The sequence below is a fragment of the Tauraco erythrolophus genome, chromosome 5 (genome assembly GCF_009769465.1).
Source record: "Tauraco erythrolophus isolate bTauEry1 chromosome 5, bTauEry1.pri, whole genome shotgun sequence".
Taxonomy (NCBI): Eukaryota; Metazoa; Chordata; class Aves; order Musophagiformes; family Musophagidae; genus Tauraco; species Tauraco erythrolophus.
The window spans coordinates 57,803,072-57,865,942 of record NC_141469.1 but is presented as its reverse complement, the minus strand read 5'-3'; the positions used below and the strand labels follow the sequence as shown (position 1 = coordinate 57,865,942).

General features: G+C 41.8%; 1 protein-coding gene across 1 annotated transcript; it reads right to left on the bottom strand.

Moving 5' to 3' along the window:
* Positions 1-5,437: 5,437 nt before the first annotated feature.
* On the bottom strand, positions 5,438-46,393 carry ACSL1 (acyl-CoA synthetase long chain family member 1). Its single transcript, XM_086612375.1, has 21 exons — positions 46,370-46,393; positions 37,088-37,315; positions 30,194-30,308; positions 29,779-29,843; positions 28,014-28,115; positions 24,076-24,175; positions 23,730-23,908; positions 20,828-20,860; positions 20,597-20,648; positions 19,601-19,674; positions 18,625-18,702; positions 16,168-16,302; positions 13,810-13,944; positions 12,788-12,883; positions 11,689-11,761; positions 10,912-11,000; positions 7,537-7,653; positions 6,841-6,984; positions 6,162-6,263; positions 6,012-6,083; positions 5,438-5,808 (listed from the first exon to the last, which is right to left on the bottom strand). The coding sequence occupies exons 2-21, from the start codon at positions 37,280-37,282 to the stop codon at positions 5,668-5,670; spliced, it is 2,097 nt and encodes a 698-aa protein (XP_086468501.1). The 5' UTR covers positions 37,283-37,315; positions 46,370-46,393; the 3' UTR covers positions 5,438-5,667.
* Between the last annotated feature and the right edge of the window lie 16,478 nt (positions 46,394-62,871).

The following is a 62,871-nucleotide window of genomic DNA, read 5'->3' as shown; positions in this document are numbered from 1 at the left end:
TGAAAGCAAATTGTGCTTTATCCCCCTCTTCAACGGGAATCATGAAAAACATATCTTTTATGTCTAAGGCTGTCATCCCGGCATGCGAGGCTCCTTGAATTTGGGTCACTAATTCTGCAATGTTTGGTACAGCTGCTGTTAAAGGTGCAGTGTTGGCATTTAACTGCCTGTAATCAATAGTGAGCCTCCACTGCCCATTTGGCTTTTTATCTGGCCAAACTGGAGAGTTATAGGGTGAGTGAGTGCGGGTAATTATACCTCGCTCCTCTAGGTCTTTTACCACCCCATCAATTCATGCCTGCGCTGCAGCTGGCAACGGATATTGTTTTATGTTTGTGACTCGGGATGGGGGCAGGGGAATAGATACCTCTAACAGTCTCAGGCTTACAAAGTCAGAACCAACCTGCGCCTGATTCCTGTCACTTCGCCCTGCAAAGCTCCACAATGAGCCATCAGGTAATTTCCATGTCCTCCCATATAATAGATCAAAACCTAAAATGTTAGTATTGGCAGCCCCGACTAGTACCTTAGTACGGGTTAATTTCTCCTCCCCTGGCAACCACAGAGTTAACTTTGGCTGTCGGCCACTCTTTTACGACTCCTCCCATTCCTACAACTTTCACTTTGCGCGGCTGGGTTTTATGTCTAAATCCTCAGCTGTTTCCTCAGTTATTACAGACATTTGAGCGCCTGTATCAATGAGGAAATCTGCATACATTTTCCTTGGTCCAATTGGGATAGACACGATAGAGTCGGACAATTTGTTAGGGAGCCATGTTGTAGCTAATATCCACCGGAGAGGGTGGCTCACTGTCCTCCCGGGGGACTCACGTTTTTTGGCTGGGGTTCTGATAGATCGATCAGATCTTGCTGTGGTGCAGAAGGCGCCTGTGTACCTTTAAACGAGGGCTTATCGTATGGCTGTCCTTTACTACCGCCACCATTCTTTATTTCAATAAAAGTTTGAACTATTTTGCGGAGATCTTCTGTGCTAGTGCCTTGCAGTAAGTGTACAGGCACTCCTAAGTCTCGAGCTTGATTCCACAAGCTATTCCGATTATTATTTTGGAATCTTTTCTCAAATTTAGGAGGTGGGGCAGTAAGTTGGTGGGCTCGACGCATACGATCTGTGGGTTTTTCTAGGGTCGTATTGATCCAACCCGTTCAGCGCCCATAACTGATTAAATCCTGTACTAAATCAGTCCAGGTAGGTACAGGAGTTGGCTGTTGCCTTCGCTGCAAGCCTGCATTTCTTGCAATGTCAGCTTGCAGACGATCCTGCATAGCTACTAAATACGATTGTAGGCTAGCAGACAGACCACGAATTAGGGGTGTTAAACGGTCGGGATCAATGGGAGCCGACATAGGGGATCTCGTTCCCAAATTTCTGTCGTATATTGCTTGTACACATGCTGCCTTTTGCACTGAAGAAGCCAAAACTGAGAGCCCCTTGGTGTTAATTACTAAAGGATCACCTCTCTCCTGTGGATTTATACCACCTGCCCAATACACCGCTCGTGCAGTTAAAGAATAAACATGATTTCCAGGTGTGGTGTTTAAAAACACACCGAAGCCCCAAACGCCTTCTGCTTCATCCTCACTCAGCAAAATACGATCTCCCCCGGTAAGGGAAACTCGCCATACATATTCAGTCTCTGTTTCATCTGGGCATCTGGAATATTTTTCTTGCAATTTAGCTAAGTCGGCGGGGGACCAGGGGACTGTTCCCATTCTAGCGCGAACTTCGCCGTTTTCATCATAAGTTTCGGTCTTAACTATTGGTTTTAAAGGAAGTGGCCAAGACCTGGGGTTGGGGGTCCCCATGAATTCATTATCGTCATCCTCATCATGCCAAATGTCCCCGTCCCAAGTCTCAGGATCCGTATAATGTGTTGATTTACGGATATGTCTGACTGAAACGGAGGATTGCCCTTCCAGCAACTCTCTCTCTGTGCTGCACCTCGGCAAGCAGAGTTTTAAGGTGGTCCACTTCAGTTGTAAGGTGGTTCTTTTCAACTTTCATTAAAGCCTTAGTATAATCCAATTCAGTTTTAAGTTGATTATTTTCAATTTTAAGTTGACCATTTTCAGTTTTGAGATGGTCATTTTCAGGTTTGAGATGATCATTTTCAATGTTGAGTTTATCATTTTCAATCACAATTTTATCATTTTGATTTTCCAGTTCAATTTTAAGATGATCATTTTCCATCTTAAATTGACTATTCTCAATTATGAATTTATTGTTTTGGGTCTCCAATTTTTCTTTCGTCTCCCTCTCAAAAGCTAATGACGATTTTAATATCTCATTTTCTGATTTCATGGCAGTGTATTCTACATCTGCAATCCGTTTAGATGGGGCAGAAGAATCTTTAGCTTCTTGCTGTGCGCAAGACAGACAGGCTCCAAGCACAGCACAAATAACTCCTTTTTTGCTTTTACCCACTTTAAATTTCTGCTCAGCCTGGCATTGTTTGATGCGTTCTACTATTTTCTCTTCCTCTTTCCAATGCTTTTGAGCCCACTCCTTCCCAGCTGGGGAGGGGGCACATTTATGTTTTTGTAGCAGTTTATCCATGGCTATCCTGCCAACTACACCAACTTTACTGTCACATTTTGAAGCTAAAACGACCTGTCTGTATAATAAGGTCAAAAGTTGCTGGGGCCTTTATGTGTATATATATATATATATATAACTTTGGTGAGTACACCCGGTCGGTAGTACTATAGCCCAATCTCCTTATATAAGGGCAAAGGTTCCTAGAAACTTTGAATATAATTTTGGCGAGTACAACCGGTCGGTAGTACAATAGCCCAACCTCCTTATAATAAGGGCAAAAGTCTCCAGAACTTTTATATATATAAGATTTTATTCGTGACAGGATATAGATTCGTAGATAGCCGGTGATAGTGACTGGCTACAAAAACAACTTTAATTGAAATACTGCAGTGATAATATAAAACTAGAACTGATCAGTGATAATACCAAACAGCTAGCAAGGTGTTAGTAAATAAGTGCACGTAACACAGAGCTCTTACCCAACAGGCGTCCCTATGGGAGGGAGAAGAGAGGTTCAGCCCATCAACTGATCCCAGACGTTTCGATGGAGGGGCTTCTCCCTAACATCCCCTTTGTCTTTTTCCATTTTATATTATTTCTTTACTTTTAGGTGGAGCTCGAGTGACTGTAGTCTTACATCACTTTATTAGGATTGGTGAAAGTTTCTCTCATGAGGGGTGGAGGTGTGATTTAGTAGCTAATTCGCCATTACTGCTAAGGCAGCAGTTGTGATTTGTCTTTCTCCAGGCGCTGCCTCATCCCTGATAACAGGGATGAGCCGTGACACCTCCGTATCACTCTACTCCCCATTTCAAGGACATTGTGTAGGCCTTGATTGTTCCTGGGAGCAGCAGCTGTGTCCAGCAGGCCATGTCCGTCCTGGCAGCAGCAGCTGTGTTTCACTTCAAAGCTGCTCTACTATTGCAGCCTTTGAGCTGAACTTTGCAAAGCTGTATTTCTCCATTTTCCCCAAGTTTGTTTATTTTCCCACAGGAACACACAAAATTACTCAAAAGGAGAAAGTCTACCACGGCTAGCAGCATTTCACAGTAACATCTGTGTTAATATTCAGCTCTAAACATTGTCTTGGTGGTGATGCTTCACGTACCCCGGTCTGATAAGTGTGGCCCTGACATCTTTCATACCATAGCCCCCGATTAAAGCCAAATGCACAGTATCATGGTATAAGGGGCGAAGGAGAGGAGTGATAACAGAAAAGACAACCACTACTACCCACAAGCAGCATAAAGAGTTTTCGTAAACTCCAGATTTCAAATGAAAGTTGTTTATGATGATGGTAAGAACACTACCGTACTGAAGAGAAAAATGAAGACTTTTTTGTTTGTTTAAGAATACTGATGGAGCAAGTTACATACAACAGCATCCCTTTCTTACAGATATTGGCCAAAAACTGTATCAGACCAAAGCAGAAAGTTACCTTCCAAAAGTAAAGTGTCAACAACTAGCATTTATCCTCTCTTTAGTATGTTTGTAGCAGTGGAGTTTTACAGCTTGTCAGAGCTACCAAATTACACCTCAGCTTGTTAGTCAGTAGCATCTTTCCTTGATAAACAAACACTTCACTGGGTTGAAATGCAGAAATATTTATTTTGGTTTCCTTCATTGGTTTTGAAAATTGTTTTGGTTTTATAAAACATAGAAATAGCCAACACTAAGCAAACATTTGAATTCCAATGTAACAAACTACTGCTCTAACAGTTGACTTGGGTTTGTGTACCTTAATTGCACACAGGTATGAAATTATGCTACAGAGTAGTGCATTACAATCACACACAAATCTTAGTGCAAACCTTGTTGTGCTTGTATTTTACATATATCCATGTTTTTCAAAAAACAGCAATGAATGCTAATGCAAAACCAACTCTGTTAAGGATAGCAAAAGATTTACGCTGTAATAAGGCTTATTTCTGCTGATTTCTCAAACAAACAGTAACTAACTATTTTGTCATTTATCTGGGAATTAGGTTTTTATCCCTGAACAAATACCCACCCTGTGCCAACACACAGTTCCGTTGGCATATTTAAATACTTCCAATTGCTGCAAAGCATCAGGCAAAAACATTCTACCTGACCTATTTTGCTATTCAGTGAAGAATACTTGGTGGCTCATACATAAAGCACAGAAAACTGAGAGATAAGTTATGTCAGAAGCTCTTCGGCCTATAGAGGACCTGGCACATTTTAAAATAATGTTTTTTTAAATACATCTTCATTACAGGGAAACAAGTGGCTAGTACAGGTGCAGCGTTTACCCGACTGTTAGCATAGCCCAGCCTCCTGAACGGTTTTGGGTTTAGGTCTCTAGTGTTCTTGCCCGAGTTAGGATCTGTTCATTTCCAGGGCTGGCATTACGCTGGATTTGTGTTAATGTAGCAAAGGCTACGCTTGCTGAATTAGCTGCATCCACACTTTCGGAGCAGAACCATCATTTGCAGACTTACTCTGAGGAACTTGTATTCACCAGTCTCCTTTGTGTGGAGTTCTGACTTCTACCTTGTAGAAGTACACCTCAGAACTGGCTGCATGATACAGAACAGAGAAAAACCACTCAGATGCCTTGCCCCAGTTAATATTAGGACTAATGCAAGATGTGATACCAGCTATACAACCATAGAGGGTGTTTTTGGTGGTGGTTTTTTGTTTGTTTGTTTTTTGTTTTAACAGATTAAGTAATCCTTCTGAGGATGCAAGATACGTGGAGGCATTTTCAAGCCTGCCAAATCCTTTGTGGAATTGACAACTGCAAAATACACTGCAGACAGCAAACACGCTGGCAATAAGAAAACCTTAGCTTCTTGGTGAAGGAGAGTCCCGTTTTTGGCCAAGGAAGTCTTAAATAACTTACATATAGTTACCATTTATAGTTAAGGCTCTGTTTGGAAATTGTAGATCACCATAAAAACAATATGCAACACAACTTGACAGTAAGGCAGTGTTCCATCTCTTCAATGTTCCTATGGCAAGTACCCATTTTTGTACAAGTTAATGATTGCACAGTTTCCTTCCCTATGTTTGCTGTAGTCAAATTACAGATATGAAGGCCAACAGTAGATATCGGACGTGGGCCACTTCCCTCATTCCATTCTCAGTTACATTTTGGCATTAGCATAGAGTTCATTTATCTGTGACTGGAAATATTTTCGCAGTTCTGGTCTCTTTGCCTTCAGTGTTGGTGTCAGCAGGCCGTTTTCAATAGAAAACATTTCAGTGTGCATGACAATGTCTTTGACCTGGAAAATAAACAGTTACTAGCCACGCTGCATTCCTTGGAATAGACAAGGGCTATTAAAAAGATTGCCCAGACATCATGACAAAGCCCATCGCTTCAAAAGATTTTCCAGATGCAAATTAAAGCCAGTTTTCAGCAGAGTCATATTGTATTAGTACTGAAAAGTTTAAAGAATTAGCTGTTTAGTTCTCATTAGCATCTTACCTGTTCAAATGACTTCAAACCAGATTCTTTCCCAACCCTCACCATGTCTTCCAGAATGTATTTTTTGAGGTCCTGTGGATACAGGAATACACTGTATAGCTTGAAAAAGCTAATGCAGAACAGCTAACTGTTTAGTTAGATATGACTCACCTTGTTTTTGCATAGCTCTTCATACGAGCCTTCAAGTCCCTTTTTCTTGGCCCAGTTGCGCAAAGTCTCAGGATCAGGTACCACAATAGCTACTAAGAAGGCCTAAAAAAGAATTTTTGTCAAGCTCTTTGGTTTTATTGTGGGTTTGTTTGTTTGGTGGTTTTTTGGTTTGTTTTTTTTTTTTTAAGTCCACACTTTAGTTCCTACACATTTCTTACTACTCCGTGTTAGGTTTTGAACAGCAGTTCTGATCCTGCAGCTTTCTGTTACTTGAACACAGGAGTGCAGTTCAAAAGCTTGAACAAAGGAGAACTAATCTTGTTAAGACCCACATCTCAATTTATGCTTGTGAAAACCTGGACATCTTGGAGTTTTGGGTTTGAGGTTTGGGGGTTTTTTGTGTTTTTTTTTTTTTTCCCCCTGCATACTGCTATCAACTAATATACAGCCATTAATACTCAGTTAAATTAATCCAGCTCTACTACCTGGTCTGAAACTAAACCCAGAAACATGTTATATAACTGCTGGAATTGACAGTGCATTTAGAACCAAAATATGCAACGTCAAAAAATTTTAAGATTTCAGTCCCAAAGTTTGGGCTGGGGGAGGAAGGAAAGGAAAACTCTTTTCTGCAGTCTCCTCTTGCATCCATTTTTAAAATTACCCAAAGAATGCTTACCTGCAAGCTCTCTCCATGGACGAACACTTGAGCAATCGCTTCGCATCTCAGATACACATTTTCTATTTTCTCTGGTGCTATGTACTCTCCCTGCGCTAGTTTAAATATGTGTTTTTTCCGGTCAATGATCTTCAACGTACCGTTCTGTTGACACAAATAACTTCCACTCAAAAGAGGCACTTCAAGTGAAAAAACACAGCTTAAGCATGCCACACTAGATCACATAACGTACCAGAATTAAAACACACAAACAACAGTTGGTTTCTATGTATTTCAACTTGAGATATTACTGTGCAACCTTTGTTAAGCTTTCAACAACAGACAAGAAGTGCTATTGCCTGAATTCTGGTTTCATACAAACTTAAATGCTGTGAATGATCTGAGACAGTTCATTCATTTAAGTGAGATTAAGTAGTACAGTAAAACAGTGCTAGTGCCAGAGTACTGACAAACTAACATGAAAAGAGAACAGGCTCTGCACTCACCTAACCTAAACTAGTCAAAGCCTCAGGATTGGCACTGCTGATACTTTTTTTTAGCCTCAGGCGCACAGATTTATCTACAGCAGATTCTTCCTCCTGAAATTACTTGTCTTTCACTTAATTCATTGCATTTAATACAAAATTTTATATTATATTTGTTAAATTACTGCTAATAACTACAGAAGTGCATTTCAGCTAAAAGAAGTTGACTTACTGGTAGCCATTTCCCAATGTCTCCTGTATGAAGCCAGCCATCTTTGTCCAGCGCTTCTGCTGTTTTTTCTGGATCTTTCAAATAGCCAGAAAATACATTTGGCCCTTTCACACACACCTGAAAACAGCCGTCTGTTAATGCATGCTACTATGAAGGGGAGTTAACAAACACTATTTGCAATGAATGCTTTCTCCAACGGTTGTCAGTAACTCCAAATAAAGACAAAATGGAGTTTATGCATTAGTACAGAAATCTCTACCCATGGTTTTTGGAAACCTATCATTTTCCACTGGTATAAAGTATAATAAGAAGCAATTGGAAGCGTCTGTTCGCTTCCTGTCTAGCAGCAGTGTTCCTACCTGCTACTTGAATAATGTGAATTTATCAGAGGAAATTTATCTGAAGAAATTCAGCTGGATCCAGAAACATTACCCCTCAGCCTGGCAACGTGTTCATTTCAGCTTTGGTACGCAGCAGAGGCATTGTGCTAAAACTAGTGATGAAAAAGCTATGTATCAAGCAATCGTGTTTGTTGTCTAGAAGTAAACCAGTTAATATCTTAGGGCTTTTAGAGCACTCAAGACTTTTCTATAAAGGAAACCTGCAATTTCTTTAAATTGAAGGTTGTCTGGATTTGTGTACCAAGTAGAAAACTAAGAACAACTTCTCTGGATATAACGGGATGCATGGGCATTATTAGGATCAAAAAACATGCTTACAAGGTATAAGAAAAGGATCAGCAACATTAAAGGTTTACAGGTGAAGAGGTTGCCAGAGAATCAGGACAGACCTTACAAGCTAAATTAAAATAATTAGAGTATCTCCCAGTAAGAGAAGATAAAAGTAAAGCAACTAGTCAGGAACATGGGACTAGAGCCTGAAGTATCCGGAGATGATCGCAGATTTAAGTATTTTCTTCTCAATATAACAGCCAAGGTTGTGTGTTTTCTTTGGTGGGAAGAGGAGGGACACAGGAAAGGACTCTTGTTAGTTAAGGATCAGCAGAACCATAAAATACCTCCTTAGAAATGAGGACAGAGAGATAGGCAAGATAAACAAGATTGAAGCAAAACTTAAAGATGTCCACTGCACACAATTGTTGGGCAATCAGGAGTCCATAAACCCTGAAAGCTCTACACAAGAGTCCTCAGAAACCAGAAAGGATTCAAACCATCACACCAGCTCAGGAGTGGCTTGACATGGGTGGATGACAGGAGACAAGAAGGGTCTAGTCTAGGCAATAGTATCAGGACTCTAGAACAGATCTAGAAGAATGGGATAGAAAATCCAGTTTTAAGTAAAGGCCAAGCGGATAATAAATAATAAAATATCAGGCCAGCTATTAGCCCAGGGGATTAGTACAATTATAAAATGGGTCAGGAACTGGCTAAAGAATCTTCAGGCACTAATATCAATTCTCAGACTAGAAGAAATTACTAATGTATTTCAGAGACCAACTCTTGAAAACTCATCCCAAGTATTTTCAGGGCTTACCTCGCGTCAGATATAGACATGGTGGTGAACTACAATATAATGCATAGGAGATGTTGCTAACACGAGAGAGTTTAGAGTGTTAGTGAGGGTTCTGATGACCTTGTAGAGACAGTACCAAACTCGTGATCAAATTAAGGTCGTGTTTTAAGAACCAAGTCATTTCTGCTATAAAACAGCATATCCTTATCTGAAAGGATATAAGTAGAGGAGAACCCTATATGTTCCAGTCAAGTCAAAGGCTGACCGATCAAACGTTTCATTTTTCATAGCTCCTACGATCACAGGACGGCAGCAGGTGACAGCTTTTCACAGCAGAGACAGCAAAACATTTTCTGTATGCTGCTAACTGGCACTCAGACCTCATCTGCATATAAGCATATGTAATTCTATTCACAAATTTATCCTCCTTCAACATCAATAACTGGCAAAAGTGAAAAGCAAGGCTAACAGAACAGAGAATATTGAAAGCTTAGTCTCAGAAAAGAGGACCAGGAGTGTTTAATCCAGCTGAAGAGCAGACAGACAATAAGGAGGAAGATCTATTTTAGGGAAAGGATAACGAGAGCCAATTCTATAGCTATGGGATTCAGTTCTGTGGAACAAGTTGCAACACTTATTTCTTAAATTCAGAATAGTTCACACTGAGGAAGTTAGGACTGAAAGACTAAGATGGTACCTGATATATTAAGGGGCTACCATATTTATTCAAGTCCAAAGTAACTCCTAATGCAAAAAGCTTTCACAGTGAGTGCAAGCAAAACATTTTTAGAAGTTTTTCAAAAAACTATTTATCTGTTTCTCATTATGACAATTCATGCTCAGTTCCTTTAGCAGATCAAGCTTTAAAAGCATATATCATGTGAAGCAAAAATCGCTGATGAAGACTAAACATGGGGTCATATGCCAGACAGGAAAGAATCTTGACATTGCTCTCCACTTGCAAACAGTGTCCCCACCACCAAGCCCAACTATATCCTTAAGTACTTTGGGAATTAAAGCCCAATGATTTGTCTCTAGTCTCATACGAATTACAGCCAAAACAAGTAAACATTATATATTGCTTACAGTCACACATTAGTTACTTGCTTGATCTACTTTTTTTTATCCATTTCTCAGGCTCGAAGGCCTCTCAAAAGCATACGAAATACACCACAGTTAATTTGTTTTCATAGTTTGGGGGGGGGGCGGCAATAAACCACTCCATGGACATCTGTTCAAAGTCTATACAGAAAGTTCAAACTCTATGTATTTCACTTGGAGAAAATCTTGAAAAAGCATATAGCATTACATACAAAGCTGAGTCCTCTAAGTGCAATTTGTAAAACATACATATTCAATTTGTGCAGGCTGCAGAAAAAAGTTCAGACGAATGTGCAGGCAGTCAACACAAACCACTAGCAAACTTCATGGCATTTTATCTCCATTGCTCTTAATGGTGTTCCAGCCACATTAAATTACCTCATCTCACACATCACAAGCTGGGTAACAAGCTACATGCATCAGCTGTTCTTCAGCACTTGGCAGTGGGGGTGGGAGGGAAGCCCTCTGCTTACCCTTTTGAGCTATCAGTATGAGATATCTAGCTTCTCAGCTATCCCACAGCTGGAAGACAACATGTTGGTCATACAACCATAAATACACAGTCATATGTTACCCGCAGTAAGCTGCTTTTTTTCCCCCTCCGATACACTATTTTCTGTTTTGCTTCCGTGAATCGTTAGCTGTCATTGCATGTAGGCAAGGCAGGCATCTCTGATTTTACATAGCAGCCCATGTTTAGTACTTTTTCTAAACTCAGACAGTTACTTCTTGTTTCAGGAACAAAAAACATTTTCCAAGATTTCATCAGAGGCTCAATATTGACCTTTTGAAATTACTTACCTCACCCTCTCCTTTGGCAGCCAAGTAATTCATTTCTTGTACATCAACAAGCTTGATCCAACTGCATGGCATGGGTGATCCAACATGACCTATTAAATTGAGTAACACTTCCAATAGCCTGAACTGCTCTTTAGTCAAGTGCTTAAAACAATAAGCTGGTTACATGCTAAAGTAAAAAAGATGGAAAACTGATTTCTAATGTACTACACCAATACCAGTACGGTAATAGCTTATATTTGCTGAGACAGAAACACTAAATTCTCAGATATCCCTGGAATGTTACAAGCTGAACCATGTACTCAGGCTTGTTTTTTTTCATAATCAAGATCCTCACTCAATGGACATATATGAGTAGCAAAGTCCCACTATAGTTTCAGTTTACAGTCATATTTCAGCTAGGGTGCTAGAGATGGAACAGCTGACGGAAATGCAGACTGTTTGTTCCAACACCAAAAAATGCCATTTAAGTTTCCAGCACTGTGTTTATACACAGCAGATTCCTATTCTGTAAAAATTACAAGGGTTCATACTATGACCTCCCCTCTCCTAAATCCACTTGAACTTACAAGGACAAAGGCTATTAAAAGTTTAGATTACCGAACATCCTAGCTATCTAGGGGTAGAAGCTTCAAGGGATTCCTTCAAAACTTTTTTTACTTCATGGGAAGAAAACCAGTATCTTATGCTTCATGACAGGTGTACTGAAGACTAAATGTCATCAGGGACCTCTATAGCATCCTGAAATTTAACAGACAGGCAGACTGTTGAACACCATACCTGCTGTCCAGTCGCCAGGCAGTGACAGCGAGCATCCTGCTGTGCATTCAGTCTGCCCATAGCCTTCATAGAACTAGGACACGAAACCAAAACACTACTTAAAATTCTTAGTTTTCAACATACAGCTTCTTCATTAAAATGAAATTCATATTTTGCTTCTTTTTCTAGTTGTTTAAATTTGAGTTTAGCAAAATCCCCAGCATCTTCTAAAAAGATTATTGCTATATTAGAGTTTTTATCACAACACACAATTTTAAGTGCTAATATTCCACCTTCAGTTCCAATATTTACTCAAAGTTTCACTCAATTTCATACGCTATGTGACACTTCTATAGATCAAAACAGAAAGCAACAGAGGAAGCAAGAGGAAGAAACTAAGAACAGTGGCAATTACTTCATTCACATCATTTAAGGACAGGTTTGTCCAAGAAAGTGAAGGAATGGAATCCCTATACCCCATCACAGCTCTATGATTATTATACACTAGACAGGCTTCCCTTTTCTGTGCAGAATGCATTGCTACACAGCACACCACTGAAGAACTTCAAGAAATCACAGAAGCTTCATGTTTTAGAGTGGTTTTGTGTTTTCTATCCTTGAAATTTATTTCAAACACATTTGTTCCATTCTGTGCCATTGTTATTCAGATTTTAGCTCAAAAAGCATATACTTTGAAGAGGCCCTGAAGACAACCCCAGTACATGCAATCTGGTTCTCCCCAGTCTCATCTTCAAAGCAACAACACTACAATATCATCACATTGATTAGATTCTCTACAGTAATTATGAGTGCTTCTGTAAGCAAGGCAAGTCCCAGAAACTTAATCCAAGAACATTAACTGTTGCTTACAGCAGCCTCCAAAAATCTTTCCCTTAAGATAGTTCAGCTGGTTACTTCAGTTGTAACGAAGGCTTTCGGATGAACACAGAAATCTCAGGGGACAGAGAGAAACTCTAGAAAGGAGTATGCACTTGTGCAGTCACCAAAAAGAATGCCAGAAAGAGCTAAGGATATAATCAGACTACTAGAAATGCTCTAACATCAAAGATGGAACGAGGTAGTAAAATCTTTGTTTTAGGACTCAGGCTAGGAAACTCACCTGACAGCCAAGAGCTGTTCTCAGGAAGGTCAGTACACTTGCAGATACAGGTGCTGCTCCTGTGATCATGAGCTTTACTTTTCCTCCCAAACTTGCCTACAACAGACACAAGATACTGGGGACACCAAAAGCATTTTAGAGAAGTTTCCATAGTCTTTTTCCATCCCACCCTCAGCCACTGTTCACCTACAGTGCCACCTACAAGTGTTAGATATTGAAGTTTAGTCTCCTATTGCAAGCTGTCCCTCTTGCAGTGTTTTTGATCTCATTAATGGCTGGAAGAAACGTTATCTCAAACATACAGTATCTACAAAGACTATGCTGTAGTGTCACTGCAATGCACACTTGGCCAAAAGTCTAGAAAAGCTTAAGTCATGGCCTTTCAGCAATGGCTATTTTTAACTGCCTCCTATCAGCTTCTCATACATCCTGAATGCTATAAAAAGCAGCCACAGGGGCACGTGGTACAACCAAGGTTAGGGCCACGGAAAGTGAGCGCCAGATGTAATAGCGGGCATAACTTACTAGTGACCAACAGTGAGGGGACAGCAGGGGCTACGGGTGGCACTAAGTCACGTATAGCATTCCTCCTTCAGAAAGAGTGTTTGCTTTCAGAGTCGTTAAGAGAGAAGCGCCAGACTCTTTTAGAGAAACGTCCCTTATACAGTTAGCCAATGTGTTTAGAACAAAGGGAATTGAAAAATGAAGTTGGAAGTAAGGCAGTTGTGGTTTTTATTCTGAGCAGCCAGGTAGTCCTTAATCAGTGATGAAAGCCATACCAGATTACAACCATTCATATGAAATTCAGAAATTGCAAACTGATGCCTATAAACTAGTAAACAGGTAAGTTATATAGTGATGCTTCACACTTCCAATATTGAAACACATGTCAAACTGCTGTTCTGCAACACAGTAAGCACATTTGGAGCTCTGTTCTCAAAATAATCACAAGCAAACAAATAACATAATAAAAAAGTTCCAATATCCACCATACAAAGACTCTTAGAGGCTTTCAAGCATACCTGTATTTTGCGGAAGATGACTTTATCCCAGAAACTGTTATTTCTAACTATACCACTTCTGAGTTCTGCTTCTTTCCTCTTGGAAGCAAAATCCAGCATCCACCTCTTTAATGAAGTATCTGCCTGTCCCAAAATCTATTAAGAAAAACGATCTGTGGTTAGAAGCCTCACAGACTACCATTCCCTTTCTTATAGAAGCATGCATAGAGACTCTTAGTAGTTAAAACAAAAAAAAAAACAAAAAACCAACCTTTATTGGTAAGCATCTGTGCTGGTTTTGGCTGGGCCAGAGTTAATTTTCTTCATAGTAGCTAGTATGAAGCTATGTTTGGGATTTGTCACAGGGGTGTTTTAGTTACTGCTGAGCAGCGCTTACACAGAGCCAAGGCCTCTTCTGCTTCTCACCCCACCAGTGAGCAGGCTGGAGGCGTGCAAGAAGTCAGGAGGGTCATAGCAGGGACAGCTGACCCCAACTGACCAAAGGGACATTGCATACCATATGATGCCATGCTCAGCATATAAAGCTGGAGGAAGATGAAGGAAGCCGGGGACATTGGAAGTGATGGTGTTTGCCTTCCCAAGTAACGGTTACATGTGGTGGAGCCCTGCTTTCTTGAGATGGCTGAACACCTGCCTGCTGATAGGAAGTAGTGAATTAACTCCTTGTTTTGCCTTGCTTGCATGTGTGGCTTTTGGTTTACCTGTGAAACTGTCTTTATCTCAACTCACAAGTTTTCTCACTTTTACTCTTCCAATTCTCTTCCCCATCCCATTGAAGGGGAGAGTGAGCGAGCAGCTGTATGGTGCTTAGTTGACGGCTGGGGTTAAACCACAACGGCATCTTAATTCTGGTAATAAACACTTGTGGATTTCATTTTGGCCTCTTTGCCTCTGTTCAAGAGATGTCCACCAAAATTAGCACTGAACTAATTCTTGTTTCCCATCCAATTGCGTGATGCTTTTTCAATGTATAGCTTCTTCATTAAAAGGTATGAATGAAAGTGGATGTTTTAACTTTTCTATTCCAGTTTGATCAAAAGCTGAATTAAGTATAATCCTCAGCATATTCTAAAGAGTGCACCATCATTTACTTTACATATTAGTAAAGTAACACAGGGCTTTCTGAGGAGATGCAAGTCTCTTCAGAAATACCAGAGATCTGTCTTGCATATATAAACTTGCTTTTCAGATCACTTCTCAAAGGCTCCTTCTGGTTGTTCTCAGCAAGACAGCGCAGACTCAACAGCAGACCAAGGATTAGTATATTTACTTGGAAAGAGACAGACCCAGCAGCTCTTCAGCATTAGCCACTGCACCACCACCACCCCCCCCAGGTTCCCACTTAACTTCACATGCTGGGTTACTGCAAGGCTGGGTGAGGTTTAAACAGTGCCATAGAAGAGTGAAAGCCTCAGGGCACCTGAGTCAACAAGCAAGATGACATCATGAAAGAAGAGAGTCCCAAACTTTGGCTCTGTTTCTCAGATTCCAGTACAGAAGGCGTAAGCAAAATAAGGGGGTAAGTTTTAAGCGAGCAAGGCTTGGAATTTCCTTCCCTCCAAATACATCGGAGTTGACTATTTGTTGCTAGGGCCAAACAGAACCTTGTATTACTTGCTGTTCCTCTAGTCCCATGATCAAAGCAGTGTCCTAGCTAAGGCAGCACAGACAGGTCTGTCATTTCTTTAGCAGTCACAGGACTTCTTGTTGTATCCTTCAACACCTCTGGCTGTATCCTAAGAAGAGTCAGTCATCCACATGCAAAGGATGATTTAAAAATCTGCCAAGAAAGAGAATCTACTTCTGAATTCCCAACTTGGATGACCCTGAGCAGGCAAGCAGCAAGCACAGGAGAGACTGAGGCTGCTCACACACCCTCTTCCCAGCACTCTGGACTGGCTGGTTTATAGTTCTCCCTGCTAGAACATGCTGGCTGCTGTATAGGAAACTTTTATGTGTCCATGCAAACATAGGCAAACACCTGACCTTGGTTTGCACATTCCAATCTGTGAGTCAGATGCTAAAAGCATGGCATGCAGATGCTAAGCCTCATGTTCTCCAGTCATAGACTGGACTTAAATAACTTGCTCAGAGCACAACAGTAAGTCATTAATCAAGCTAGAGAGAACTAAGTCTCCTAGTCAGGTTTTTCAACACTAGTATTTGCTGCCTGAAAGTGTTTTAATACAACCAGTACTATTCCATGCACTTTCAGCCCTCTTTTAGAAAGAGATACACCAATTTGTTAGCATGCCAGTTTAACACTCCAGAGCACAAGTTTCTCCTACTATGTCAGCACAGACTTCGTCAAGTCTCTTAAAACCCTGCGCAGGCCTAGACTCATGCCTGTAGACTCACCTTGTCAAACATTCTGTTCAACAGTCTTGGTACTACAGGAAACACAGTTGGCTGCAGTGTTTTTAGGTCATCCATGAGCAGTCTGATATCCCCCTGAAAGAATCCTATTCGAGCTCCATGGCACAGAATCACACACTGTTAGAAAAAAGTTTAAAAAGTCTGAAAACATAGCATGTATAATGTGTTTAGCTATTTGCATATGACAGTCTTATGCAGAGTGGACAGTGCAGTATCCACTTTAAAACCTCGCAGCTTCTGGACAAGTTCTGCAGCATTCTCAGACTGTAAGATGGGGCTGCAAAGACCCAAGTAGCAAGACATGCCTGGTGTACACAGGCCAAGGACTTTGACAGAATGAGATACAGCACAAGAGCCCCTATCCAAAAAGGGGCAGATGGCCAAACAAGGCAATGCCAGCAACTCAGAGGTGGCAAGAGCCTGAAAAGCAGAACTTTCCTATTTTAAATATTTAATCAGGCTTATTTAAAAATACTAGAACTTTGTTCCCTGCTATATAATAAAAAAGTCAGCACATGCTACGTATGGTCCAGAAGGGATTTCTGCCTTGTGCTACTTGCTTTTCATTCTCTTGCACTCTGGTTTTCCTTCCTGTTTCACAAGACCAATGTAAGCGGACTTGTTGTGAGGTGATCAAGATGCTCTTTGGAAGATCCTAGCAGAGCCACTGATTATTTTTGCATCACTTCAGACTTACACCAAGGAAGGCAGACCTCATCCTGTTGTGTTCTATATTCTTTATGCTAGAGTCTAGAAGCTCTACCTCCCACACCTATACGCTCCTTTTCTTCCTATTTTGTTTGGATTTTATTGATTTCTTTTTATTAACATCCCTACTTTTCTTGTGTTTCTCTATACCTACTAGTTTTTATTTCTTCTGCTTCCTCCGTAACACCTCTTCCTTCATCCCCTGTCACCTATTCTTATCTTTTCTGCACACAAGACATGCTGAAGTGTCACTTTCCTCCTTCACCTGTGCTTTGCCACCATCTGCTAAAAAGCTGCAAATGCATCAGTCCAGATGGAATGAGCAGCAACTGCCTTTGCTAGGTGGGAACATGTTTGTCCTGTCAAGTTCACTGACCCTCTAGCTTCCTTAGGAAGCCAAAATCAGCAAACATGAACTTTGCAACAGGGGCAGACTCTAAAGATCGCTTTTCTCACAGAGCCTGCGTTCATATCGACCCCAAACAGTAACAAATATTTTATCCTTTCTACCAAAGGTGTCCGTGTTTAATCTCCTTACATAAACATACAGGTAAACACCTACTTTGTAAAGACCTCAAACAGCAGAGGAATATTGAGATCCAAACGCTTTCTGCTCATTTATACTTTAGAACACAAGTTCCCATTCTATTTCTATTGCTTAATCAAGAGCAGAGCTGTTACCTACAGAGTTTGTACCCTCTGGTGCAAGGCAGGCCTCAGTAAAAGAGACACTGAAGTATAACTGGTATTCAGGTTATCAGGATGAAAAAAAAAGAAAAGAAAAAAAGTGCATATATACATTTTTATCTATGTGTATATAAACACACTTTTTAGGTAGAAAGGTCGGGACTCCTAACTGAAATCACAGGACAATTTCTGGCTCCATGTGCCTTTTCACACTTGCACAGAGGCTGTATATTTCCCTACATAAATTGGGACATGACTACCTTCAATGTACATATTTGCAATGCCACCTAAGGGAGAGGTGTTATTCAACTTCAGTAAGTACGGTAATTAAGTACCTGTGCTTCTACTGTATAGAAGAAGTTTGAGGAAATTGCGTCCTTTCAATAGTGCATACCACCTAACTATGGGCTCAGAGGTCCTTATTAAGGCTGCTAGTATTCAGACAACCTGAGCATCCTTATCCTTAAGAAGAAAGCCCCAGGTGTTGCTATATGGTAAAACAAGCTATCCAAGAGAACTTAAGAGTTTGTCATTAAACGGCATTTAAAGCCATTTTCATTTCCTGGAAGAGAGCTCCACTGAAAAAAAATCCCTCCCTTTTTATTGAAGTTTCTTGGAAACAATGGTGAGTTTAACTAACTTAAAATTAGTTTTGTGTAAGCAAGCAGGATGCCACATTACAAAATAAATTTTTCAAGTTTGCAGACTAAAGAATGGCATGGGTTTTTAATAGTGCACCAGTTACATCAGAGGGAATTTCTAGGCAGTGTACACGTGCTAAGAGATTGAATGATGTTCCAGTAAACCAGTTTCTTATGAACCCTAGCTCCAAGGTTAGTGTGTGTATTTTGGCATGAAAACCAATTGTCTAGTACTCTCTGAATATTGTTTATGGGATATTGTTTTCCTGAACCCTACCTCGAACTTTCATACGCATGTGCAAAAGTCAAAAAGGAATAGTATGTATCACTGGGATTCAAGAGACATGCATTCTGTAAGAAAAGCAAGCTTCTCAATAGTTCAGTACAACAAACAGATGCTTACCTCAACGATTCTCTCAAACATATGAGCCAAGGGCAGGAATGATATCAGAATGTCATCAGGGGAAGGCATAAATGTTTTCTGAAAGTGTTAGTAAAATAAAATTTAATTCTCATTGATTCTCTATTTTGCCAGAGCTGCTAACAACAGTGAAATCTAGCGTCTAAACTCTAGAGCACAGCCTTTGCTTCAGTTTTGTTTGTAATGAAGTTGCATTGTCTTGCTTTCATTAAAAAGATTACAGCAATGACTTCTGAGTAAACACACATTGCAGAAATGGTAATCTTTTAGACTTCAGTACAGTGACCAGATTATTACAACATATCATTCATATGATTATGAATAGAAACAAATTCTGAGAGAAACCACAGAAAGTTCCATTATTTGCATTGGGAGGGAAGAGGAACAAAAAAGGTTACAGTAGTATGCCTCAGTGCTTTAAAATACACACTTTCACCTTAGATCAGAAAGTTTGCTTATCCAATTTACCATAAGGTTGATATCAAAAATACCTTACATGATCTAATTGTGAGATTGGTTGCTTAATTTAAGAATAAGAAATGTTATGCGTCTTGCTTATTTATGCAAGGGCTTTAATTATTTTCGGGAGCTAAAATACGCTATAGCTTCTCTCATCCTTAGTGGAAAAGCTTAGCCTCTGCACAAACCCTCTGACACAGAGCTTGCACTAATGACAAACACTGTAAGGCCATGGCAGAATGTAATGCAGATCCACATCAGGCTCTTTGTAACGCTTCCCTTGAGTCAGACCAAAACGTAAATCTGTCAGGTTCTTGACCCTAGCAGAAGAAACTAGTAAACATCGACTTCTGACCTAGCATGGGCAGAGCGCTCAAGTTACATTTTCACTTGGATCTTACTAAAAGTTAAGACGAAAGTTAATGAGATTTCAATGTTGGTTTTAGTCCCGAAATTCTTCCCTTCATGCAAATCCACATTGTTAACCTTTAGAGTTTACCTCTGTAGATTTCACAAAAGCTGAAGCATTGCTGACTATGTTTTGATGAGTGATCATAGCTCCTTTGGGGTTTCCTAAGGAAGAAGCACATCAGTATGCAACAGTGAAATTTTTAGATCCTTTAAGTTATCAAGCAGTGGTAAAACTAGCCTAATAACATTTCAATCAATCAGTCCCTTCTTTGGCATTAATACCTTTCTTTGTATATCAATTATACAAAAAGCAGAGAACATTCTAACACACTTTCAAGAATAGCTGGTAACAGTTAAATAATAAGTTTGTGTTGAAGTATTCAAATTTCATAAGGAGAGCAAATCCTTAAGAAATTGCCATGTTTCTTGGATAAGCTTCTCATTCAAAATTTAACACTTCTGGGAAGATGCAGTTATCAAACCCAGACTAATTTCTGTTCTCACATCTGCTTTAAAGATGTAGCTTGTCGTACTCTTCCCTTTTGCTCCCTGCCAGTGTTGAATATTAATTCATAAGCGTCAAGCAGGTCACATCTAGACAGTAGTCTTTGTTTTGGTCTTACAGCAAGGTTGCATACAGCTAAGGAACAAGTTTTGCTAATCATAGAATAGATGGGGTTGGAAGGGACCTTAAAGATCATCTAGTTCCAACCCCCCTGCCATGGGCAGGGAAACCCTCCACTACACCAGGTTGCCAGGTTTTGCTAGTACAGTACAAAAAGAGACTATGGAAGAATTTAAAGTCTGAAGTCTGATGCAGAGTCCTTATTATAACGGAAACACAGGTTCAGTACTTATTTCCAAGCCCAAAAATGTAACACCTCCACCTCCCAATACTACAACTCTGTATTGATCAATTGAGGGAGGGGGGAAATCAAAGGAAGCCTTACCGTAAACCTTCCCCACCTACTACTTGCCAAAAACATGCAGCAGCAGCAGGGGAGAGTCTTGAAAAAAAGTAGGACTTCTGAATTAATTTTGCACATACAGGATAATAAATTCTGCATAATGTAATGAGGTGTACCTGTCGTTCCACTGGTGAAACAGATGATTGCTAGATCTTCTGGCTTTGGAGGCTATGAGAGTTAAGAAAGTATTAGTATTGTTAAGATAGCAAGGAAAAAGATTTTCTTGGACAAAACATTGAAATACTAGTGTTACTTTTGAGCTATGGGAGACAGGGAGATTTGCTAGTTTGATCTACAGAATGCTATTCACCTTCAGATTAAGTAACGTGAACTAATTTCACACTTACCATAGGTTTTTGCCTGTGTGCTCTTCCCAGCTCCTACAGAAAGGAGAGAAAGGGCAGAGAGACAGTTTAGACATGGGCATGTAACCTTTTTTGCTTTAAATTTACCAGATAAATATTACCAAACACCATAATATTCCATTATTTAGACTGTCTGTTAAGGGATTTTAACTTACCAAAGGGTATCAAAGGCTTTAAAGGATGTTTTAAAGATACATAGAATGACTGCCATGTTCTACAAATACAAAAGTGATAACTGATCTAAAACGCATAGGTTTTTTTTCCAGCTAGAAAACCAGAAGTCACTCACTAGAGAAGCTCAAGGTTAAGCAGTGTTATGACAAGCCACAGAAGGCGATCCATCCTATACCTCATGCAGAAGACATGTGCCACTGACAACCATTGACTAGATGAAGCAAGAGTCATCTCGGGGAGCATCTCGCACCAACATCACTGCTTGTGAGAAGGAAGACTGAGTTTCCCCATGAAGGGTCATTGGTGGTTTGTACTCCTTTTATACTTAAGAGTGAAGAGCACAAGATTGTCTCCTCCAGAAGCTCTTCTCCTTCCCTGTCTCTCCTTACTCAGGCCTGACCATTAATGATGCCATAGTTCTTTAGGCAGAAGGGAATGGATATCAAGAAGATCCTTTTATCATCCAGGATATAGTGATTAAGAGGAAAGATCTGAAAGCTGATGTTCAGTATCTATGAGCTTTAAAGTTCCAAATCAAGACTTACTACTGTCATGCCTATTTAAGACTAGAAACAATACTAGCTTAAGGACTCACACAAATTAAAATGGATCTTTTGTTAAGTATAGCTTTGGAAGCACTCTTTGAGGGCAGACACATCAACTTCATCATTGCCTTTACATTCCAAGTATACAACAGCAATATGCATTCCTTCACTAGCCCTAGACTTCCTTTAGTATGATGTACCTCTTAGTTTACCCAAAGAGGTTTAAGAAAAAAGGAACATCCAGAAAGACAGTTAACATTCCCATACCTGTAAGTTCCTCCTTTTGAAACAGTGCCATTATGCAAAAATTTGCTATTACGACAACACACCTGTCTACTCAAAACAACAGCATCTGCATTTCAAGTACCACCAGAAGCTCAATACCTCCCTACAGCCTGTTTCGAGTAAGATCTGGTATTTACTGAACATACAGCTAAGATCTCCTAGAACAGAACTCCAATGTCTCTTCCAGCTCAAGAGCCATTTATTCACAGCTACTCAGGTCTTAAGTAACCACAATATTTATATACTGGGCATCAAAACCCAAGCTTATGGCATCCAGGAGATACACAGACGAATTAGTCACACAACCTATAAACCACAGCTGAGCAATAAGCTCAAGCCAAAAATCCAGAAAACAAGTACTTAAAGCTAGAAATAGTTACTCTGTTCTAATCTAAGCTCCTAAATAGTTCATAGTTGCCTTTCAGGAGACACTAAAAGCTTCCACCTCTAGGAAAAAAAAAAAAATCCTGCTCACTGAAACAGTATTAGAAATATTTAAATTTGCCTAATTTCTGAGAATAGAATCATAGAATCATAGAATCTATGATAGAATAGATAGATAGAATAGATAGAATAATCTATCATAGAATAGACGAGGAGGTTCTTAGAACACCTATTACTGCATTAATCCAAACATCAAGTGTTGCTAAATAAGAGCGACAAGTACTACTGGCAGTCACTACTTAAGCATCTAAACGTCTAACTTAAAGATAACATTCACCACCTGGTTTTGTTTTTCTGTAGCTAGAAGGATCCAGTGGAAAGCATCCTCCCCTGCCAAAAACTGCAGTTCAATTCAAGGAAAGAAGCTGATTTTAGTGTACCAACTTGCAGTTGGGCCAATATTTTTCCAAGTTTAACCCAACCCTTTTGCCAGTGGGCTACAGCACTGTGTAAATCACTTACTCTGCATAAAGTTTTTAGCCTCATTTCAACTTGGCAGTCTTGCTGAGGCTAGATAGCTACGATACAGTTAATCGCCTTTTAAAAGACATGCTGGCATTTTTGTACCTTTACCAGAAGGTGGCCCTGTTAACATAGCAGTTAAGGCTGCTGTGAAAACATGTTCGGGGAAATTAAGTATTTCACACCAGTTACTGACACCTGCACAAGACAAGCACACTTATTTGGAGATACGCAAGTCTTAGTGAGCCAAGCCTTTACCAGAACTCCAGCTGGAATCAGGCTAAACCCGGTTTCATAATCTCACAGTAAAAATGTACTTTACGCAATTTGATCCTGGGACAGAGTTCTCCAACTAGTGACTGAGGTTATGAAATAAACTTGCATGAGAGATCTATGCAGACAAAATAACTACAAGCAAAACCAAGATTTGAACATTAGATGGCTAAGCCAAATGGTTTCTACTTCCAAATCCTGGAAGTCTCATTCCCCTACATTACCATAAGCTTACCCTGGAAGAGTTTACTGACATTTTCCTCCTTCCCCAGAAAACATTTTGTAGATTCAGTGTATAGGGGAAGATGCCATTTTTCACAAGACCAAAACCCACACAGGCTCTTTTTGAAACAAGTACTTCTGAAGTATTGGTCACAGTATATAACTATCATGTTACTGCTTCACATGGGCAAGCCCTAACACTCAGATCCAATGTTCGGTCTGGACTATGTTAACAAGCTTTCCTTCCATCATCTTGGCATATACACTTTTACATTTTGTGCATTGTGAAATAGTACTAGCAAGTCGCTTTCTTTTTTTAAAAAAATATTTTTTTTTAATTCAATCCAAGAGATAGTTAAGTATTTTGAGACTAATCCACCACATTTTGTTCACAGTCCTAAAATCTGTTCAACAGACACTGTCTTCTTCATCCACAAGTAAATGGGATGAAAGCAGTAAAGTAGGTTAAGCATGCTTACCTCTATTTCTCTCATGCTGAAGACTTCCACCCCACACTTTTTGCCACGTTCCACAAGATCCATGCCAAAAGACTCCATGATAACAATGGTGTTGAGTACTGGAGTTTCCCCCTTTTCCACACTGGTTAGCAGAAGTTTGGCCTTGTCAGGTTTGTCACAGAAAACCAATGACAACTCAGCTGATGAAAGAGAATGACATTATCGATATGACACATTGAGTTTAGACTAGATGCATCCATACTTCAGAATGCAGTAATGGAAGACTCTTCTGAAGAAGGCTACAGTTCTGCCCTCAGTCAGCTCTGCCATCACACATTCAGTTGCTGAACTACTCAAAGCGTCCTACCTTTGTTCACAATGTACGTAATTGCTTCCGTTCCCAGTGTATCATAGAGTGGCACCACCACCATGGAGAATGCATAGCATCCCTGTTCAATGATAACCCACTGCACAAAAAACAAGAGATGCAAGTCACTATGTGTTTGCTTATCATAACAGACCTCCAAGAAAGACTCATATTTGGATTCTAACAAGGAAGCTAATAGGACAGAGCTCATTTGGACAAGCCTTTCTGGGGAAAAAAAAAAAAAAGTAGGAGTTTGTATCATTTGTTTACTTTGAAGACTTACTACATTTTTATCTGTGGAAGGAGGAAAGAAAAAATAAACAAGAAGCCGCCATGGGAAAGAATCCAATCCAACAAAATTCAGCTCTTCCTCTAAGAGTAATCTTAAGTACTTTTGAAAAACAGTTAACATTAACTGTCTCCTTAGTTTATGTATTAACAGAAAGAGACTTTGAATAAGAGTACAATATTTTTTCTTGGTTTTAAGCCCTCAATATTCTATATTACCATGGCATATGAATCAGTGAAGGACTTGCTCATGTCTTGACACAGAATTTACATACACGCAATATTCTTACCTCTACATTATCTGCATCTCATTTGATGGCCAGAGATGCAACATATGCAGTTAAACTAGAAGTCCTTTGGAAAGCCAGTCCCAAAAAGTTTTTCAGCATTTCTCAAGACTAACCACTCTTCTTTAAAGGAATCTAATCTGAAGACTTCTATAAAAAATGCAATTGCATCCCTGAAAGCTGCAATAAGGATTTGCCTGCTAGCAAGTGCAGTACTCAATAAACATAATGGATTTTGCAGGCTTATTATGCGTGATGCAAGATGACAATGCTTTACAGCAAGCCTGATTACATTCAAAGCAGCATCAAGGTAAAAAAAAAAAAAACAGTCAAGCAATTCTTTTTCTGGATAGTAGCTATTTGGTATAGTTTGTAAACAACTAACTACACCAAAATACAGGGTCGCATGTGACTCCTGAAATGGGAGCCTCCAGACACAAGAAGGCGGCAGTGGAACTGGAACATTTCAGTTTTTCCCATCAAAGAAGAATGACAAAAATTCTCAGACATGGCACTTTTAGTCAGTTCCAGCTACAGGAACAAAACAACATGCGTCTTTAAAAGTTATCAGAACTTACCAGTTATCAACAAGGACTGCATTAACAAGGGTGCTTGTTTCTCTTCCCCATCCCCAAACTTTGTCACACTTTCCAGTGTTTTTGCAGGACACTAGCCAGTTACCTCACCCCGTATGATGACAAGTTTAAACATCATTCAGCTGGTTAGCTCATATAATATCTAATACAGAGGCTATGTTAACAAAGTTGCTAAATCTCAGATTTACAAACTGTTCATTATGGGTAAGTTTCCTAAAGTTCTCTACTGATTGAGACAGCCTTAAATGCAGGGATTTTTTCTGAAAGCGTTTATGCAACAGGTTAAGTTGTACACCTCTTGTCCAAAAAGACTTCTTATAAAACTAGTAAAAGGTCAGCTAACAGGCAACTAGATCTTCATGCAGACATTAGACATAGTGATAAGTCTAAGCAGGCACACCTACACCAGCCATGAAAGGGTCCACTGAATATATCTTCCTGGATTGCATCCACTAGTACATGTAACAGGGAGGCAGATGTTCAGCATCCTGAAGTTTAGTAGTTATTTTAATCAGGTGGGGGTCTACTACAGTAGACTTCAGAAGCTGCACACAGTGATAAAAGCTTCCTATTGCAGTTTGCAACAACTCTTGCACACCATCATTCTCAATACAACAACTAGCATCTTTATTTTCTGGACTACCAAGACATTCTTCTTCCATTTTAGCTTCTAAAGTTAAGAGTATTTAAATACAAATATCAAACCTTGATGCTTGAGTTCTCTCTTAAAGCTCAAGCAAGTAACTAGTACCGAATAGGACAGCTGTTTGAAAGTTTCAATTTGTTTTCTGACATAGCTCTTATCTTCTATTAAGGGACACTGTATATTTCACTGTCCTGTTATCTCAATTCAAAACACAACTTTGCTGCAGAAGAGATAATTTCTTTTCCAGTTACTCAAAGAGATAGTAATATTTTTATTTATAAATCCAAGTTATTTTTTTTTTAGTGAACATTTAAGCAAGTAACATGCTAGGATTTTCCCCATTAGGGGGTTTCCCCAGTAGCTGTTTCCCCTAAACTGAAAAATGTGAATCATTTCACACAAAAAAAAACACTTCACATAATCTCCTGTCTGGATTAGTGATGATGTTGGGGATGTCACAACATCCATCCAGTGGTTTGCAATCAGGGAAAGTCCCAGATTTAAAATTGCGGGTTTAAACAAGTCTTTCCAGCTCATTCCTGACCCAACCCAAAGCCCACTGGAGCAATGCTGCTCAGGCATGTTTTGTCTCTGTGATCCAAGAGCAGACGACACTATCGTGCTCTCCTTCAGAAAATCCACTGACACAGCAATCAAAGACTTTGCACCCAAAGGCCTACAGAGAAACGGTTCCAACTGGCACAATACTAACATCTGGCTCCCTTTTTTACTTCCAGTTCAGGATGTTATAAGCACAGGAGACTGATCTGAAGGGTCTGTAACACCATAGCATTTAACAGCTTCCTAGTTGGAGACATCTCAGACTTTTTTTTATTACAGAAATAAAACTGTAACTGTTAGAACCAGAATAACAGCAGGAAAATCCAAGCAGCCAGCTACTGCAGGTTTAAGAGTCTGGAAAAAGTGTTTTTCTTCATCTGCACAAGACTAGAGTTAGGGGAGGATGGTTTTATGGTGAAGGTTGGGAGAGGAGGAAGGGGGTCAAGCTCAGTTACCACACAGCTTACATTTTAATGACAGCAAGGAAGACTCAGTGACAAACTGAAATCAGAAGAGATCAAACAGCAAGCTGTTGTCCAGCACAACCAAAACACTGATACAAGTTCTAACTCTGTCAACACTGTAGATGGCTCCAGTTAATGACATCCAGCTCGGAGTGTTTAATCAAGAGAGACAGTGTATTTTTGACAAAACTTAAGAACCAGTTTCCTGTCTTAATACAGGTTTGATTGAACTAGCTTAATGCAGAAAGTAAGAGCTCAAGCTATTAAGCACATTAAACATAGGTTAGAGAAATTAGTCCTATTAAATGGATTTAATAAACAAGTCTAGAAAATATTTACTGAATATTTAATTATATTTTTAGAAACGGCAACCTAGAAGCACTTCTGGTTAAAATGGATAGACACTAGCTAATCAATCTAAATATCCCTGTAGTTGTCTCAGGTTAGTTGGGCGATCTTTAATTACATCACTTTCTTTAGTCTTTCTGCCCCTTTATTAAACTTCAATTAATTTTATATTTTTGTCTTCATGAGCAGTTCTCTCTCCCTGAATCTTTGTGCCCAGAGCCTCTGGCAGAGATAGAACTATTGCCCTTAGCCACCTTCTATTTGTCCAAATAGTTAATTGCTAAGTGTTTCTTTGGGTTTCAAAGGGTTTAAATACCTCCTTGTAACTTCCAAGCGCTTTCAATTACCTTGTACTCCAATGTCACTTTTTAAGAGAAAGCAAATGGTGATTACATTCAATAAGTACCACACTAGCTTCCCATTAAACAAGCTTCCTCTATAAACTGGAAAGAGGAGAAGAGAACGAGTTAAGTTCTTCTGGATATCCTGATTCTCTTCCTGCTCTCCAGCCCTCCGCATTCAGCTCTGGGAGCAAAAAACACAATAAGACACTAACAGTTGTGTCAATTACCAGTTTTGGTTCTTAGCTAAAGATGGCATGTCTATGGCTTGTTGAGTCTACAATTTCCCAACACCAAATGTACTCTCAGTAAGGAATCTCAGCACACTGCCAAAAAGCAACAGATAAAAGAGTGGGCCACTTCAATAACAGCTAGACCACCAATACACACACTGTCAATTAAATTACCTCGGGCCTGTTTTGTGAAAAGATTCCTATATATTGAACATGAGATGGTTTGAAGCCTCGGTGGAGTAATGCAGAGCCCACACACTCAGCTCTGTCTGAAACCTGGAGGGGCAAAAAAGAGAAAGAAGACAAAAAAATGAAAGCAAGCTCATCAGTATACCCCCCTCAAGATTATTTTACCTTAAGTCTTACAAAAAGGCCAATAGAATCATAGAATGGTTAGGGTTGGAAGGGACCTTAAAGATCATCTAGTCCCAAACCCCCCTGCCATGGGCAGGGAAATCCTCCACTACACCAGGTTGCCCAAAGCCTCATCCATCCTGGCCTTGAACACTTCCAGGGATGGGGCATCCACAACTTCTCTGGGCAACTTGTTCCAGTGCCTCACCACCCTCAATGTAAAAATTTCTTCCTTATATCTAATCTAAATCTGCCCTCTTTCAGTTTAAATCCATTGCCCCTTGTCCTATCACTACACGCCCTTGTAAAAAGTCCCTCTCCAGCTTTCCTGTAGGCCCCCTTTAGGTACTGGAAAGCTGCTATAAGATCACCTCTTCTCCAGGCTGAACAGCCCCAACTCTCTCAGCCCGTCAATAACGAGTATGAAGTAGACAGAAGTTAATCTAGGCTATTTGGGATGTCCTTTATGACTTTGATAACCTAAACACTATAGTACCATTACACTGCACCAATTGTAGATACTACACTTGCACTCAATATGCAATAGAACAGCCACTTACTCTAGCTGGACTCGAAAGTGTTAAGTGTAAGTTTAAATGGTAAGCTCACATACACAGAAAAGGCTGTTTTGCTTTACCTGTATTAAACCCCAGAAGTGACCTTGGAATGATTCAGCGTTATATTTCTGCTCAATCACAAGCACTATGTATGTCATCCTTCTGCTTCACTCAGTGCCTACGGGAATATTATTTCTCCCTTCAAGAAGTGGGAGAATAAGGAAGTAAAACCCAGCTAGTTCTATAAATGAAGCTTGGGAAGGCAATTTTCTAAATTCTTTCCATACAGCACATGACCTGAATCCAGGTTAGTCACATGACTGAAATAACAAAGCTTTATTAAAGAGAGGTTGCACCTAACAAGTGCCCAGCAAAATCACCTTGGAACAAGTGATGTCTGCTACATATAAAAGGTGTTTAATGACCTTAACAGTACGCAATAGGCAAGGTGAAGACAATAACTGATTAAATCAGGAATGACCTAAAAGTGCACAGCTGTTAAAGATTTACATAGAGATATTTTCAGCAATCATGAAGGAGCATGCTACTAGTTAGAAGCATACCCGTTAACACTCTATACAACCATCATTCAGCACTATGGAGACAAGAAGCACATGTAACATCTGTAGATAGGACTTCTCCTAGTGTAAAATCAGCCCCTCAGAAGCAACCACCTAAAGTAGTAGTATGAGTCCCTGTACACTACTTCAAAGCTGCAGCCCTTCAGCAGGAGTCTCCAAGTCCTAAACAATTCAGCGACAATTCAGCTGCCAAGATAACCTCAAAAAAATCTGAAATAAAACCATTAATAAACCAGGTAAGCGCAGGAGATACTCTTTTCACCCCTTCGCACATATTTGAGGCCGTTCCTTTAAGCTAATAGGAACTAGAACCTTTCTGCAATATTCTGCCACTACTTTAAAACATCTATAAATAATTAAGATTTGTTATATCGCATTACTGGATGTTGTATCAATGGTCTCAGCAAGCAAAAGCAGGTCTAACACTAAGTTAGAGAGACTACTTACCTCTTTATAGGAGATCCACTCATATGGCTGGTTTGGTTTTCTAACACCTAGACATGGACCGTTATCTAAAAATGATAATCAAAAGTTACTCAAAATTTAACCCCTGACTCCTCTGTCCTGACACCACAGTAATTACACTCTCGGTGTTAAGCCTCTAGATTCTTTGCAGACACCCTCAGAAGACACACTGTTTTGGTGGGTTTTTTTAGAGGGGAAGGTAGGAAGGGAAGCTCGGGAAGAACAACTCTGCTTCACAAAAGGTCACAGTTAAATTTGCCTCCAAGAAAGCTTACATCCAAAACATTTATCATATTGCTAGGTAGGCATCCTCTATTCCCCAACTGCATTTCAAAAGAGCTCAGACCTTTAGTTCTTGACATATTGTTAAAAAAATTACCTTTAATGTTAGACTTACTTGATACTTGCACACCTCTTTGGAAAATATCATAAGCTGTTCTCACATCATCATAGTAGTAAATCATCGGTTCATCGCTGTTAAGAAGAGAGGACCTTCGAGCATGCTCACTACCCTAAGAAAACCAATTGGAAAGGTTAGACACACTTGCTGGTTATAAACAGGAATTTCCTGAAGGAATAAGAACACCTCATCCGTTAAGTTTTGTTACGAGCCTTGGCAAATTCTGCTTGAGAGAACTTCAGTTCTTTTCACCACCAGGAGAGGGATCTGCAAGGTTTCCCAGGACCTTCTGTAATGAGTCAGACTGCTCCCTGCATTACTAAAAATGTCACAGAGTCTTATTCCTCAGCTACCTATGGTAGCACAGAACAAATAAGACTAATAAAATGCCCTTTGACACTCCTTACTAGACACAGCATTTTTCTTAAGAAATGTTTTACTCTATTATTGCAGTATACAGCATAATTACATCAAGCTTTCTAAATCACTCCAGCCTCAGAGCTCTCTAAATACAATCTTAATGCTGAGTTTTCTAGTTAAGATTACAAAATATAATCACACTTCAAACTGTGGATTCAAAACCTAAATTATTTTAAGGGTGGTCAACAACACCCTAAACAAGTGTTCTCATATGTAAAATACTCTGCACCAGATAAAAATTGAGTCTTTTAATCCAATTTAAAGTTCCACCTTACAAAAAAGGTTTCCTCCTGATCTAGTTAGAGGCAGTCAAGACAATACTACCTTGAGATTAAAATCGCCATTTTTCAGCAGGTGAACATTTACACAGGCTACAATTGAAGCCAATACAATAATTTAGTAGTTCATAGTTTTAACATAACCTTTTTTTGGAGTGACTGATTAAATCATCTCATTTAATATCAATCAAGTTTCACAAATTGCAGTTATGCAAGTACTATTGGGCCACATTTATTAGTGCTGCTATGATGACAGACACCTACGAGCAAGTACTTAGCAGGAAGAGCCTAGCTGGTTAAACAGAGGGTCTTGGGTAAACATTGCATAAGATTTTCTCTCTGTCAGTGGTTGTAGTTAACTCCTGGCTCTTTCACAAAGTCAAATCCTGGGCTAACTATATCTGTGCCTGAATTGTGCCATCATTCACAACGGCAAAAACCTATTTATACGCAAGCATAGGCTCTTCACCACCATCGGTTTATTTTCCTGTTTTCAAAGTACCCTGGAAGACCAGCGAGCATCTGTTCATGTATAAGCTAGATAAACAGATTTATCTGCAGAAGAAAGATGTCATATTGCCTATGTCCACAGAAATGAGCTAGCACAGTAAAGGCACAGCAGAGAAGAAAAAAAAAAAAACAAAACATTTTAACACTAAAACAAGTCTAACAAGTCTAACTTGCTTTAGCAAAACGCTATGCGTAATGCAGTGCTTGCCACTCCTTTGACAGTAAGCAGAAACATACAACATGAACATGACCCAGAACAAGTTAATGACTGGCTTACCTCTAAAAATTCATAATATTAGAAATTCAAGAGCATACTTGCACTCAGACCAACATCTACTCTATGGGAAAGGAACAGATCACTAGTACATGTCTCTGCCTGGAAAGAAAAGCAAGACTGCTTGGTTTATTGCACTGGTTTCACGGATCTTGGATAACCAAGTTCGGCTTCTAGATTTTCCCAGTCTTATCCCCTCTGGAGCTAATCTGAGGAAGATCACACAATGTAGTTTGTAACCACAGTCATAGGTAATGTCAACAAGTGCAATGTATCAGTACTACGTTTCATGTGCTATAATTTCTGCACCAGCTGAAACACAATATGCTAAGCCATTCCTTGGCAACAGTCAAGAAATATTTGTTTTCTCCTCATCTGAGCTACTCCTGCTTTGTTTACATGCCTTATTACTCAGCGCCACAAAAGCTGTTTTTGCAGGGCCTGAGGCACTAACCAAATTTGAGGGTGAGACTTAACAGACAGACAGCACACTGCTTAGATATAAGACTGACTGCGTGGTCCTTCTGAAAAAAAAAAAAAACACAAAACCAGAAACTCTGACAGGCTACTATTGAAAAGACCCCATCAGTTCTCATGTGTTTTCAGTAAAGGGAAACATAACCAACTTATGGTTCTGCTTACTTTATTCTTTTTCCCAAAGTAAAGTGAAATTAACTAAATTTCAACAGCCCTAGAGTAACAGTTTTGCTGAAAAACACTCAGCTCCTTGTGTCAATACTATCAGGAGTTCAATATTATTCTTCAGGGATGCAGTGAAATACACCTGGATATGCTGCAGATCATTTAGACCTTACCTTATGCTCCTGATTTGAACTCATCTGCTAGGCAATACTATGGTATTGGTCTACACTTTGCTTGAGAATATCAAGAGCTACTATTTTAAGAGCCTGTTTAAAGGGTCCTTTATCCAGAATATTTGTGCAATATCAGGGAAAGTTCTGTTCACAGCAAGCTTTTCTAAAAAAAAAGAAAAATCACTGATCATTACAACCATCAAACATCTGAATCTCAGGACTGCAATGTTCGGGTGATTTCACACAAGTTATTTGAACGGGACCTAACAGATCTGTCCAGTGCAAAGGTGAGCACTCAAAAGGGTTGTCAGTTTTACCAAAGTGTTCTCAAGGAGCCAGGCAATAAAGTCTTATTAATGTGAGAATAACCTCTGATGACTCATGTAAGGCAGACCTTGCAGCAGCTCCAGGAGTTGTAGGAAATTGACCCTTCACACAGCAAGTGTTGGACATCAAGTAAAACCTTGGCATCGGATCAGAATAGCAGCAGCTGAAGGAAACAGATTTATTCTACAACAGAGGCGTATATTACTCTATCAATGCCTATTGGGGTCACATAACGAGATAGCTGCTTCTGTTCAAGTCAAGGGTTTGCTTCTTGTTGACACAGGCTCCTTAGGATTAGTAGTAATGTCAAAACACACTGATGGCTCCACCGTGCCTCAGAGGCAAGAGACCCAATTTCCATCTTCCTGAGAGGGAAAGTACACCAGTAAGTGATGCTTAGGTCACCAACATGCATATTCTGAGCAGTAAGAAGTATAAACTAGAGTTTTCGAATCAGCCATATAATTTCAAGCATACTAATCCTTAGGTAAGCATACAACAGCTAAAATTGGTCACTTAATAGGGAGACAAGCACATGTCTAATCAAGCGATTCTTGAAAGACAAGGCAAGCTAGAGTTCCAGTAACATATCAGGAGAATGTTTTAAAAGTTTTCATGAGTTGAATACCTCTCTCCATATTCTAATATATTTAGATATCAGGAAGAATTTCTTTACAGAGAGGGTTGTGAAGTATTGGAACAGGCTGCCCAGGGAGGTGGTGGAGTCCCCATCCCTGGAGGTGTTTAAAAAACGTGTAGATTTGGTGTTGAGCAACATGGTTCAGGGACCCTGACAGTGCAGGGTGAATGGTTGGACTCGATGATCTTAAAGGTCTCTTCCAACCAGATGATTCTTTGATTCTATGAATGTCTCTTCTGAAGGGAAGAAAAAAGCCAGTCACAAATCCAAACTCTTACTACTAGAAAATACTGACATCCTAGTGTTTATTTATATCCTATGCTTCTACACGCTTTCACAGAACTTGAGCCAAATAGAAGTATTTGGGTTTCTAAAGCAAGATTTAACATATTTGACAGTCATACACCTGCACTAAAATCAACAGACAAAATTGTTCAGCTATTGGTCACCAACAGAAAGAGCAAGCAGATAGATCCAGATGTGCCTACAACTACAAACACTAAGGGTGCACAAGCTTTGCAAAAACACAGGACTAATGCCTTATTTCTACCATTACTGTGGCAGTGAATTTCTTAACGATATAGTGATGACTGAGTGTAGCATGAGTCTCAGCAATGCAGTCCTCACACTAGTCAGACTTTATTTAGAAGTACTTATCATTAATCTTGTCTCCCCTCCTACTAACAAGGGATTCAACTGGATCTTGAAAGATTTTCACCTATACCTTTGACAAGTTCACCTGAAAAGAGATCAGATTGGGAGCTCTGGAGACAAGAGGGTTTCTTTCAGTGAAATGTAACTGTAGCATGGGTACATTAAAGATCATACTCCACATCTTTTAATTGTGGCATCTACTCGAGAAGACCTGATACTTTCAGTAATTCTTTGTACTGATACTCAACTAGGCATGAAATCTTTATGCTCACTCAGTGATGGTTAAAATAGGTCACTGGGTGCTGGCCTACCAAATCAAAGCTTTCCAGAGATGGGAAGTGACCTGGAACAGCAGTAAATAGGACCTTTTTCTCCCCATATAAGTTATGAAGATTTATTATCAGAACACATAGGAACCCTGCTCCAGTCACTGACTTCATTTAACTTTGTTAGAGACCAAGGAAGTAAGTCACAAGTAAGAACTAAACAGAAGCTTATTTATAGTTCAGAATTGTTATCATTAATGAACAGGTAGATTAGATATTAAAACAGTAGAGAAGAGGAATCGCCTTCTGTCATGTCTTTTTTGGAGCACATTGTTTATTCCCTAGATCTTTTAATATTGTATTGCTTGGCCAGGAAAAAAAAAAATGTTAAGACATAATTTGAGAGCAGTATTTAATACTTTTCTTCTGTAGAAGTGACAATCCATCTGAACACATGTACAAGAGAATGGGGTAAGCAAAGTGAAATTCTAAGCAAAATGTAGTGAGAAACTGAATCCCAAGTACTGTATTACGTTCTTTTAACTGTTGTAAACAGTATCTGATACTTGAAACTTGCTTCAAAACACACATTCTCATTTGATTAGTGTGTTACAATTTACAACATTACATTACATTAACAGCTGCATCTGAACTGTCAATGAACAAAACAGGATAGATCTTGCTTGTTTCAACACACTCTCAAAGTTTGAGCTCTTTTATCACCAAGGCATGCTAACATACTCAGTTGTTTTTCATTTAAGTTTTACTACTGTTCAATCTTCCTATTAAAATTTATTTTCTGAAGAGGCAATGAAAAATAATGCTGTTACACCTATCATGCTCTGATCAGAGAGCTCATGTTAATTAGTACAATATGGATCAATGATGCATTAAGTAGTTCAGTGAAGTCTCATGCTACCAATTACTTCAACCACAGAATCCAGCAGTGATGAGCAATTTAGCTTGAAGAGGTAATGGCAGTGAACTGAGACTGCTGTCAAGAGTCTCAAGCAAGTAAGTGTTTGTCACTGGTTTTACGGCCAGTTAAGAGCCACTGTTTTTTTACCATCTTCCAATGCAAAGTACTCCAAACCTGCCAAAATCTATACTGCCTAGTGAGGCTCTCCACAGCTGGAAAGCTTTCACTGCTCTTTATTCCAGCCACCGAAACGTGCTGCTCTACAAGACTATTCCAAGACTGTCAGGATTGGGAAAGGTCACCAAGAGAAATAAGATCTAACTTCTGGATCCCTACTCTACATGTATTCCTTGAAAAGAGGTATTTTTGGCAATCACCACATTGCCAGAGCACATTTTTATTTCCCTTTTGTGTACTTCTAACAGCAGACCATTACTTGCTATAGTAACATGACATGTCAGTAAGCTTACTGCACACCATTCTGGGAAGCAGATTAGGAAATAAATGGTACTAACTAAACTTTTGAATGGAGGGTCAACTAATGCTTCATTCTTCAATCTCAATAGCATGAAACATTGCAAAGAAAGTGCCTGATTTGAGGCTATGAGAGGAGTTTGCTCTGCTAAAGTTCAGGAAAGTTTGCCTACTGTAAATTTTAAACCGCTCTGCCACATTTTTTCACATCACTTTGTAGTCACACCTACTCTTAAGCACAACAAGAAGTCACATTAATTGCATTTGATACAGGACAACTAGATACAGTCTATCCACATAGAAGAACGTGCTGTAAAGGGAGACTTCAGTTGCAAGTATACATTAAAAAAATTTATAGTGGTAGTTTCTGACTATTAAGAGTAATGCCAGAAGTTGTCAGCCTTACAATTCTACATTCTGTAAGTATCTCCCTTGAAGATCACGACCTTTCAAAGCTGTCTTCTTCCTTCAAACGGAAGAAACATTTTGTTTGCCCTGAAGAAATACAGAAACACTTTTGAAAGAATTGAATAAGTGGTAAAATCCTGACTCTGTAGTGAACAGGGAATTGATATAACTGCTGCTCAGGAAACTCTAGCCATGTAATCAGTTGTCTATATTTGCTTCTAAGCAACAGTTCCTCCCAGTCAGACCGTTTCCATATTTGACTTCACCATTAAAAAAACACCACCTAACAGCAGCTCTGCCTCTAAAAAGCATAAGACAAAAGCTAAGCTAGCACGTCCAGAGTTCAGCAGGTGGCTGCTTTAATTTCAATTTATTCTATGGCTGGGATCTCTTGACAGCACTAATACATCTTTCCACAGATCATTTGAGGGCAGTTAGTACCCTCTTCATGCCTGTAACCCAATATAAAGTCTCTTCTGTCAGCTATTATAAACTAAATATTGTAACAGAAAAGTATTAGCCTAATCAACATACCTACTCTGACCCCAAGACCTGATTTAATAGGTCATCACCTAAACATGTGGCCAGGAACTGAAAACTACACTGTGCCAATTCTAACATTCACAGGTTTCCTGCCACCAGTCAGATCAGAAGCTCAGTTCTCAGGACAAAGTCTTTTTCTCCCGTGCTAGTTACTACCACTATGACCTCAAGCCTCAAATTGGTTTTCAAATTCAGAAAGCCAAAAAACTGAGTTCATGCTACACTTCAGAACAAGCATGCCCTGAAATGTATTCCGCCCCCTCCACAAGTTTAGAAACACTCATGTAAATCAGTATTTGGTCTCTCTCAGTGCAGCCTTTGGGCTTTAAAATTTAGTGAACAGCATCACCAAGTGCCACTTACCTCTACTTCCACAGACTGCATTGTTAAATCACATGGTGGTTTTAGTGCTTTCGGCCTTGTTGCATACCAGTAGGTCGTGAGAGCTGCGAAAGCCCCGAAGCCCATCAGTGTATTTGTCGGAAGGGTGCGCACATACTGTCTGACATCCCCGAGTTCTGGCATTCGTAGGTATCTAAACAGCTCATGTGCTTGCATTGCAGTTCAGTGCGGGTGTCCTGATGCTGGAATCTGTTGATATGAAAGAAAATTACACATAAAGACTTGAAATCCCCTTTGTTGTGGTAGAGCAATGTATGCTTTGTCCTACTGGCTTCCTACTACCAAAATAATTTGATCTGCCATTAGGCAGGCAATACCTTTAGACTTCTGTGCTGCAATTAAGTAAGCAAGCAATTACTGGCTCATACGCTAGAAAACCAGGTGGAGCTGGCAGGTGACAATTTCTGCAGGGTTTTAATACTGTTTGTAAACAGACACTGCATTTTAACGAAACTTTTGGTTTGGGTAGAGTTTTTTTGTGGTTTTTTTTTTTTTTTTTTGAAGGACAGCATTTCACAAATGCAAAATAGTTATTTGTAGAGTAGCTGTACTATAGGGCTGTTTAAACAGTGAGTGCCAAACAAGGGAGTCTGGGAGAGGGAGGGCAGGGATATAAGATGTTAACTTGCCTGTATTAACCTAACAGAGATCAACCCAATCCTATAGCAGTGTAACAGGAACAGGATTTTTCATCTCTTGAGTCCAGTAAGATAAACTCTCTCTTTTCTACCTTCCCTTCAATCACGCACAGAAAGCTCACTACAGCAAGCTGCCTCATATGCTCCCATAGCTCCTCTACGCTAGCAAGCCTCCTATTTCTCCAGCACCATGCCAGCAATTTATCCCCGGCCATGAGGCTCACTAAAGCAGCATCGAAGGAGGCCCAGGGCAGCAGCACACAGCAATACAACCCAAGCACAGGAAGCACATTTGATTTTGCCACGTTCCCACAGAAGGAAGTGCCGAAAGAGGCTGCTCCCCGCTGGCGCTCGCTGACGTGGATATTCCACAGCAAGAATTAGCCACGGGAAAAAAAAAAAAAAAAAAAGAGAGGGGGGGCGGAATGGCAGTCAGCTCAGCTGGTGCCCTCCTCTCCAGCCAAGGTCCCCGGGACGCCTGTCACATGCCAAAGGCACCGGCTGCTGCCCACTGGGTGAGAGGTGAGCCGGCGGCCGGCCCGCCCGGGCCAATGGCAGCCCGCGCCCGTCACCCCACCGCCCGCTGCAGGGCGCCGGCCCGCCCCGCCCGCCCGCCCGCCGGCAGCCGCCTGTCACCGGCCCGCCCGCCCCGGGACGGCGGGCAACGGCGCTGCCGGGCGGGAACAGGGCGAACAGCGACGCTTTCCTGCTTGCTTGAAGAGCAGAGATGTATTTAGTCAGATAATTTAGGTCCAGCTATTTCCTCTCGGCAATAAAATCAAACAAAAGGACCTAAAGAATGTCAAGATGGGTGTTTAAATAGCTAGAACACACCGAGTCATACACCATCCTGCAGCGCAGGAGATGCTGAAATCCGAACAGGCAGAATTATAGGCTGCTTAGGTTTTAAAACCAGCCGTAGCAGGCTAAGAGTCCGTATTTCTACAGGCAAATCTCCAGTTTACAGTCTGCCCCCAAAATCTTTACTGCTGCAATCAGTTATTGAACCAGGCAACAGAAGAGTTGTCTAGTTCACAGAAAGTCTAATCAGTATTTGGGTAACGATTTGTTATACACAGCAAAAAAAGCCATAAAAATAATTCAAAGGGCCCATGGTTTCACAATGTTAGCAGAAGGACAGGCTGAAGCAAGGTCGCAGACGGGAGCAGCGTCAGGATGGAATCAAGTTCTATCTCGGCAAGGGTCCCGGATCCATGGGTCGCTCCCAGGCCTGCAGACACTGCCCCCTCTCCTTGGTCCAAAGACCACTTCTCTTTGCTTTTATGGCACAGCCTCAGGGTGCAGGGCTGCAGCACCTAGATATGCGGTGCGGGGCCACTACAGAAACACCTTTTGGTTATTTGCACTGATACACAGCAGACTACACTCAAAGTCTACGACACCTGGCGCTGTAGTAGTGGAGGGTAGAGAAGAATTGAATATATTAACCAGGAAGATCTTTGTCTTCCCTTGGCATACAAAAAAAAAAAAAAATCTATTACTGACTTCATAGTTAGGATTACCATGCTGTTGCGTTTGATCCATCAAATCATGCTCATTAGCACTGCAGGCATGAAAGCTACCTCAAGTTTTAATACATACAGACTAACAGCAAGAATAAAAAGTCATTCCAACAAAGAAATCTTGGCTTATAAGTTAATTTGGCATATATCAGAGACACCATGTTATGAAGCTAGGAAAAGGGAGCTATGATGTATCTAAGAGCAAGCTTACCTCTTTTCTCCCCAAGCCCCACAACAAGCACTTTTGACTTTTACAACAACAGATACTTGCTTTCCTCTCTGCATTAGTCATGACGTGTCCTGCGCACACACTATATGATTTAGGAATGCAATGTAATAGAGAGTTACTCTTTCAAAAGGCTGTGGTGCCACTACAGCTAACAAGAACTGAAGTAAACATGATCATTTCATTCACATAAGAGTCCCATTGTACTCAAGGAGTTGCTATGATTTCAGCCTAGGTGAAGAGAAGAGATGCACATCACTACTTTTCATTTCCTTGACCAGTGGTTTGTAGAGCAGCCTGTAACATAAAACCTTTCTTGAGCAGTTACACTGCAAGTTATCAGTTATGCAATGATACGTTTTACTGTCTAGGTTTATATAGAGGGATGATTTTTTTTTTTACTACACCTTCTGCCTCATCAGCACAAAAAACAAGGTTAGGACAGAGTTTTCTGCAAGACTAAGCAATTCCTAGCTTTAACACTATCTTCCATGTCATATCAACTGTATTTAAGACAAAGCCAGATTAAACAGGGAGAATAAATTCACATTCTTAACACACGCATCCAAATAGGCCCCATCAAGAAAGGCGGCTTCAATGCCTCCTAGCCTTCTTTGATCCATCTCAGTATTTACTTGGCTTACGCTCCAGTCACACCAGGCATCCAGAGTCTTTACCATGACCAAGGAGTGCAGTTTAGAGCCTTCAGACTGAGACACAAAGATCTTCCCAGTGGAGCTGGCATCTGGCTTTCAGTTCTTTTCCTCAAGGAAGGACCCAGTTAAGTCTGCTCACTCAAGACAAGCAGAAAAGCCATGCTCTCCTCACAAACTCAGGTCCTGCAATTGCTTCTTTTCCAGACAGGATCTAGACCACCAGGAACCAACTCAGAAACTCAGCTGGGGTGACAGGACATAGCAAATCATTAGATGTCACAGCTGGAGACCCAAAGGAAGAAAATCCCGGACAAGAGAAGTATCAATCTGTGATACCCAGTTTGCTACATGTAGCAAAAAACTTGAAGCAGAACAATCAAAAAAAGCACTTTTTCCTCAATGCAACCAGCAGAACTTGGTTTGCTTGTAAGTTTAGAAACAATACCAGACAAATATGGGGAAGTGGTTTTAATAACAGGGCAAAACTGTTCCAGAGATAACTACCTGTCCTGGCCACCTCCACAGAAACAGCAGTTCCCAAAACCCAGCCCATGAAAGCATCCCTCGGAACTCATATCAGTTGGGTTAAGGAGCACTGTACGGCTCAGACAAAGCCCCTCTCTCTGCTGACACATGCACACACACACCCCCAGCACCCAAGACTCATTCTTTACAGCACAGTCAGTATCTCAAGGCAACGACCCAAGTTGGCAGGACTCTACCGTTCTTTGCTGCTCCTACTCTCGGCGTACAATGGGCTATTTACAGCAGGCAGCAGCCTGCCTATTGTCTACCCATAGCCAGACATCGTTCGAGTGCAGCGGAGGAGAACAGGAGAGCAGCCGTCAGCTTCTGTATTGCAAAGAAAACAACCCCGAGAACCAACGGCCTCTCTTTCTCTCCTATCCTAATATTTAGATGAACAGCACACTAGCACCGCAGTGGCCTGCCATAAAGGCAGGTCCACCACATGGTGTAAAAGAAGTGGCCGTGTTGTTTCTACAGCCTCTTGCAGGCAAGAGAAAGCTACAAGTTGCCTATCTCTCATTATAGGCAATATGGCCCTAAGATATTTTCACTGTGATGTGCTGGAACAGGGCATCAGCCACCTGTATACCTTTGAGTTATCCTGATGGCTACTTGTCATCACAGTTTGTTGTTTTCTTACTGTTACAGGTTACGCTGCACAGCTCCCACGGATCTCTGTCTTACTTAAGTCTTTCTCCACTCATCCTTTGAAAGGGCAAGTGCACAATCATGTTCTAGCTCCTTTACTGAGTATAAAAGAGGGTGCAACAAATAGCTTTGGCTATTAACAAGAGAAATCCTTTTGTCTGAATAAAATACATAATCCTCATCTCAGAGTGCATTTACGATCAGCTTAAATTTGAGTCAGTCCACCCTGTCCCAAATACATGCTCCCGCAATCCTCCTTGTGCTGGCCAGGCACTCATCTCCTGCAGTCACACTAGGGAAGTGGTCTGGCAAACACCGCTTTCCTGGGTTAGTTCTGATGCTAGCTCTCAGCTAGATCAACTCTTGCCTGGATGACCAGATAGCCACTAGCTCTCAAAAGGAAACAAGACAGCACAGCTGGGGAAAGGGATGGACATTGTAATACTTCACCTGCAGGTGCAGCCTACCATGTCATGTATGACGTGACAGTCTCTCTTTAGCCACAAAGGACTTCCCTGAACAAATCAAGTATTGTCAAACTGTCTAATCCACTACTTTGCCCTCCTCCTCCACCTACTCCCTCCCCAATTAAAAAAATAAATATCTTATCTTACCCAGAATCACTTAGATCACCCAGCCAGACTTCAGAGCTATAAACCCTCCTTTTAAAGCAGTAACTGACAGATTCACTTTCCTGCAACAGTAAAGAAGGAGGAACTAAAAAGCTGTTAGTGACAAACCCATCCTATGCACAGAGAGGAACCACCACGTCCTTAATATTCACCCGCCCCCCCCCCCACCTCCAAAACCCCTCTAGCCCCCCAGTCTGGTTCTGAGCAACCACAGGGCATCATGCAGCGGTTCAGGTTGCCTCTGCTGGTTCAGTTTCTGGTCCTGCATACGGGACAAGGCCAGACCAGAAGGAAGCAGCCTACAAGCTGGATTCAGCCCCATCAGTTGGGCCATGGTGATTTATTTTATAAGCTGCAACTGAAGTTCAGACTCTTGCTGCAACCTTTAAGAGGCACTACATCTGATACTGATGTGTCAAGGCTCTGTCCCCATCTACAAGGAAAGTCACGGCCCTGTCCTCAGACGTTTGGCTGCAATCATCTTGCAATCAAATGGAACAATACCTGGATTCTTGCCTCTTAATGATGTCCAACAAGTAATCCGAGTGCACACCAATGAGGTCACTGGAGTTTATTCGAGTTCAGAAGCTGAACAACATGACAAGAACCTGCTCAGTGCCTTTTGTGCAGCTAGTCCTTCAGCAGCACTTGGTAACCCTGTATATTACAGAAAACCAATACTTGCCACTAAAACCTTTGAGACAGTGATCAATTTAAACTTCCTTTGATCTATGCCTATACATACACAACGTGTCACTAAACAGTCTTACCAGTTTTTATCTTCAAAGACCACAGATGCTTACAAATATCAATTTTGCAGCCTAAACCACAAGCCATTAGAATTGCATCCCTACAACTCTGATTTGCAAGTACATCATGTCACTCCTCTGTTAATTTAACCTCAACTCAACTACAGTTTAGGTGAAAAATCACCTTACAGAAGCAAATTGCTACAAACTCGCAGCTTTCTTGTGGCATTGACAGCTTGAGTAGATCATACCAACTTATTCATTCTACTCCTCCCAGGAAAAGGCTACTATCAGAAAGCCCAGTATGCAACATCAAGTTAACACACACTTCAAGCGCTCACCTGAGAATTTGCAAGAATGAGTTTCTTACTCATACTTCTTTCACCTGAAGTCTAGCAGAAGGCAACCTCAGACAGGCACACTAAGCCACATTTCATCACACTATAAAGTATTTACATCCAGAAGGATGATCCAAAAAAACCATAACCCTTAACACTACAAGACTGGACAGATCAGTAAGTACTTAGGAGAAGCAACTCATTCACCGAGTGACCTCCCAACACAAGCATCATAGGGAAGAGTATAACAAACCAAGCAACCTCTTGACCTCAGGTATTAAGGTATCCCTGTATTTCCTCTGAGTCAGCGATAGTAAGCATTTCCTTCTAGCTTTCCTAGGAAACTAATCCATCCTTACCAGGCTATTAACGCAGCCCACCTGCAGAGGCCAAGTTTTGGAAACAAGGCGCATGCAGTATCATGTGCCTTAAAAAGCTTAAGAGTTCTGGGTTTAAGAACAACAATTCATACAAAAAGCCAGAAGTCCTTTTCTGGAAACAGGACATCATGCCCTTCTGCCATAAGCCTTAAAAGGTCCGACTACAAAAACAAGAAATGTTTTTCCACTAAATTCCTACGAAACCATGCAAACTCTTTTCAGTCAGTTTTCGACAAACTACCAGCACTAAGATTCAAATCCTAACCAAAAAGGAATATATTACTGTTATATTTTACTCTCTGTAGATGAGTAACTCCCAATGTGAAAGGCAGCAAGAGAGAGCAGAAGCCTTGTGTTATCGAGTGTCCTTGTGTCAGGAGTCAGGCAGGATTTGCAGAAATGCAAGCCCCCCATCTGCAGCCAGGGTTCAGCCTACCGCCTGTAAAGGTCAATGCTGTGCAGCAGTGCTTCCTTGAGCCACACGGCACTGCAAACTCCCACGCAAAACCATTTACCAATGAACAAATCCCCTTCCCTCCTATTTGTGAGGATTTCTGGGGAGCTACCGCGGGTTATATTTAACATATTAAAATATTTAACATATCTAAACGTGTAATTTAGCACAGCAGGGAAGTAGGATGTGGCTGGCAGTCTATTTGTTGGACTACTAGATGTCCAATTTATCAAGCAATGTATCCTCTTGGGCCAGAATCTCTCTCCCTCTCTGCTGCACATTTGAAAAATTTGGTGCTATCAGCCTTTTTAAGTCTACCCATTTAAATCAACTGTAGTACAAAGATCTAGAAAAAAAAAAAACAAAAACAAACACCAAAACACAATAATCTACTACCATCTTCTATTGCTCACATTAGTCAAAGCAGTGTTTTCTTGGAGGAGAAAGAGAGAGAAGAAACTGCTTACTATTCTCTACTGGAGATCGACACACGCAGGATAGAGAAGGTATAACCCACCTCTCTCTCCTCCAAAAAATCCCATGAGGCATTAATTTCTAGTGGAGCTATGAGGTAGGAGAGTCAGCTACAGAGACTTTTCTCAAGAAACAGGGGAGTCCCTTACCCAGATAAGTATTTTAAAGTTGTCTTTCCTTCCATTTTGAATTACCAGTTTTGTTTTTCCACCGATATCAACTTTGTACTTGCCCTTGAAGCAAAAAAGCTATTTGGGGTTTGCTTCTGAAGAACTGAAGATTTACTTCCAACCTCAGGTTGGCCGATTTGTAGTTGTAAAACAGCATCTACCAAATTTAGAAGCTGCCTTTTAGATTTGTTATAATCACGCAGTCCTCAGAATAGGTTAAGGCCATTTGCTCAAGACCTTGAGTTGAGTACGCTACATACATCAGCTACTTATAATCACAAGCTGTAGATTTTTCCCATTAGCCATCCTCAGACATCTTCATATTCCAATACAAGCAAGCCAGGTATCCTTGGACTTCAAAGAATCAGATAGTAACAGTACAGTTCCATGAGGAATTTTGTATTTCTGTTTTTGCGTTATTAATACTACTATTGTTGCAAGAGGAAAATAAAGGTATTTTTCAGTAAACTTAATGCCTTCTTACACCCAGCATTTCTTGATCCAAGAAACCTGATCCAAACCTCTTGAGCCGAGAAATCTCAGCTCGTGAGTTTGAGAGCATGTTCCAAAGCAGAGGCAAATACAAACACTCCTGAGCAGGCTCAGGAGACTGCAGGGTTCCCTGTAAAGCAACGTGGCTGAAAAAAGATCTGCTACCACCACATGGGATAGCTCTGTTGCCCAGGTACAGCTATACAACCATGGGGTTTCAATAGCAGCTTCTTTAGATGGCACTCTTTCCTATCACAGCACACGACCATCATATCTCAGGCTCTAAGTGAGGCATATGTTTAGATGGATTACTAGGTCCAAGATGTGTCTATAATACCCGACAGCTCACAGACATGCCCTTTAGAAATTCAGAAGGCTTCAAGTGTTGCAATTCCTGTTAAACTGGAACAAGAAATGTATGCACCCTAGAACAAAAGCATCATGTAACCAGGCTAAATCCCTGTGCTGTAGCACTGCAAGTCCCATCTAACAGCAGAGAAGAGGCCTGCAAAGTCAAAGTCACTCAACCTTCCATTTTAGGCCAGTCTGCCTTTCGCTACACTTCCATACGTGCTCTCAATCGCCTAAAAAAAAGGGGGGAAAAAAAAAAAAAAAAAAGCTGCTCCAAGTACACGCTGCATTCATGCCCGTAAGAACAACCTACTTGAAGACAAGGTCCAGCAATTAATTAAACATTAAGCCCCTCCAGTTAACGGGCACCACAGCGCTCCCCAGCCCGCCGCTCGGCAGCGCGGGGTCTGCTTCTCCGGGAGCAGGACCGCCCGAGGCGACCACCCTGCGGCCCGCAGTGTTTACCCCGGGCCGGGCTGGGCCGAACCGTGCCGGGGCAGAGGGCAGCGCTGGAGCCGGAACAATGCCCTGCCAGCCGGAGCTGCCGCAGCGCCGCGGGGAGGCCGGAGACAACCGGCTACGCTTTCCTGAAGGCTTTTGTGCGAGGGGAAGCCAAGCCGGCTCCAGGGGACGCTTACCCCACCGCGGGGCGGAAGGGAAAATCCCGCAGCCCCGGACGAGCAGCCCGAGGGGATCGTCGGCGGGAGCGCCCCGCCGGCACCCGCCGTCCCTAACCGCAACCGCCCGGCCTCACAAGTGACAGCGGCCGCGCAGGCCGCCGCAGCTCCGCGGTGACGGGCTGGGGGGAGGCGGCGGCGGCTCCCGCAGGCCCCCGCGCAGCCAGCCCGCCTCAGCGGCGGCTCGGCAGGTTGCGGCCACCGCGTCTCTGACAGCCCCTTGGTCCTGCCCACCCCTCAACGCGGCCGGGCCCGCGGCCTCGTCCCCCGCTCCCGAGCAGCTGCGGCACCCCCGAGCCCCGCTCACCTTCCGGCGCCGACAGCAACAACGATCACGACTCTGCGCAGCTCCCCCGGCGCCTCCCTATTTAAGCCGAGCACGGCGGGAGCGGCGTGGCGGCGTGTGCGTGTGCCGAGCCCGCCTCCTCCGCCCGCCCACCCCTGCTGCCCGGCGGGTGCTGGGCCCGCGGCCGCCGCCTCTCTTCCTCCGCGCTCCCGCCCGCGGCGCCCCGGCCCCGCCGCTCGCCTCACGGCCTGCCGCCGCCCGGGACGGTCTCCGTGGCACCGCTCGGGTGTCTCGGAGTGCCCATCTGCGAGCGCTACGGTAATTCATACAAAACCCCGGTGAGGGCGGTGGAAATAACGTACGCGCGGGCGCAAGTTACAGGGAGATCGCGAGCGAGCGAGAAGAGCGTAGGCGCTGCGGGGTGCGTCGCTCTGTACCTTACAAATCCGAGGCGGCAGCTTGCAAGGGAAGTTTTCCTTACGGCTTTGCAAGAGACATCTGCATCCGGCATAAACAGGCTAAAAGGACGTTATGTGTCAGTACGGAAGCGTTGGAGGAGGACGGCGACCTTGTTGCGGGCCGGGGGAGCCGGCCGTTTCACCGCCACCGAACGCCGTTTGTGAGGGGCCGCGGGTTTGGGGTGCGCCCTGGCGAGGCGGGGGCACTGGGGCCGTGGCCGCGGCCCGTGGCCGCTGCCGGGACCGGTTGTGGTTCGGCCGTGTGCCTCGCCGGCCCGTCCGACCCGTCAATCATCAGCCCGCCTCTCAACGTCCCGCTGTGTCGTGCGCTCTGCGTTGCCAGAGTCGTCTCCTGTGCTTCATGGGTATTATTTGGGTTATTTTAAGTGTGTGTTGGGGGCGTTAGGACTATACACATTCATACGTAATGTTTTGTAAATGATTGGAGGTACTTTACGTGAAGACAACTGCTGTTTCTTGATACTTCCACTTATACTGGAGTATACCAGGCATAGGACTTCCAGCAAAATAGAGTTTTTAACAAACGGACGAGCCTGTATTCACTTTTTAGCACAAAGGAGGAGTGCGCTTGTGGAGGTGCTGGTCGTCTCCAATTAACTGCACTTGGGCTCGATTGCGGAGGGGCTCAGAGATGCCAAATGAATTCCTTTCTCAGGAAAGGAAGTGGCAGCACATAATCCAGGAGTGTGTCTGATTGACTGCAGCTGCTAACGGGCATGGATTCTACATCACTAAAGCTAGCCCGAAGAAAGCCCCAAAGCCCAGGGGACATGGACATCAGCTGCTCTGCCATGGCTGGGCTCTGCTGCTTTGTTCCTATTGCACCAGGCTTTACGCTCATGTGGACAGAGCCAGGCTCTGCCAAGTGATTTTTTCAGTTACATCCAGGGTTTTGCGTAAAGGAATTGAATGATGAAGAAATACACTGTCTCAGGCACTGGTGACTTCATGTTTTGTCCTGAACTTGTCTAGCTTCCATCTGCCAAACACCAAAACTCGTTATTACTTTATCTACTGTGCTAATTAATCCTTCATTATCACATCTTTCTCCACAACTGGGTTTCTAAAGGCCATAAACCACATGTTTTGGCCCTCTCAGAGAAAGTTAAGTGAACCCATTTTCTCTTGTCCTCACTGGAAAGAGGGTTTCTAAAAAGTCTCTCTCTTGTACATACCTTCTCATTAATCCTGTCATCAACACGAAATTGAAAAAGTCACAGCTACACAATGTTTAAATAGGTGTCTCACTAATGCCAGGTATCATATCACCTCTCTGCTCCTACTTGACACCAGATTATATCCAGGGACAACTTTACTTTCTGAAATTGACTTTTTTCCAGCTGATCAGAAAAGAGGCAGACCCAGTCTGAACCAAACTACTTAAGAAAACATATATAGAAAACAGGGAGGTAGGAACTGTACATAAAATCTACAATGACAATATTGGACTGTCATACACAGGGGAGCTGAGGAACGTGGCTCCTGGGGATCAGCATGGGCTAGGACCCTTTAACAGCTACATTTGCATTTTATATTGTATTTGAGAAGTCACCAACTCTTTTTATCCATGTACAGGGCATACAGGCTCTAAAGCCATTTCACTAGGGAAATCTGCTGTCATTAAGTACATCAGATAAACCAAATAGGTAAATAAAGGGATCCAAAAGGAGATTCTGGCTTTCTCATTTAAAGGGAATCCTGTTCATTCCAGTCTCTGCCCATTGCCTCTTGTCCTTTCACTGGGCACTATTGAGAAGAGTCTGCCTCCGTGTCCCCTCCCTCCCCAAAATAGATATTTATGCACACCAACAAGATCGCCCCTACCCTCAAGCTTTCCCTTCTTGAGGCTGAACAATCCCAGCTTGCTTAGCCTGCCCTCATATGACAAAAGCTTCAGTCTCTTTACCGTAATCTTCATGGCCCTTCACTGGCCTGTCTCCAGTATGTCCATGTCTCCCTTGTGCTGGGCAGCCCAGACTGGACACTGCTCTGCAGGTGTGGCCTCACCAGTGCTGAGCAGAGGGGAAGGAGCATCTCTGCTTGATTTCCTGCACATGGGGACGGACCACTCAAAGAAGTTCAAAGAAGGTGATCCTTGAAAAATCAACCAGCTTTCTTGGACCTCTCTTCTCCCCAGGACCATTTCATTAACAGGGCAATTATCTTGTAAATAGATTACCCAAAACAGAGGATTTCCCTTTCAGCAATGTATGGATGTTATAGAATTTTAGCACCAGCATTTGCTTTTCCCAATAATATTGATATTGAAGTACTGTTCTTATGTATATACTGTTCATATATATATATGTATTGACTATCATTGACAATGTAAATTAAGCATCTGCCAGGAAAAAAAAAAATCACTTAGCTGTGTTCTTTTGATTTTGATTTACAGGGCATGCACATCACTCTATTGAATCGGGTTGTCCCAAGTGTACCATTTGAGAGCCATCCCAAGTGTATCATTTTTATACAGAACAGACTGCCTAGCCTTCTACCATACTGTATCTGCATCTGCTAACACTTGCGTGGAATCTCAAGAGAAGAAAAACAAAGAAATGTTATGTAAATAAGCACTTCAAAATGTCTAGCATATATTGCAATGAAAAAACATGAGCTACCAGGTCCATGCAGCAGGCATAGTTACTTACGTCTTGTCAACCCTCTTCCTAGTGGGAAATGGAATAATGTTCATTTTGCATTCTTAACTGTTTCATACACTTGAGAAAGGGAATATAAATCCCAATAGGAAATGCCAGGGAACAGGAAGAGGGAGTGGGGTCACTCCATAGTGGGGAGTGAACAAGGAGCTGAGGGCAACTCTGGCAGAAGCAACGCTCTCCCCTGAGGAGCAGTCCCAGGGCACCCGTGTAGGTGACACCCGCCAGTTCTGCCAACAGCCCTTGGCAAATTGAGATAAAGAGTCAGGGCTGGGATCCATGCAGAGACCCAGCGAGGAGCGCAGGAGCCAGCACCGGGACTGAAAACAAGGCTGGCACACATGTCTAGGGCTCATCCAGGAGACAAGGCTGGAGACAAGCTACTTGCAATGTCCTTCCGGGCTCCATCCAGGAAAAACAGATCAGGAAGCTGGGAGAGCAAGAGACAGGACTGGGAATGGCATGGCCCAGGCCTGCACTTAAATGGAGGCTCTGCGCCACTGGGTAGGGGTGTGGACTGGGGGTGCCAGACAAGGCTACTCAGGGCCATTAAGGTCTACAGGTGTCCCCAGGGCCCTGTCCCCACTCTCACAGAAATATATGTCGTGTGTCTGGTTGCACTTCACCATTGAAAGACAGTGGTGACATAAGGACCTAAGTTTCTTTGAGGTTATATGACAGCTAGAGCTGGAACAAAAAGGTACTGCGTGAAGAAGAGACTAGAATAAGATACTGTAGGCTTGCAACAGATGAACTGGTTTGTTGAGGACAGCTGAATCAGGTTATTTCTATGTCTTTTTTTTTTTCCCACGTCTATGTCATTTTATGGGTGCATTTTCATCTAAGAAACAACACGTCATACTGGGCACAACAGCAAATATCCCAAAGGTAAGGGCCTCCCAGAAGTAAGAAACTCTGTCCTAGGTCAGAGAGAAAAACGTAATTGGCGGGATTCCTGGAGACCACAGTCATCCGTCTTCCTTACACACAAAGAACACAAACTCAAACAGACTAATGTCATGAATGAGCTGTACTGGCACAGCTCTGGATAAAGGTCTGTGCAGAGCCAGCCTAAACCATGCTTCCATCACACTAATTATGTTACCAAAAATAGTTCTTCAACTCAGAAAGACAGAAGTAAGGAAGTCATGGATGCGTTGAGTTCTATGAAATACAGGTCTTGTAAACATTGAGATACCTAACCAGGAAAATAAACTGTTTACGAAATCCTCTGTATAAAAGCACAGAGAAAAAAACAAAAATATTTGCAAATCTTCTATTGCATACCAGAAAAGAGACGTGATACATATACACATACATACGCAAATGTATATAGAGAGATTTTTGAGGAAAATGAAAAAGAAAAAAAAAACCTAGAAAGACAAATAACAACTGCACGTTTTTAAATACATCATGACTTTGTTCGGTTTTGAGGATTTTGTGGGTTTTTTTCAAATATAGGAAGGATTTTTCAGCTATGCCTACTATTCCTTTTTTTTCACTGTCTCTGTTTATCAAATATTTCTCCTCCTACTCCCTACACCCTTGAAGATAAATACGTAGCTTATGGTTTGGGATTTTCTGATGACCAGCAGCTGTATGAACTGACAAAGTTTCCATTTAGTTCACACTCGGCACACAGGAGCAGCCCTTTCCACAGCACTGGGGTGGCAGTTTGAACCCTAGAAGATACGAAGGAGATAGAGGAGTTCTATGGAAATATCGTTCTGTCCACGAAAAGGAGACAAACTGGCCATAACTGATTCAGCTTGCTTATGTCAGACTAACAAGAATGTTATTCCTCAGATGACAAGGTACCTGTGTAGTGACTCAGGACTGGAAAAGCCAGCATAAAGCAACAGTGGATTAAATTGTACTAAAGCCAATTCACATACCACCAGCCCTTTTTCTTTCTCTGAACTTTGGTTCCCAGGCTGCAGTTTCCCCCCTTCCTCCTCCAAGCTGTATGTGTGTGCAAGTTTACCAGCAAGTTTACTGCTTGCTTCATCCAAACAATCAACATAAAGCTCTTCAAATTTGAGAGTTATTTAAATAAAACCACAAACATAAGAAGGATGTTCTGCTGGTTGTTTCTGCCAGCACAATACGAACAAACCAACTTGTTCACTTCTCCTCTTGTAAAATATTTTCCCCAATCACCGTTTCTCTGTATATCTATCTTTTTGAGGGTCAAAGGCGTCACACAGAAAAGATGACGTTTACATGCTTTGCTTCTAAAAGCTACTTGAGAACAGAAGCTGCAATGTATAAAGCTATACTACAGAAATATATGAACCGGCAATAATGTTCCGTCTGCTTAACTGAATATTAAGCAAAACATTAGACAGAGATAATCAGAGCAAGAAAGCACAGAAGTTAAATATTTATTATGTTTAAACTTCAACTAAGAAACAAAGCGTCTGTGTCAAAAATCCAAAATATCATCTTTTCTGCTGGAGCATATCCCAAGTACAATCTTTTCTGCCTGATAAAAGGAATAAGTTGTTTTATTTGGTGGAGTTTACAGTTCACCAGCACACGTTGAACACAAAACCAAACAGCAGAGCCCAAAGTAGTGCCAGACTACAGTATATTGAACATCCCTTGCCAGCAATGACCTCCGAATGCACAGCATGTTTTCACATTCTTCACATACCCCCACCTCCTTGCAACTATTTCTAACGAGTATTGGTGCAGAAGCACAAGTTCAGCCCCAGGAGCAGGCCACATGGCAGGGTGAGGAACACGGGCTTTTAACGCACATCTCAAGTTGACCATGCTTACTTCCCTGCCACCTAACTAGCGTGCTCCATCACTGCAAGGATTCATTTGGACTCTTCCAACTCAATGTTAGTGCCTGCAGGGACCAGAAAGGGAACACAGAAAGAATTAATGAGGACCAAGCGCTTTCCAAAAGCCAAAGATTAAAAAAAAAAAGTTATTTTGATGCTCTGATTTTAAATTTGTGCCTAGCATTCAAAAGAGCCTCAACGAACCTTATTTCTTACAAAACGTGTCTGCATACCTTATCTAGTGGAAGGTGTCCCTGCCCATGGCAGGGTGGTTGGAACTAGAAGATCTTTAAGGTCCCTTCCAACCCTAAACATTCTGATTCTATTCTATGATGCTATACTGGAACATGTACATTAATTCTGTCATTTGCATTTTCATATAACACCTATGTCACAACACTTAAACCATGTGTGTAAACACAGCTCTGCTTTTGAAAGCATGGCCCTACATCTCATCCACCCGAGCCCATCGAGTGCCAAACAAGGCGAGCCTGCGGATGCCAATCTAAGATGATGGGTGAGCTGACCTTGGAGGTTATTAGCTGCCTAACTTCAACAGAAGGAGAAGATCCACAGGAGCCACCCATGTAAACCACCAAGCACGAAAAGACGCTGAAGCACAGGCTTCTGGAAAAACCTAATGATTCCTGTATGCGGCAAGCCCTGCACCAGTGCTTGGCTTCTGTGGCAAAGGAGGACTAAGCGCAGGGAGTTCAGGTTGGCAGCTGCAGTAGCTCGGATTTTAGTTAATGCTCCTCTTGGCTACAAACCTGAGGCTGCACACTCCTCCGTGCATCACTGTTTGAATAGGGCAAGAGCTAAATCCAACACACAGGTTAATGCTGTGGGGAAGCTGAGCCCTGGGAATATTTTTAATACAAGGCTTGTAGGACGTGGATAAGATCAGCATGGCCAACAAACGCCCCATTAAAGTATTCCACAACAAGGTACGTCAGTAAACTACTTCTTCTTTTTGGATAAAAGCCAATCCAGGGATTAAAAGAACAACTTGTCAAGGCCCTTCATCATAATCACCTGTATTTTCTCTGGAAATGGGTGGAAACAATTCCACCCTCCACTCCACAATGGTGTGATTCACCGAGTTGTGATGCACCAGAAAACAAATAGGTCTGGCTTGTGAATAACAAAACTTCCTACGCAAACTCCCAGTTACAGGAAATAGATGCGAGAAACAGGCTAAATATGCCTCTTCTTGGTAAAATGGTGTTAGTAAGTGGAAAACAAACATTGTTTGGCCATGTCTATATTATCAGGAACCACCACTAATCAAATTACACATTGAGCATATGTCCAGTTGTCTGCACAAAAGAGCTACTGAGTATTGGCACCATTTCCCTGCCAGCAAGCACTGGCTAGCATGCACTCTGCCATAATGGACGAACCTAAGCAAGCTTTAGAGACAGGACACTGAGACATTCTTGGAAATGGAGTTTCCCTATCCCATTCCTGACAGCACGAGCCAGTCAAGCTATCACTTCTGACTTGGTGCTTCCCCAGCCTGTCTCACTGCTGTGCTTATTACATTGGTGAGGCATTACATTACATTGGTGAGGCACTGGAACAGGTTGCCCAGAGAAGTTGTGGATGCCCCATCCCTGGAAGTGTTCCAGGCCAGGTTGGATGAGGCTTTGAGCAACCTGGTGTAGTGGAGCGTGTCCCTGCCCAGGGCAGGGGGGTTGGAACTAGATGATCTTTAAGGTCCCTTCCAACCCTAACCATTCTATGATTCTATCTACAACCCCAACTACCCAGCATGGAGACCTCACTTTATCATACTCCTGATCTTCCCTAGCTACAACCATGTCCTGCCATCAGTGCCACCCTTCATGCCATCACTTCATGCAGCACGGTAGCCCAGCCAGTGCAAAGGGATCTCTGGTACAGGATGCAGGAACCTCTGCTCCACACAGGAGCATGTTAGTCCTTGCAAGGTGTCCTCCCCTCACCAGTGTTCAAGCTCCTGCCCTGAGGCACACGCGAGGCTGCTTGAGGTTGCTTCTTTTCTCCTACCTTACACAAAACAGGAGGTTGCACATCAGCAGTCGCTACTGAAGGGTGACTTAGTGAAGAGGCGATGTGCAATCTCTTGTCTTTTCCGAGCAGCTCATGAACATGTCTAGGGATATTTTAATGGTCTAAATTTATTCTGTTTTGTTTTCGAGTCTTTTAAGATGCAAACCTCCAAGAGTCAGCTACATCCAATGCTGTTTAAAGCGATGGGTAGGCATTTATCTTTGGAAAGATATGTTTTACTATGCATCCTGCCAATTAAATTCCTATTTCTTATATAAAGACAGGCCTGGAGAAATATTTGAGTACTACTTCATATAACAAACCACTTAATTATAATAAACATTATTATTTGAAGTGCTTAACTTTATTTTGATGTAAGATTCATGGACACCTACGTATTGGTACTTTAGAAAACTGATTTTCCAAAATCTGTCTAGAAATGTCTAGCAGCAACAAACTTTTACTAAAGACAAAGAAACCTGATTTTCTCTATGTCAAAAATAACTACATTAAGTTCCTTCCTTATTATTTTCTGCTATGAAACAGCAGCAGATTCTGTTGCAAGGTTGTTTAACCTCTGGGTAATAATACAAATTTTATATGACTGCATCTCTTACGTATTTCTGAGGCTTTAACCACTGCCAGATTAAGAGATCACTCAGATTAAGAGAACTGAGTCTGTTAATCACTACCATAAATTTGGGATCTATAAAGCACATGGAGACCCTAAAATGAAGTACGATGGCACTTACACCATGTTACAGAACACACAGACATGTTTCTGGTGGCTGCAAGTGCTGTGCAGTCTACCAGCAGACCAGGTAGACTGCACAGCTTCTGGCTGGAGCAACACATGAGCACCTCAAAATCCTAACCAGGCTTTCTCTATACTATTTTTTTTTACATTGCTTTTATGATACCTGAGTCTTTTTGTTGTAAGAATCAGTAAGGATGATGGCCCTTGTCTCTGACAAACTTCAAAATGTCCATTAAGGAAACACAACTAGAGCCTCTGGAATGGGCTAGTGAGTCCTGGATGCCACCAAAAAACCCAGTACAATCACTGCTTTTCAGTGGCTAGGACCTGTTCACAACAAAACTGTATAGCACCTTCAAAAACAATTGACCAGCCTGAATTTTGATATATAGGTAAAACACCCCAGAAGTTGGGTTACTACTTAAATAATAACATGGGTTTCTTTCCCACGAGGCAAAGACAGCATATATACATTCTCCTGGCCTCAAGAGACAGAGTTAGGAGCTAAGAAATTAGTAGATCAATATGACAGGTGGAAAGAGCAACGATACTAAGTTCGGATTGAAACTTATAGTTTAACATGAAATAAAAATTTTTTGAGTTTAAATTTGATTAAGCCAAACTGAAGTTTAGATTAGCTAAACTTAAAGCAATTATTTTACTTCAAGCTTTATAGACATTTCACAACCTCTTTTCCTATTTGCTCCTGCCTCCATTACTTGTACCTTGAAGTTAAGATTATAAAGATGTTTAAAGAGAGAAAATAGAATCGACTGATTTGAAAGAGCAGTTTTAATCTCTGCTCCCTGCACCACCTGGAGCATCTGGTTGTGGCTGCAGCGGCGCTGGGTACAGACACGTGCAAGGCTAGTGGGCAGAGACTCTCGGCAGCAGGGACAATGTGTGAAGACCAAGGTTCTCGAGACTGTCGCAAGCATTTTATGTACTTCAAACCAGACTGCTCTGACAGGGTGCTTCACCGCCCTCCTAGGCTGAGTTTGCTCCTCCCCGGAGAGGTCAGCCCTCGCTCTTGCTGGCTGGCACAGGCTGGTTTTTGTGTAAAAAGGGCAACAGGTGGCAATAGTGGCCCCAAGGTCGAAATGGAGTCCTGCCTGACAGCTGCCTGGCATCTCCGTGGCCAGGGGATGAAAACCACCTTCTCATTCCCATCCCACCTGCCTGACAGCAGGTACCACTGCAGTTGCACTTGCCGTTTCCATTATATGAGGATTTGCTGACAGAAGTTCAAAACCCCATGCTTTTAGGGCAGGTACATTTTTTTTAAAAAAACCAAACCTTTATTTGCCTGAAGTGGCTGTGGAGAATAAGGGCCCAGGGATATTAGTACATTTAAAAAAAAAAAAAAAGCAAGATTAAAATAGACTTGCAGCTGAAATTACAAAGGGTTGAAACATATGATTTGGCACAAATCATTGAGGAGTGCAGCAGATATTAGTTTGGCTTGACTGAGTTAATGACAAGCTGAAAATTATCTAATAAACCCAGACAAGGAAGTTTTTGCTTACTTATTTTTGTGTTTAGGTTATTAACAGCACACCTACAAAGTTAAATACAGGGGCTGCTCTTTTCACTAAACCCACAGTGTCTTAGAGTGAAACCATGAACTTCACAATTGTTTAGCAAATCTCAAATGTGGTAAAAAGTTCAGCATCCTCTATTTCCCTTTCAGGTTTTGACGTTAAAAAAAAAAAAAAAAATAAATTTCCAATGTGCAGGTTGCACAGGCTCTTTCATATTATAAGAGTGTGAACGTGATCTTCCCTCTGCTCTCTTTGACTAACGCACCTTAACAGACAATATAAAGCAGAGGTAACCTTTAGATAACAAGTTACAGATTAGCTGGAAACAAACTAGAAAATTTAGAAATTTGAAATTAGCTGTTAACAAAAAATGTTAAGGAAAAAAGTGCAAGAGCTAGTAACGTTTCCAGAAAGTGGGGTAATATTTTTCTCCTCATGGCAAGTGCTCTATCCGCTGTAGTGGCACAGCTTGGCTCTGCTTTCAGCTGGGGTATGACCTTCTTGGCCAGGGCTGCAGAGAAGCCCTGTATCCACTTTGGAAACAAAGCAACATTATACCAGATGTGTCCTGTAGCAAGTCCCCCTTACTATGCACAGACTAATCTCAGGCTGTTGGTGGTAACTGCTGAAGCTGAAAGATATCGTTGGGCTTGGTTAAAAATATGAGTTCATTAATTTTCCTTCAGTACACTCCATATTCTCTTTTTTCCATTCAAAAAAGCTGAAAGAAGGCAACTTCCTCTTGACTATTACCTACCCCACTAAGCACAGAAAAAAAAGCCTTTCAAAGCCCAAGCTATAAACACTGGGGCAATCATAGTCACAAACCACACTGAGTTAGAGATTTTGCTTTCAGAGATGAAAAGACATTTATCACATTCCCAGAATGTGGTGGAGGGCATGGCTTTGCCCCGTGCAGAAGGAGAAGTGAGAAGACTGTCTGAGCTTGCCTAGAATGCCACAAACGTGTCACTGCCCACCAGCATCATGCAGTCATTCAGGACAGACGGTAAAAGCTCCATCATTCTAAACTTTGAGAAAATCTACCCAATTAAAGCATGCCAACAAATGTTTCCTGGAATTTGTTATCACCTACTGTAGCACAGGGTGGTGAACCACAAAGACATTTCTGACAGATTAATTTTATAAGAACTGTGAAATCGAAATACAAAGCAGGTGGGGGAATGCAGAGATCAATCTTTTTCAAACAGGCCATATACAGTAATGATGTCCTCCTTACTACTATAGTAACTAATAAACCAGCACTCAATTTTTAGTGGTCTTTAAGCGTGGTTACAGATGCACATGAACACTAGGGCCAGCTAATAGCCTCATTCGACTTCTGGAGTTGATGAAAATCTTTCCCCTAGCTTCAACAGAATCTAGATGAGGATATTAATAATTCACAGCGGGTGCAGTGTACTGCCTAGAAGATCTATTGCTGCTTAGTGAATTTTTATCTACAGTAAGATGGCACTGGGTTTCCACACTCGTATCTACCCTTGGTAAAATCAGATTTTAAATACACATATAACTTAAGAATGTGTATGTCTTAAAACACACGTTCTCCAGCAAGTAAAAAATTCCCTTCAGCACCCGTAAAGGATCCCCACAGAGTTTTACAATACCAAAGCAAATGGGTTTGACCAAAGTGCCTCTGACAATTTAAAAACTTCAAGTATCAAAACTATTCATGATATTAAAAAAAAAAAAAAAAAATCAAGAACGAACCATTACTGAGCTTTTCCACTGACAGAGCACATCGCGCACTGGCAGAGCAGCAGCAGCCTCCTGCCAAGCAGAGACCTCTCTGCTGGACGTGCAGATGTGAAAGGGTCTCCTCACCGTATTGCAATTGTGTAGCAACTCTGGTTAGAAAAAGAGCAGTCTAAATCTTGGGAAGCAGAACTCTGGATACGTTTTTTTTTTTGTAGGGAGAGTCTTGGTTTTTAATCATCTGAGACCACAACTGTAAAAGTAATTAGTTAATTAGCACAAATACAGGCTGGGTGGAGAATGGATTGAGAGAAGCCCTGAGGAGAAGGACTTGGGAGTTTTGGTTGATGAGAAGCTCAACATGAAATGGCAATGTGCACTTGCAACCCAGAAAGCCAACCATATCCTTGGCTGCATCAAAGAAGTGTGGCCAGCAGGTTGAGGGAGGTGACTCTGCCCCTCTGCTCTTGTGAGACCCAACCTGGAATACTGCATTCAGCTCTGGAGCCCCCAACACAAGAAGTACATGAGCTACTGGACAAGGTCCAGAGGAGGGCCATAAAGATGATCGAGGGCTGGAGCACCTCTCCTATGAAGACAGGCTGAGAAAGTTGGGGTTGTTCAGCCTGGAGAAGAGAAGGCTCCGGGGAGACCTCCTAGCAGTCTTCCGGTACCTAAAGGGGGCCTACAGGAAAGCTGGAGAGGGGCTTTTTACAAGGGCGTGTAGTGACAGGACAAGGGGCAATGGATTTAAACTGAAAGAGGGCAGATTTAGATTAGATCTAAGGGAGAAATTCTTCGAGGGTGGTGAGGCACTGGAATAGGTTGCCCTGAGAAGTTGTGGATGTCCCATCCCTGAAAGCGTTCAAGGCCAGGTTGGATGAGGCTTTGAGCAACCTGGTGTAGTGGAAGGCGTGCCTGCCCGTGGCAGGGGGGTTGGAACTAAACGGTCTTTAAGGTCCTTCCCAACCCAAACCATTCTATGATTCTATGATTAATTATCCTTAAGAAATAAAAATGTGAAACAAATTCAAAGTGAAAAGTCAAAAATACTGTTTCAAATTTAGAGGAAGCTACTTATATCTTTCTGATAACACTCCAATTTTAAGATGTATGTAATTATTTTTGTGCATCGAAATTCTTACAAATGACTCCCAGTTCAACAGAAGCAAGTTAACTTTTGGTGCTGAGGGACTCTCAGGTTAGTCTGACTCTCTCAGCCCTACTTCCCCTGAACCAGCAACTCGAAATCCAAACCTAAATCCCTAACAACAAACAAACAAACAAAAAAAATCATTCTTCTTCCTCAGACACCCTTCTTCAGCTCCATGTACACTTGCTCCTTCTTTCAGTAACTTTCTGGCACAAAAGTGCCAGAAAAATGCTTCTCAGTTAGGGAAAGTGTGGGAGTGTTTTATAAAACCTCATATTGGGATCTTTTTTTTTTTCTTGCAATGTTGGAAGAGGGACAAGAATGACAAGACATGGTCAGTCGGGGAAAGCAGGGGAGATTTGCAGCCCTGTTAAATTCCCCTTTCTTCCCCAGGAGCCGCATTTCTGTCCTACTTCCTTCCATGTAGAAAAACTGATTCTTTTCCAAAGCAAGCAAACAGATGGATTTTATTTCAGTCCTTCAGATCATAGAAAAGCACTTGCTTGAGTTAGATTAGTCAGAGTTAGTAATCTTCTTTCCTGTTTGCAAGTATTAAAATAAGTCTAGAACTCATACGCTGTGTTCCAGGATGATTGTGAAAGATTCACTTTCAACATGCTGCTATCTTGTAGACTTCCATTTTCCTTTATCTGTTTTATTCATACACAGTTTGTGTGCATACGTTTGAAACAGACTTATTCAGAACACTACATGTATTTAATAATATTAGACTTGTTACAAATGTCAAGAATACTTGGGTTGAGTGGAAAGAAAAAATAATGTTCAACCACTATCCAAGTTTATCAATGGACTGAGAAAGTGGAGAATATTCTCATTTATATGTACAGCACCTGAAAGTACACAGTGCAAATGAAATTCAGAAAGATTATGGAGACATGTTTAATGAAAACTGAGAAGTGTGCAATTGGTATCCTACCCTGAGTGAAGAGGCTTGCAAATAAGTACAGGACGTAGTGACTACGCACCTTATCAGTATTGTAACATCATAACTAAAGCACCAGGCATCTAGTGGTATATCCATCCTAAATTTCATCAGGCTGCTTGTCCTGATAACATCCAGAGTGCTCTCCAGGTAAAGTCAATAGCAACAGCAAAATCTTTGGATTCTGGATAGGAAGAAGATATTGTCAGAGTAAATTCATTATGTGATGTAAATTTGTTTAATATCTTACTCATTTCTTCCTAACTTGTTTTTTGTTCCAGCAAGAGTCTGTGCATTGACAGTCTGTGTGCTGTTGTCACACCACGATCACATTTTCCAGGAGGAGCCCTTTCCTCTGCTACGCTGCTACCCCAGCACAGCTATTCCACATCTCCCACACCAGGACAACGGGCCAGTCTTGGCATCAACATTTATTCTATAGCACTAGAAATGATCAGTCTTACACAGGTTGCATATCACATTGGTAAATTGTGGACCAAGTTGAAAGACGGAAAGTTTAATACAACGTTTATCTGAGATTCCTGTATGGGACTATAGTACGTAACCAGTAAGAGGGTCAAGCTGATACATACGCTGCTAGGTAATCCAAATTCCAGACTGAATAAAAAGCAAACCAGCAAGGACGTCTGAGACCAGCATCACCAGGTTACTTAAAGCCATCAGTACACCCTACTTCTCTCTCTGCAGCAGGGTCCTCCAGAAAGCTACTATCACATCTGGGCTGGGAATCACTCCCAGTTTGGCTCTCAGGAGCATGGCTGTGAGCCAGGAGAGATAAATCAGAAGTGAAAACCTTCATGCGCAGCTGCTGCGTTAAGCAAGGTTAGAAGGAAAGAAAACCAAGGACCTTTCCGCAAGCTAGGGGAAAGTCATCGTTCTTGTGACAAAGCCTCCACCCTGCACCTTGGGTGCGAAACCCCAAACCAGCAAAGCCTTCAGGAGCCTCTCCATTCACTTTGCCCAGGCCCTGCAGGCAGCTCACCTGCATTCTCACATGGTGCAGCAAAATGAAGGAAGCATAGGTGTAAATGGAGTTAAAACCACCCAAATGAATAAGCACTAGAGACATCTCTGCACTAGTGCTCTCAGTGGTACAAGACAATTAGATAATTGGAGAGATTAGCCCAGAGCTGACACTCGACTTAGACAAACGTGTCCAGATGGCTTTGAATAGCTGATTATCCTGTGTCATTGCATAGAACGAGCATGACCTGGGAAGTGCAATGCACACAGTTCCCTCTTTGCCATCACTAGGAGCTGGAGAGGCTCAGCCTCCAGCGGCCATTTATCTCCTTGTCGCAGCAGAACACAGCATGGTGCAGGTCTTCAGACAGTCCCTGTGCCCCAGACCATGCTTTAGCTTTACTCTCCTCCAATATGGCAGATCCAAGACCCTGCGTAGCAGGCAGTGCAGAACTGAGCGTGGATCGCCTGCAAGGGAACAGCAGCAGGCTGTTCATGAGCATGTGATGAGCGATGAGCAAAGACTTGCTTTTGCTTTGAGTTCCAAGCCAGCACCACTGCAAGAGCATAGAGGGCTGGTCATTATCATTTGTGGTCATTAGAAGATGGGAAGTTGATTAGTGCCATCCCTACTGTTCAGCAGGAAGGGAAAAGCAGAGGTGACTCCAACTTCAGGGAGTTCTTCCAACATTGTCTACCCTCTGCAGCACCTTTCAGTGCCTTCAGGCACAGTCAAATGGCAAATTCTGTCTCCATACAGCTGACCGCTCCCCAATTCTTTCAAGAAACCGTACAGATTTCTCCCCAAAAAGCTTACAAATCTTTTTAAATGAGAATATAGACTAAACTTATAAAATCGAAGAATCATACGATAGTTTGGGTTGGAAGGGACTTTAAAGTTCATCTAGTTCCAAAATGGGAACATGTTCCATGGGCAGGAACATCTTTCCACTACATCAGGTTGCTCAAAGCCTCATCCAACCTGACCTTGAACACTTCTAGGGATGGGACAGCCACAACTTCTCTGGGCAACCTGTTCCAGTGCCTCACCACCCTCAATGTAAAAAATTTCTTCCTTAGATCTAATTGAAATCTATCCTCTTTCAGTTTAAAGCCATCACCCCTTGTCTTATGACCATATACCCTTGTAAAAAGTCCCTCACCAGCTTTCTTGTAGGTCTGCTTTAAGTACTGGAAGGCTGCTATAATGTCTCTTCGGAGCCTTTTCTTTTTCAGGCTGAAGAACTCTTATCAGCCTGTCTTCATAGGAGAGGTGCTCCAGCCCTCGGATCATCTTCGTGGCCCTTCTCTGGACTCGCTCCAGCAGCTCCGTGTCCTTCTTGTGTTGGGGACTCCAGAGCTGAATGCGGTATTCCAAGTGGGGTCTCACGAGAACAGAGCAGAGGGACAGAATCACCTCCCTCGACCTGCTGGCCACACTTCTTTTGATGCAGCCCAGGATAC

Excerpts from the sequence above, each read along its gene's own strand:
- ACSL1 (XM_086612375.1), bottom strand. The coding sequence starts at position 37,282 with ATGCAAGCACATGAGCTGTTTAGATACCTACGAATGCCAGAACTCGGG. Across the intron at positions 28,116-29,778 it reads AGTGGATCTCCTATAAAGAG|GTTTCAGACAGAGCTGAGTG; the intron begins GTAAGTAGTCTC and ends TTGCCCCTCCAG. Across the intron at positions 13,945-16,167 it reads TGAACAGAATGTTTGACAAG|ATTTTGGGACAGGCAGATAC; the intron begins GTGAGTCTACAG and ends TTTTCTTAATAG.